The sequence below is a fragment of the Lynx rufus genome, unplaced genomic scaffold, assembly GCF_022079265.1.
Source record: "Lynx rufus isolate CCGP_SWC_20201006 ecotype Redwood Valley unplaced genomic scaffold, mLynRuf1.p SCAF_17, whole genome shotgun sequence".
NCBI lineage: Eukaryota > Metazoa > Chordata > Mammalia > Carnivora > Felidae > Lynx > Lynx rufus.
In genome coordinates, this window is record NW_025814831.1 from 30,222,827 (window position 1) to 30,294,915 (window position 72,089).

The 72,089-nt window shown below is 44.0% G+C and overlaps 1 protein-coding gene across 1 annotated transcript; it reads right to left on the reverse strand.

Moving 5' to 3' along the window:
• Positions 1-2,500: 2,500 nt before the first annotated feature.
• DCAF4 (DDB1 and CUL4 associated factor 4) lies at positions 2,501-34,399 on the reverse strand. The gene is made up of 14 exons (XM_047079405.1): positions 34,295-34,399; positions 21,295-21,391; positions 19,033-19,136; positions 18,453-18,610; positions 17,685-17,767; positions 16,335-16,437; positions 13,673-13,816; positions 12,664-12,713; positions 8,464-8,543; positions 7,094-7,189; positions 6,883-6,980; positions 5,731-5,904; positions 5,311-5,425; positions 2,501-3,557 (listed from the first exon to the last, which is right to left on the reverse strand). The coding sequence occupies exons 2-14, from the start codon at positions 21,381-21,383 to the stop codon at positions 3,364-3,366; spliced, it is 1,488 nt and encodes a 495-aa protein (XP_046935361.1). The 5' UTR covers positions 21,384-21,391; positions 34,295-34,399; the 3' UTR covers positions 2,501-3,363.
• Positions 34,400-72,089: the final 37,690 nt, after the last annotated feature.

Consider the following 72,089-nt stretch of genomic DNA (forward strand, 5'->3'; position numbering starts at 1 on the left):
CCTGAATGCAGGGACCTAGGAAGGTCACTCCCGCAGCAGGGGCCATGCGGTGGGCAGCCTGGAGAGGCAGACACGGCACCATACACCAAAGGAGGGGGAGGCGAAATTCAGCCTGCCATTTTCTTCAGAGATGGCTTATTGTGGAAGATTCAGACCAGGACAGATCAAGGGCTGACCACTAAGTGTGGCTAACTTGGTCTCAAAGACCACTTCTGGGGACCTTCCTAGGGGGACACCAAGCAGGCTGTCTGTGCAAGCAGGCTGTCTGTGCTCTCCAGAACACGTTGGGCCAGCTGAATTCAAAGGTGGCTGCACAGCGAGATGGGATGTGAAGCAGGTATTTACCTCATGGCATTAAAAAATATATCTGTATTTGAGAAAGAGAGCATCTTAAGCAGGCTCTGCAGCGCACAGAGTCCGGCCTGGGGCTGTCCTACCACCCTGGGATCATGACCTGAGCCAAAATCAAGAGGACACTCAACCAACTGAGCCACCCAGGCACCCCTCGTGGTCACTGTTCGCTCATCTCTGTTTGCTAGGCTATAAGCAAGCAAACGCCAGGCCACATAGGTAGGAGTTCGTCATAGCTCAGTGCTGCCGCCCCCACCACCTGTTCATTCTCTCCTTTTGGTTGTCACCTGGGAACAGGGCAAAATGCCCCAAGACACCTGCAAGTGAAAAATGCTTCACTGAGACTATGTAATGTACTCCTCTCTGGGATACTATGTCACAAGCAAAGAGACCAAAATACTTCTCAGCTAAGTCTGACCTCTTTTCATATAACCTAGACCAAATATATTAGCACTGACTGCTAACCAGAGATTAAGAACCAACTTGCTGAGTTGAAATCAGAGGTTTTATAGAACCACCCCCTTCCTTTTAAAAAGCCTAAGGGAAATCTAAAATGATTGACCAACAAGAAACTTTGGCTATGAAACAGGTGTTAAATAGTTTAGAAGGGATGGGGCCATACGTGTCAGAACTCACCTGGTATTCTCCTGAGGGGTCCTATTGTCTCCACTGTTTGGGGAGAGATCAAAGTTGGGTTGAAGAGCCACCCATGGGCTCTCAGCTCCACAGAAACAATGTAGAACTGTGAGGAAAACTGCATTAGATGAGCAGGACCAGGGATTTTAAACTGCAGATCCTGCAGTGAACGAACCGGTTTAACTTTGAACTTGAGGGGACAAAAGTATGAGTGCATGTTAGGTTCATGGCTCAGCATTTATGCTTAGTTGTGCTCTCGGGCAGGGGCACACCACCAAAGTTACTCCAAGAGACCCCACAGTGATGGTGGCCACCTGAACTCTTCAACTGTGTATGTAATTTCCTGGGACCTAAGTGCAGGTCAATATGCCAGGGTTGAAGAGATACAGGGACAAAGTCTAAATAACTAAACGCTTCAGAACGCTGGTAATTAGTAAGCTTATCATTGGTGAGCGCCAGAAAAATTTACCGGGTGATGAAACATGAATGATTAGCACTGCACGCCCCCATGTGCGCCACGCCACTTCCTGATTTCTCGGCAGCACTAGCCGTGATACGCAAGTACTGTCGGTGACTACAGGTGCGTGGGCAGCACCGAACACGGTCTCAAGTCTTCGAGTTCCAAGTTCCAGTTCCCGCTGAACAGGTCTGTGCGCGCAGGTCTCTTCACCTGTAAAATGATGCTAATGATTTTTATTACTACTGCTGTAACTCCTTTGTGTGTTGTTGTTAAGGATCAAGTAAGATGGGGGAAATCTTTGTAAAATATGAGGCACTAAAAATATTTTTTTTTTTTAATTTTTTTTTCAACGTTTTTATTTATTTTTGGGACAGAGAGAGACAGAGCATGAACGGGGGAGGGGCAGAGAGAGAGGGAGACACAGAATCGGAAACAGGCTCCAGGCTCCGAGCCATCAGCCCAGAGCCTGACGCGGGGCTCGAACTCACGGACCGCGAGATCGTGACCTGGCTGAAGTCGGACGCTTAACCGACTGCGCCACCCAGGCGCCCCTAAAAATATTTTTTTTAAATATAGCATGTAAATAGCTCAATCTGTCAGATGACCAACCTGATATGCTCATCTTTTTTGGGGGGCAGATTTGGAAACAAGATGTAACTAACACTCAAGGGAGTAACTGAAGAGTTTAATTGAAGTTCCTGGGCTAGCAACAGTGAGGTGCAGTTAGTAGATCTGAAGAGACAAGTAGAAGCTGCTGGAACGTGCAGAGCTATGTTCTAACAGGGGCTGTGGCCTGGGGTGGAGGGACACAGCCAAGCCCCCCACAGCCTAGCAGAAGGGGAGCTGGGGAGCCTGCTGTTGTAGCCCATAGGGGCCAGCTTCTTGAGGCACGCACCTCAAGCAGGCACAAAAAATGAAAGCTCTCTTGCAAAGCCATCGAAGCTGGTCTCCACTCCTCATCTAAGATCTGAGTAGACGTTACCGCGCTGGCTCGCTGCCGTAGCGGCCAAGCGTCATGATCTTCTAAACGTTGACAGAGCAACACACTACGCATCGTTCTTTCTGGTTTATTGTTCGGTAGAAAGACAGGCTCTTGAAAACTGTATAAACAGCTCACAAACTGCCTCTCCTAGATTACAAAAAATGAAAACCAGTTTTCTTTGAGATGAGGCCCATGAAGCTGCCATTCAAATCACCATAATGGGAATAGGAACTGTTGTACCTAACATGCTGGGAGGTGCCTCAACAAAGGCATGCTAGGGCCTCTTTAAAACCTCTAGCATCTAGAAAGGTCCATTTTTCCTCCCAATGCCTACGAATGGTAATAAAAGGGGGATGCAAGATCTGCCACTGATGTTGAATGAGTCTGAGAAGGCTTTTTAATGACCACCCCCCGCAATCCAGCCTTCAATCTTTCTCGAGAGACTCAGAGAAAGGACTCCCCGCTTCCCCTTCTCCCCAGCTTTCTCCAGGCGCACACCTTTCTGGGACCCAGGCACTGACTACACTAACAGTCTCACCCAATCTCAATACCCTTCTTGAAAGGGCTTTTGGTAAAAGAAAACTTCAGTTACTGCCAATCTTCAGCCCTTAGCAGAGTTTTTGTTTGAAAAGGGCTGGGGCGGAGGAGAGGGGAGTGGGGCACAGGCTATTCTAAGGAATTCAACAGGAAACAAGTACCTTTTATGAAAAGGACTTCTGAGCTCTCTGAGCTCACAACTTAACTGGAATAACTTTACTGAAGTGTCTCCGCTTAAAACATAGCACCTCTTCCCAGCAGCCGGATGGATGGGATCTGTGTACACAGAGCACCCATTTAAAATGCCCTCACTGGAAACAGGAATTGTGGCAGAGGCATGGCTGCTCCTCACTCCCGTAAGTCAAGTCCACATCCCTCTGGGTTGCACCCCGTGGAATTAGCTGTAGGAGAAACAGTAAAGGTCCTGCTGGACGGCCATGAGCAACCCTGGGGCTCCCCGGAAGCCCCCGAGCCGAGACGAGAAGGCCACACTGGGGATGTCAGACTTGGAGGTGGGGTGTGGGGAAGGTATGGTTCTCAGCAGGCAGGCATCATGGAAGCTCCAGATTCTCGTGTAGCAGTCCTGGCCCACTAAGAAAGAGGGAAGATACACAGCAGGTTAGTGAGAGGATGCACAGGAGAACGTGTATACATGTGGACATGGCTTCTCGCAATTCCTAAGGCTAAAAAGGACTCCACGGGAGCCAAAGCACAAATGCAAATGGAAACTATTTCTGCCGATAACATGTACTTCTCGAAAATCAAAGTTCCAGGTCTTCCTGTGCTCTAGAAGCACCACCAGTTGCAGGTATTCCAAGCGACCAGATGCGTTGGCTGGTGACGCCTTGGATGGTGCCCCAGGCATGTCGGCTAACAGGTGGGCGCTCTGCTTCTCTTGTCAAGGGCTGTTCAAGAGGGTGACTGCAACGGATTTCCTGTTTGTGAAATAGTGACCAGGAAGACCTCTTCACTTTAATGCATCCCGGGGACAAATCAGGTGATGACACTCCCCAGAGCTTTTTCTAGTTTAAAGAAATTTTTTTAAACATTCAAAAAAAAAAAAAAAAATCTTTTTTTAAAGTTTATTTTGAGAGGGCGTGAGTAGGGGAGGGGTGGAGAGAGGGGGGCAGAGAATCCCAAGCGGGCTCCTTGCCAGCAGCGTGGATGTGGGGCTCAAGCTCTTAAAACTGTGAGCTCGTGACCTGAGCCAAAACCAAGAGTCAGAGGCTCAACTGACTGAGCCACCCAGGTGCCCTGTGCTTTTTCTGGTTCGATGGCTCAGTGTGTCAGACCACGTAAGTAAGTCTTTAGGGCCCAGAGCTGTGAGGGATGTGGCACCTAACAACCACTGGCTGCAGCAGGCCAGACGCGGTCTACACTACTGGAGAGCTTCCGAGGAAAGGAGGGCAGACCTTAGGGTTTCCCGGATTTCACATCTGTGCCTGTGGTCAGCCGAGACCGTGCACTCCCTCGGCTGTGGATGGATTCAGGCCGCGCAGTTCACGGATTACCGCAGCTAGCCCACATACCCAGGTCTGCCTCTCAACGGGGCTTCTCTCTTTTATATTATCCAGAACACAGAAGTTCTTCTTAGATGAAAACTTATGGAAACTAGGCCTAAGCAGGAAGCTAACTGCTGCTGGCGGTGAGAGTAGTAAATCAGCCTGAGAAAGTCCTAACCAAGTGACGCTTCTTGGGCGTGGGGAACAAGTACATTCTGTAGGCATATTTGCAAATGTGAGGACTTGTCAAGACCAAGAACGTATTCCTTCTGTCAAGGGCCTACTATTTAATTTGTCAAACCACTGAGCTTTCATGCTATCAGAACATTTTGTAGCCCAGAAACTCAAAACCTGTGATCAACCTGTAGCTCCTTTCAAAGCAGCGGCTAGACATTTCAGCTCCTGTTCTGCAGATCATGGATCCCCATGGACTGTGTTAAGGGGACCAGGAACCAGTGCTGTTACAATGACCTTAATTTCTTTTCTCAGCATCCTCTGCTAGAAAGTGAGCTCAAAGAACAGGGAGCCCAAGCTTTTCAACAGGATTGGCTAAGGGTCCCACTGAATGCTGACCAGGTGGACACGCAGGTCTCCCAAGCTGCTATATTTTATTGCACCTAACCTGCCTGTTACTGAGGTGATGTTGTCCCACTAACATGGGGACAAAGGGCTGTCCAACTGGTGGATGTTTAACTGCTGCTTACTCATGTCCTACTCTACGTCCCATCTGGTCCCCCTGACCTCAGGAGTCCACAGTCCCAAGTATTCAGTTCAGATTTGGAGTAATTTCCCCCTCTGCCGTTTTATTTGACAGGACAGAATATCTCCCCCTCCCTAGGTACCTGCTACCACGATGCCTTCTTCCTCATGCACGTGCAGGGGCAGGTAGGCGTACTCGTTCACGTGACCTTCGTATTGCCTTATACACTTAGTGGTTCTCAGGTCCCACAGCTTGATCTGTGGAAAGCACAAGGGGCCATCAGAAAGAGTCTGGCAGGCACACTAGCGAACATAGGCGCGGAAGCCAGGGAGGACAAGGTGGTGTCCAAACACCTCTCCAGGTTAGGAAAATCTTTAAGTTTCAAAAGCATCAAAACCAGTTTTGTGTCTGTCTAGATCGGGCTGGGCTCCCACCTCTGCACAGCCCACGACTGCCTTTCCCTTGCTACTGTCTTGCATGAGGGTCTCTTCTGAAGAGCCCCTCATCTGGCAGAACTCTGGGCCGTGGCTGCAGTGGCCGGAAAGAGTCAGTGCTACCCTACCGTTCCCGCCATGTCAGATGCCATCAGGTTTTGCTCTTCTTGGAGGATCTGCACAGAGGTCACTGCTGAGTCGTGGAACAGGCGGGTGGCCTTCCAGCCCTTGCCCTGATTTCGACAACGCAGATCAATGGCAAAGATCTCCCCAGAACGACAGCCATTAAACAGCAAAGGAGCCTATGGAAAAAGGCACTGGTTGGTACCTCCTCCTCTAAGGCTGGGAGGGGTGTGCCTTCCAGAACAGAAAGCCTGTCTCGCACCCCTCTCCCAGCCCCTGGATCAGAGGTGTGGGTTGATGGCTTGGTGGGGATTTGAGCCTCAGTGTACCCTTAGGAAAGGGTAAGAGAACTGGACCCCATGTGTCTTCCAGTGTCCTCCCCACTGGCTGCACTGGACCCTTAGGCCTCATTCTGTGAAGCCCATGTGATGGCGCCTTATCTCCACCAAGGAAGGTCCTTTGTGAGAAGCAAGGGTGGGAGTATGGAGTAGGAGAGATGAGACATCCAGGGAAGCCATGGAGTCCCAAACAGAGGGCAGAAGGCTGCAGAAACATGAAACGTGCAGAAACACTTCTGTGCTTCCAGAAGACGGCAGGTTGGCAGTCTGCACACTCCTCCAGGCTTTTAAACAAAGATGGCATTTTTTAATGGGGGAAGTCTCTGAAAAGTAGGAATGACTAGAATTTTGTTAAAATTTAAAACATGTAAATTGAAAGCTAGGTATGAGGCTATTTAGTGTTATGAATTGAGACTTTATTTATATGTCAAAAAAATTACTTGTCCTGATGGCTAATCCCAGTACTTAAGAAGTACTAACAATTCATTTAAATAGGAAGTTGTTTAAAGCCAGTTTAGGCAGCTTCCTGCCGTTGGTCCTGTCCCTGTGCTTTAATAAAATCACCTTTTTGCACTTAAAAAAAAAAACCCAAAACCCAAACAAAACCAAAACCAAAAGCCAGTTTAGCCAGGCCTTTCTGAATCAGCCAACTTTCCTCCAGTGCACATACATCACCAAGTAAACCATTAATCCTCTCTGATGTCCTTTTTTCCCCTGAAAGAGAGGGACAACCAGATACCACACAGGAATCCATTTTCAGTCCAGCAAAATTTCCAATCTTGGGAAACTTTATACTGCCCCCTTCCCAATCCAACCAACCATGAGAGCAAACTGCTGGGCCAAGACATCGCTGCTGGTCCCAAATGACTGCCGGTGTCCTGTCACCACGTTGGTCACTAGGACTCGCCGAGACAAGCCTGACAGAAATTAGGGATGGGACAGAGAGACAAGGATCACTCACAGCCTGGACAGGGAATTTGAAGTCTGAAATTCTTTACGCTGGGAACCTGCGGAGTCAGTCATGGCTCACCTGTACTGAAGCAGTTATTTGCCTGGATGTTCAGGGACCATGCACAGGACCAGGCCCCAGGGATCCGGAAACTGCAGAGCATGCCGGGCCGTTCTCCTGTTGATGGGAACAGTGACTATAAAGGGTTGCTGCCCTGGAGGGACGAAGATCTCCTCTCTATGCTGCCAGGCCAGTGACCACTAGTTCTGGGAAACCTCCAGGAATGACTGGTCAGAAGGATCTATATCTTGGCCCCATTCTGGGTTTTGTGGTAGCAAGAAAGAGACACTCCACTGGGGTACCTGGCTCAAAAGTGGTCATTCTGATAATGAGCACATCTTTCCCGACTTCCCAGTAGTAGCATTAGAACTACTAACTGCCGTCAGAGAAGCAGTGTGGTGTTTTTACAAGAGGGTTTCAATCCCACATCACACTATTAGATGTGTGATCTCAAGGAAAACATTTTTAAAATAAGCTTTTAAAGTGATAACAAAATTGATAACAAATTCCAAGTATATAGTTTAATGAGTTAGCACAAGGTAAGTATAGCTATACCATCATCTAGGTTAAAAAGCAAAATATTCCAGTACCTTGATAACCCTCCCAATTACCATCTCCCTACTCTTCCTTAAAGAGAATCACTCTCCTGACTTATGACACCATAGATTAGTTTTGTAAGGCAAATTCTGAACCTCTCTTCGCCTCACTTTCCTCATCTATAAAACGGGATGACACATGCTCCTGCCACGTAAGCTTGCTGTACGATGAAACGGCAGGCAGCGGGCTAAGTGTGCCTCATACCCTCCACGTAACCTGCTGCGGTAGGTGTTCTCTTCACGGAGTTAAGCCATCTGTTCAAGTTGGTAAGGGGCAGAGCCGGGACCCACGCCAGGTCTACCCGAAGCCCTGCACTCTTAGAGGTCTGACCCTCGTCTAACTGATTCTAATTCTCTGAAAGACTGAAAACTTAATATCCAGAATGCTGCCAGGAAGGAGAAGTCCAACTGCCTTCAGGCACACAGAATGCAAACATCCCTAGCAGCACCTGCCATGCTTTTCTGCATGGTCTGTGCAGGAAGTCCAAATAAATACTCTGATCTCTTGCACTCATTACATACTCTTCCCAACTGTTCTGGCTGAGGTGACCCCAACGAAGGGGTCAATGGAGGGGTGTGTAAAGATGCACCTGCTTCTAGTACCAATCCTGGGTCCAGTTTACAGAATCCTACTGTGCTTCTGTAGGCTGTCCCCACCCACTCTGCAGTCCCCACACCTCCTGTCCCAACCTTCACCACGGAGTCTACACCGTTCTTGTGACTGCAGCTCCTAGGAGGCAGGGACCAAGACCTCCTTCAGAGCACCTCCTTATCCAAAGGAAAAGGCCCCGGTACCTGGGTGACTACTGACAAACAGCGATGCTGGGAGCAGGGTGGCACAGCCTGGAGTCTCTGCGATTCCCATGAGGCACAGCCTAGAAAGCTGTTAAGGGCAGTCAAGTACAAGGCTCTCCTCTGGGAAGAGAATGGGCATTAGTACCCTTCAAGAAACTGTAACGCCGTGAGCCAGATTTAACACGCTTACATTTTCTAGATTTAGTTTCAGATTTTTTTTCTTTAAACTTTTTTTTAAAGTTTACTTGAGAGAGAGAGAGAGAGAGAGAGAGAGAGAGAGAGAGAGAGAGAGAGAAAGAGCAGGAAGAGAGAGGGAGACACAGAATCCAAAGCAGGTTCCAGGCCTGAGCTGTCAGCAGAGCCTGACACAGGCCTTGAACTCATAAACTGTGAGATTGTGACCTGAGCCGAAGTGGGACACCTAACCAACTGAGCCACCCAGGCACCCCAGTTTCCGATGTTTTAAAAGGAAAAATATGTCACAGTTAAAAGACTCTCTGACCCCTCCCCAGTCCAATGCTTCCCCTACCCAGAATCACATTCTAAAATTGGTCTGAGGTCTGGGCCATGCTCTATTTCCTTAGAGTATCTTCTACAACTTTTCCATCTTGCTGTCTTCTAGATTCATCTGTATTGAAGCTTGTAGCTCCTGTTCCTTCACTTTCACTGTGGATGAATATACAATTCGTCTGCTGATGGGTACTTAACTTGTTTTTTTTTTTTTTTTCCTCTGCTGCTGGAATGAGCATCCCCTCCAGTGTTCCTGTGTCCTACTCCATATGTGGGAGGCTGCTTTAAAGCAGTGTTTTCTTGAACCCACTCTAGGAGTTTGATTTTATGCTACCACGCACTGCATTCACGCAAATAACTGAAACAGAAGTTTTAGAAAATATTTACTCTTACTAAATATGGAACCGATTATTTTCTAGTCTGTTTCATTAAAAAAAAAAAAAAAAGTGCTGCTCACGAACGGCAGAGGTCACGACTTGCAGTTTGCAAACAGGCTCTAGTGTCTAAACCCAGTGTGGAACTGTGGGGTCACAAGGGGTTGCAACTTAAAGGGTCTTATCAATTTACTTACACCAGCAGTTTCCCCCATCTGCTGAACCGGGCACTATCGGACTTTTAAAACTTTTGCTCATCTGAACGGGTATAAAGTGACATCTCATTTTAACTGGAGTTTCCTGGGCTACAACTGGATGTGCTGATCCATCAGATCACAGCCATTTGGGTTTCCTTTCCTTTGAACTGCCTCCGCACGTCTACCGGGCCATCTGTCTTCCGACTGCTCTGGCTCCTCTCCCTTCACAGGCAGAATTCTCTCAACAGGAGTCTGTGTTTCTCTACCTCCTTGCCCTCCTGTCACTCTTCAGCTCACTGAAACCCAGGTCTGACACTCCTCTTCCAATCAGGTGTTCTCCCCAAGGTCTCCAGCGAACTGTTTCTCACTCCCATCAACACTTTCCAGTCTTGCCTGTGGCCACACGACACTTTCCAACCACATGCTCCTTCGTGGCCTCCACAACTGCCCTCTCGGAGTTCCCTCCTCAGACCTTCTCTTCCACCTCCATTCCCTGGCCTAGATCCTAAGCCTCTTGGACGCATGCCTCTCCTCCACTCCTGCTCATCCATCCCACCCTCTCCCCTGCCCTCGGTCTTGCAGCAGCTCTCTGCCTGAGGTCTCACCATTGCCAGTCTCTTGCCCACACTACTTTGTAAGAAATACCTCCATGGCCACAATCTTCTAGAACATTCCAGCAGCCAGGGCCCCACCTTGCCAGAGACTTCAGACATCAGACCACTTACTGCTGTGCAATGTGCAAGCTCCCTTCTGCTTCTTCCTTCTGCTGTGAGCTCTGTCCCTTCCTTTCTGTGTGGGATCACCTCCAGGAAGGCCACCCTAATCCCTTTCTCCCGCTTGCACCCAATTGCCCCACGGACTCACTATACAGACTGAGCACCTGCTGCGCTGCTATTTCTAGCACCTTGCACAGGGATTGCATATAAACTCAACAGATTTTGGAGGAATGAACACATACCTCAGTGAAAAATGTAAATACCTGCAAAGCAATCAAGCAACATTACTGATCGTCTGAATGTGTGATGTGTACACATCACGCTGCCTTGGGTGGTAAGCCTCATGTTAAATACAGCAGTATGGAGAGTGCTGAAGCCATAAATAATAACACTGGAGCTGGGCAGCCCAGGGTTCTTTAGCCCTTCCTAAAGAAACCTCTTTTCCTTCTGGGTTTGGAGGGTGAGGATGCGGGGAGGGAGTCCCTACCCAGATGCACTTTCAGTTACTAGGACTAAGACCCAGGTTACCCTTAAACCCTATAGGATACTAACGGGGTCAGTATTAGATTTAACCCTTTAATAGGCCACAGGTTATTGAAAAGCCCAGTTAAGTACAACTTCGATCGAACCTCCCACCGTTCTTTGGGGGGAAAATGCAGAGGACAGGTCTAAATGAGTTCTAGGACCCTCAGCAGAAGCAGCGGGTGCACAGAAGCCTGAAGATTACCTGAAATGATCACCAGAGGGCAAGTAGCTGATGAAGCTACCACAGACCGTATCTTTAAAACCAATTATATGGATTTTTATCCTCTCCTTAGCCTAAGGAGAGAAACATGGGAAAATGTTATCCTGTTTTAAGATCAGAAATGAGAGCAAGGTTGTTTTTTCTCCTTTAAGACTTGGTCTCTTCTGTTCTCTTGTAACATCACAGTAACAGGTGGCCTTATCCTTCCACAGAATCGCACCAAATGAAAGCCACATAGAATTTTCAATTTACAGAACACACACAATTTTGTGTCTTATATAAAATGTATAACCTGAATCTCTGTTTTTAAAATAGAGTGTTTTAAAATAAAATAAAATGTTTTAAAAACACAGTGCCGTGGGGGTGCCTAGGTGGCTCGGTCAGTTAAGCATCTCACTCTTGATTTCAGCTCAGGTCATGATCTCACGGTTTGTGAGTTTGAGCCCTGCGTTTGGCTCTGCACTAACAGCACAGAGCCTACTTGGGATTCTCTTTCTCTCTGTCCCTTCCCCACTCACACACTCTCTCTCTCTCTCAAATAAAAATAAAAAAAGAGAGACAGAGTGCCATAGAACAAATTAAAAAACCCCAACAGGTTCCAATTTTTTGAAACCATTATTTGTTGAGGACCCATGATGTGACAAGCACTGTGCTAAGTGCATTCATAGACATTAACTAATATTAGCCTCGTGACAACTCATGAAATACGTGTTAGGTACAATGAGTGGTCACATAGTTTCAAGAACTCATTTATTATGGAAATGAACCAAGGACAAGACATATGAATGTGTGGCTCTGGCTCAAACAATATTACTCTCAGAAGCACGAGACAGACAGGTGTCTTGTGCATCAAGAGCCCTCAGGGACTCCAGGGGAAGGGTCTAGCTAGCCTGAAACTACGCTCCAGTGCTCCTAGTAGAAGAACCCTGATCGCTCTCTGAGAGGGAAGAGGCTACAAGAAGAGGGCTCTAAAGAAGGCCGTGTCTGGCAGGGACCCCAGGCACAGAGCCCACACACTCATGTCCAATACCAAAGGAATCCCTTTTACTGATGTACGCCCTCAGCCTTCCCCCACAAGGGGTCCAGCCCACCCTCAAACCACTGCAGCTCTGAGTTCCTCCTCCTTCACCTCAGGAGGATGTGGGGTTTCTGCCTAAGGCTTTACTATTCTTTTACAGATCTTTTTTTCTTTTTAATGTTTATTTATTTTTGAAGGAGAGAGAGACAGAGTGTGAACAGGGGAGGGGCAGAGAGAGAGGGAGACACAGAATCCGAAGCAGGCTCCAGGTTCCGAGCTGTCAGCACAGAGCCCGATGTGGGGCTCGAACTCACGAACCACGAGATCATGACCTGAGCCGAAGTCAGACGCTCAACTGACTGAGCCACTCAGGCGCCCCAGTTCTTTTACAGATCTTAACAGTGATGGCACATAGTGACATCAATGTCACCCTGGGACCTCGACTACTTCTCTGTGCTCCATGGGAATCTTTGTTCTCTACCTAGCTGCAGTGCTCCTTCCTAAAGGGTGAGATGTGCACACAAAATGGTGCAGACCTTTGGCCCCTAGGACGCCACCTCACAAACCCCACAGACACTCAGCTCCTCATCAGGGCCTGGCCTGCCCTGCCCACCAAACCTCTTCGTCTGCCAAAAGATACAGAATGTGGGAATCCAAGTGATTCAGCGAGGCCCAGCACACAGAGTTCACCTGGTGAGGAAACACACAGCAAGACAGAAAGACTGGTTTGACTGCCAACTCATGGAGAGAAATAGACAATGCCTGCCTATGGAATGACTAGTAGGGATACAGACATGGGCCTTCTTTCTTCAGGTCTCACTGCTTTTAAAGACGCTGGAACAAGCGTCAGAACAGGGAAGTTCCCTGCTCCACCATGTAGCGCCTTGAGAGGAACAGGGAGGAAGTAACCCCCAGGCTTTGGTCCTTTGTCGTCAGCATGGACCTCACAGTGAGACATCTAGTAACTTTCTGGTTTGGGGACGGGTTCTCGGCAACAGAAGGGGACAAAACCCAACTCTGAAAGGCATACTGTATTTCATTTCATCCAGAAACCATTTCAACCTGTATCCATCTTGTGGCTCATGTCCCAAATGAATAGAATGTCACACAGCTTTTTACACATGCAGCCATCACCCAAGTGCAATTTAAAGGTTGCTCCCTAGACGGCAAGCTGTGCTGTATTATATTTATGTAACCTCTCATCTTTATGTATATTCTATTTATGTAACCTCTTTTTATTTATGTAACTTCTGGGTAGGCCACAGACTGGCTGAGTGACTGATGCACTGGAGGACTACCCACAAAGATTACAACAGCCCACTGCCCAGGAACTCGGTGCCTGGCACAGGCTCCTTCGGGTCACCTCGATCCTCTGGAGGGAAGGTCTGTATAAGCGGTGAAAGAAGCCTCTCAATCCTAAAGAAGTTTCATGCCTTCTCCCAACTATTGACAGTTATTTCTCTTCTAAGAGAAGAAACTCCTGAAGCCCTTTTCTTCCCGTATAGGTTATCAAGATCTAAAACTCCATTTTCTCTTGGTAAAATGAGGTACCCAAGGTTCTCTCCTCTACTCTAAATTGGGCCAACTACTGCAGGCCCCCTGCATCCAAGGCAAAGGGGGTCGCGAGGCTAATGGGAAAGGCAACATACCTTCCGGTTGGTGAAGTAGAGGTTTTCGTGCATATGCACCTTGAGCGAGGGGGTCTTCAGACCACGCAGGCTGATGATGCCATACTTGGAGCCTCCGACTTTGACATCATTCACCGTGAAGAGCCGGTCACTGTTGGTATCGGCCTGGAGGGGAAAGGAGACCATAGGTGACCTCCCAGGCTGAGCCAGGTGAGCTGCCTAAGACCACCTGCCATCTGTCTTAGATCCCATGCTCTGAGCATTTTCGCTTGGTGAGTGCTCCCACCCACGAGGGAGCATGGAGGTAACCTGACTTGCACCTACTCAGTCCAGCTGTCACTGGGCAAAGCTAACAGGCATCTGATCTCGCAGTCCAGGAGTGGGGGTGAAGGTGATGAGGGGGAACTGTCAAGAGGCATGAGGTCGGCACAGTGACTCCACTCAGAACTGGGTTTGGCAGAGTCCCTACATCCATCCGGAAGAGCCACATGGTGACACGCAGCCATCATGAAAGCCATACAACGATGTGGAAAATGCTAGTTATAACTGTGAAGGGGTAAAAGGAGGAAACAAAACTGGATTCCCATTACATGGGCACTTTTCCCCTCAATGAGATACAAAAAACAAAAAACAAAAACCCACTGCATTGTAGGAAAAAATTACAATAGAAAATACTACAGGGGCGCCCAGGTGGCTCGGTCGGTTAAGTGTACAACTTTGGCTCAGGTCATGATCCCACAGTTCTGAGCTTGAGCCCCACGTTGGGCTCTGCTGACAGCTCGGGGCCTGGAGCCTGCTTTGGATTCTGTGTCTCTCTCTCTGCTCCTCCCCGCCTTGCACTTCGTTGCTCTCTCAAAAACAAATAAATGTTAAAAAAAATTAAAGGGGCCAGGCCTGGGTGGCTCAGTTGGTTAAGTGTCCAACTTTAGCTCAGTTCATGATCTCACAGTTTGTGGGTTCGAGCCCCACATCGGGCTCTGTACCAACAACTCAGAGCCAAGAGATTGCTTCAGATTCTGTGTCTCCCTCTCTCTTTGCCACTCCCCTGCTTGTACTCTCTCTCTCTCAAAAATGAGTAAACATTAAAAAAATTTTTTTAGGGGCACCTGGGTGGCTCAGTCGGTTAAGCGTCCGACTTTGGCTCAGGTCATGATCTCGCGGTTTGTGAGTTTGAGCCCCGCGTTGGGCTCTGGGCTGACAGCTCAGAGCTTGGAGCCTGCTTCCGATTCTGTGTCTCCCTCTGTCTCTGCCCCTCCCCTGCTCACGCTCTGTCTCCCTATCAAAAATAAACGTTAAAATAAATTAAAAAAATTTTTTTAATGTAGTTATTATTTCAAAGCAAAACCCTACATATTTAAGTGTTTTATGTATACTTATAAATACAACATACACACATACATGGGTTTGGATGTTGGTGAAACTGTATTCACTTTGCAAATTTACTTGGAAAGCACAGTTTCCTGAAGAATCATGACAGAGACTGGAATCAGATCTGAAAAACTGATCTCTGGGTGGCAAAGCTCCCTTCCCAATACTCTGGTCACACAGCCAGCCAGTCACGTCTAACCCTGGGTGACTGGGAAGATCTGGGCACTAGTGCCAGCCTTGTGTGAGATGAAGTAGGAGGACCAGGGGCTCAGGCCATACTCAACAGCACAGGCATCACCACCCAGTTTTATGGAAGAACCCCAGGGAAGGAGCTCCTGAGGGGAAAGTACTGCAAGAAAGTTTTCTAGCGATTTAGGTCAAACTGTGCCCCCAAACACACGGGAGAGTAAAGCCAGGAGAGAACACAAGTCCTGGAATACCCCTTGCAGAAGGGCTCTCCTGTTGAGGTCTCCTGGGGCAAGACCTCAAGGGTGAGCACTGTCGTTTCATATTCCAGTCCTTTCAGCAGACCACCAGGCTGAGGTTCTCCATTTTGTGTCCTTCTCGAATTCTCAGCTTTCTCCTGGCCTCCAGGAAGGACAGGGCTTACAGGACAGGCCATGATCTCCTGTGGCCTCAAGCTTCTGGTCTAACTCAGTGGTGTATCGCCTTCTGTTTGCAGTGGACTCTCAGTCCTCTGCCAACATTTCCCTGAACCCTGGGTTCCAGCAATCTCTGGCCTTAACCTTGGCTTCCAGCCCAGGTCTAACCTAAAGCAGAGAAGATGCTCTGCTCCCTGTAAAGGACATGACAGAGCTGTGCTGGACGTGCAGGCCCAGAAGCACAGACCCTATAGGACCCTGCCACTGAGGTCAGAGCCAGCAAGCAAGGGAATAACACATAGTCGCTACTAAAGGATACTGGTGCTTCAGGTCTGACCACCAGATTATGCCCAGTATAGAAAGGATTAGAAGCCCCCGGTCCACTGTGTACCTTTTCAATTTGTGGACAACACACCAAAGGGAAAATTACATTGTGACAGTTCTCAATGTGGGGTGGGCTGAGGCTCTCAGATTAGATGACAAGAGCTGTAGTGGGGGTGACGATGGTCGGCACAGCCTGCCCTGCCAGCTAGCGCCCGCCAGCAGGTAGCCAGTAGGCACTGGTTAGTACCATAAAACCAAGAGGACACCACTTGCTTTTGTGGCACTGGCTTCCGCACGGCTAGCCCCAATGAAAGCCAATGTTAAGCCATGCAGTGTCCGGGGACAGCAGCTATACCTCTGGCACCCGCAGGGCGCTCCCTCCCACTCACCAGTATGAGGTTAAATCGGTCGCTTGCCAAAGCGGAGGGATCCGAGCTCTGAATCTGGACCTTTTTCCTCTGCATGCAGCTCACTCGCAGCTCATGAGCTAAACTGCAGAGGGAAAGAGGGACGGGGAGGGCATGGATGTCGTAACGAGACACCCGTGAAGCAGACTCAGAGCCTCTGCCCTGGCCCACACCCTGGAGACCGCCTCCCCTAGTCAGCCACTTCTCCGAAGTAATTCTCAGCAATGGAGTTGAGTAGGGTTCTAAATAACCTCAATTGTAGAACTCTTAGGAAAACTAAGGCCAAGAAATGGGTGGCCCATTCACAGGGTCAAAGGAAGATGAACTAGACCAATCTGTCTTTGGATCATCTCGTACAACTCCTTCTTGGATCATCTAGTACAACTCTTTCTTGAGACAAAAAGAACTTGCCTGAAAAATGCAAGAAACAGCAGGCCAAAGAGCACCCAGCTAGCAAGAACCAGGTATGGACCCCCTTCTCTCTCCACATCATGGCCGCAACCCCACTAAGAACAAAGCATGTTTTAGGGTGAACAGAGGTATTTCTACCTAGACCTTTAATTCCTTTCCTTCTCAGGAGGGAAATTTGGAGAGGCATACCCGACCCGACCTGGCGGATACCTCCTGCATGGCTGGCCTTCCCTGAAGGGGGCCTTGTTCCACGGTAAGTGCTATAAGGCACTCAAACTCAAGTTGTTTCTTCATAACAGAGTTCCGTGCACAGCAGGGAGACAGCAGAATGTAGGGGTTAGGAGCTCAGATGTTGGGAGTCAGACAATTCCACCCTTTCTAGCTTTACCTTGAGCCAGTCAATCAACTCTAAGCCTCAGTCTCTTCTGGAAACTGGGGGAAATATCAACCTAGCTCACAGGGTTTTAGTTAGAATTATATCAGACATTACAAGTGTATAAAGTTTAGAACACATACATCTGTTTAATGCTCTATTTTGGGTGACAACTTGCTGGAAGAGGAGAAGGGAGCAGAAATCTCATGGGAGTGAAGCTATAGGGCCTCCTATTACACTAAAAATGATTTCAAGTAACACAGAGGAAACATCTTGAGAAATTTCTGCTCAGTTTCTCTGCCTAGATCCCCTCTCTCTCTTTGGCTTCCTACATGAGCCACTTCCCTTGCTCTACAGGGAGAATGCTTCACTCAGGGCTGGTTTTAGCAGCAGAAGGCAGGCTGTGAGCTGAGCCCCCCTCTCCCAACTGTGAAGACTCCTTACAGAGTGGTTATGTACTCCATCCTGACTGACTTCTTGGACCATGGAAATAAGAAATAGGAAAAGAATATTCATGAAGAAAACTTAACAACGAGGCATTGTCTTACCGGCAATAACTGGTGGCATTGAGAAAACCCAGCTTGCTTTTTTGGAGCAATGAAGATGCATTAAAGCCCATCCTGGCTATTTTCTAAATTAAAAGAGAAGAGAAGAGTAATGAAGTTTTATGTTATGGGATAATGGAGAATGTTTTCAGTTCCACAGGATGTAATGAAAAAGCAAGCGTACTAAATTGGCAGAAACCATATGCATAAAGTTCTAATGGTCTCCTCTTCTTGGCAAGAGGAAAAGTCCATCACAAGAAAGAATGTGTGAGCTAGGAATTTGGTTTGGTGCCCACGTCCAGACTCCCCATCAATTTATGCCTGGGGAGATGAAGCCACCCCACTAGTGAACACAAGAATGGCACTGGTCACTCAGGTCTGCTTTCTGTTCGACTACTAGTGACCCCGGGGCCCCCATAAACCACTGAAATGTGCTGGGATGTAATCCCCAGAAGGGATGCAGGAAATCCTCATATCCAAACCACATCCCTCGGTTTTCTATTTAAAATATACAATTACTGAAACCATTTCATGCCACTTCCCAAGATTCTTCTGAGAAAGGACAAGATGTGAGAATCACTGATGAAACTTTGCAGATAAGAAAAGGGGGGTGGGAGATTTCTTGCCTTCTTACTCGCTTCATCAGATTACTATGGTGGAAGGTTGATGTCACATTCCCTCAAGTGCACCATGCTAAGTGTTACAGAGGCATCTGCTCGGCACCTCCTATCAGCAGTGGATGGATGTGGCCATCACGAGTGTGGAGCCCACCTTTTTCTGCTTGTCTTCTTCCTCCAGCAGCTGCAGCCTTTTGCTTTCCATCTCCTTGTGCCGGATGCTCTCCTTTGTGAGGGGGTTGCAATTGTTATGTCCGGGGAGCAAGCGGAAGTAGCGCTTCTTTTCCGGGTCAAAGTAATACCCTGGCAGATCTTTAGTCAAAAAGAAATGAAATCCACTTAAACACTGCACTGACCCATCTATGAAGGAACCCAGTGATCTGTCCACACCACCCCTTACAGATGCCTATCTTTTCTGAGGGGCAGGAGGTGGGCTAACATTGTCACTCCCCATCCGATGCCCATTTCGGTCCTGCACTGGCGGAGCCATTTGCCTCAGAATCCCCATTCCTGACACAGGATGTTTAGTCAGTGTTTTAATTTGCTCCAGAGTTTCCTCCAAGCCGGGAACGGGCGTCGTTGACACACATGGAGTTCACCCACATGCCAGGTGCAGACACACATGGCTAAGAAGGGCAGCCAAAACAGTTAGAACCAGATGATGAGGCAGGGTGAGGTTTCATCTTTTCTACAGGCAGGGACACAGGAGGTCTACCATCCAGCAGACGCCTCACCTGGCGCGGAAGAACTCCCAGCTGTGCCAGATGAGGTCGATGGGGCCTCGTCATCATCGGCACGGCCAGAATCCTGTGGGCTTTGCTGTGCCGCTGTGTTACACCTGTTGACACACAGTCACAGTAACTTGCAGTGAGGAGCTTGAGTTCCATTCTCTGACTGTGGGATCCTGCTGGGGTCAGTCAAGGCAGTTCCATGGCCTTCATTTCAACCCTCTGATTCTTCTGATTACCTGGGGAGCTCTGACCTCTCTTTTCCTGGAAAGCAGTGTTACCTACTACAAATATACAGAAGTCAGGGCAAGGTTTTGGTTCCTCATCCTTAACAGGACACGGGTCACAGTAATTCCCTTTCCTTGTCTCCTCATGTGAGCATTTTGTGAGATCTTTTCAAAATTTCCAAATGAAAAGGGGAACAGAAATCTTTGCCAATGAGAATGTTACCAGCTGGGCTCATCTGTCAGCTCAACAGCAGTTACAAGGCCAGGTGCATTTCATTCTTTATTGGATTCAGCAGTACAAACGGTTTAAATTTTACCTGGCTACACAAGCTTACAGATGGAGAAACCGGGGTTCAGGGCACAGAGGTGATTTGCTCAGTTAATACTGGGATAGAGCCATGGTTTAAACACCTGATTTGCAAAACTACAAGCAGCTTCTGTGGCAATTACAGGCTGAAGGATATAACGATATACCAAAACACCTAATTTTAGAATCCTGACAAAATCCACTTTAAAATCAAGAACTTCCTGCCTATCCCTCAAAGGAATACAAACTGAATCACTAGGTTGAAGGAATGAAAGAACTTTCTCTTCTGTCTGTGAATTCTAACTATGCCATTTCAGAGAAAATCATTTGCTCTCCCTTTTTATGGCCTGGACCTTTCTGAGGCAGCTCATCTGGCTGCTGCAAGAGAAGGATTAAGCATCAAGAGCAAGAGTCATCAGCAGCAAGAGAAGGATTAAGCATCATGACAAACGTCTACACTTCTAGTCCAAGGAATGCTGTTCCATTCTGTCTATACAGAGCCCAAAAGGTGGCTGTCTGGCGTGTTTCCACAGTACCTGCCAGGAAGAGTAGTGCTCTTTTTGCACAGATCACATTTCTCTGCACATTGGACTCTCGTGCGAAGGCCCGGGGCCCCCAAAATATCCATAGCTCTCCTTACAAAACATACAAACACTGGGCACCATCCTGATCTTTCTACAATATGGGTCAAGTCTGGGACTCTGGCTCAGAGTCACCAATTTTATCCTGCACCTAATGAGGCCCACCATGTATGAAGGGCCTGCTCAGAGGCAGGAAGCCCATCAGAGGCTTTACATAACAGTATTGCAAACCTTGTACTAGCTCTCTTGTACAAGGGTGACTCAGAGTGAAGTAATTTGCCCAAATTCACATAGGAAAAAGCTGAGTGCCAAACCTAGACCTTCTGATTCCAAAGCCCTTGTTCTTTCCACAACACTTTGGTGGTTTTTATTACTGTTTAGGTCAATCTGTTCTAGAGAAGCATCTTGGTATCTGGCATCTTCTGACCCTGTAGTTAGACACCCATCCAGTTTAGAAGGAGGTCTGAAGTACGGCAGAATTTTGAAATTGGCATGCAGGCTTTCTCTGGTGAGGAGGGGGCTGTGGAAAGATTTCTGCATGAAAGAAACACAGTCCAGTCCCAGAACAAGATGCCCACCTACAGCAGGATAAGACACTCCCCACAGCTCAAGGCCAACAGGACTTCTGGCCATAAGAAAAATAAGTTGAGAATGGAACATGTTTTATGCTGGGGACTTTGAGTACAGACTAAGTTTTACTTTCTAAACTAGGTAGCGGGTACATGATGTTCATTGTATTATTCTTTATACCTTTTTGTGTTTATTAGATAAACAATATTATATATTTAGCCTTTCTAAGGACTTAGGCTAAATGAAATTAGGTCTCCAGAAAGCTATTTTCACTGGCTAGAAAAAAAGGGAGAGAGAGAAAAAAAAAGGCTGCAAAACAGAAAAACAGCTCTCGAGTTCCATCTGTTAAGGTCTCCCTCTAAGCCTCTGGCTAATACTCTGTACAGAGGTCATGGTCACTCTCAGAAGAAAAGAGTCCGGCCATATCTCCTAACTACTCAATCGGTGGTGGGCAGGCTGACCTGCAGCAGTGGCACTGGGAACGTGGGCCCCAGCTCAGACCCTGCCTTTTGATGAGAACCCTGTGACTCCCGCTCACGGACAGGCTGCACGTGCTGGGGTGGCACTGGGCAGCAGCACTTGCCTCTCGTCAGAACCGTGTTGTCTGAACCAAGGGTTCTGCTGGTGGCCCCTTCGCACACGTCTTCTATTCTGCCTGTTGTTTTTATGCATTTCTGCTCCTAAAAGAGAAAAAAAAGAAAGTTTACATACAAATATGTGTGTGTATGCACTTTTCTGTTTGTTTTAAACAAAAATATTTTTTTAATGTTTTATTTATTTTTGAGAAAGAGAGACAAGAGTGAGAGCAGCGGAGGGGCAGAGAGAGGGAGACACAGAATCTGAAACAGGCTTCAGGCTCGGAGCTGTCAGCACAGAGCCCGACGCGGGGCCTGAAGACACGAACTGTGAGATCATGACATGAGCCACAGTCAGACACTTAAATCAACTGAGCCACCCGGGTGCCCCTGTTTGCCTTTTTTTTTTTAATGTTTAGTTTTAAGAGAGAGAGTGCATGTGAGCAAGGAGGGGAGGTGCAGACAGAGAGGGAGAGAGAATCCCAAGCAGGCTCTGCATCATGACCTGAGCTGATATCAAGAGTTGACACTTAATTGACCACCCAAGGCGCCTTTTTGCTTCTTGATAGTTCCTTCATGCTCAGAGCTAGGCAAAAGGATGGCTCAAAATGGGTTCTCACCAGAGCCAACACACCAAGCCTCGCCTATAAAGGCTGCCTCCTTTATAGGAGATACCGGTAAAATCCCATGCTCCTGAAGCCACTTCTTTGGCTACAGTTCTCCTACCTCACAGTTAACACCTGGCCTGCCAATCTGCCAACCTCTGGTTCCCTGGGTCACTGTGTGAGCTGATGACAGATTCTCACAATTACTTTAGATGGCAGTTGAGGCTGGCATGGAAATTCTTAGGTTATTCTTCTTTCTTTTCTTTACCAGATAACACCAGGGCATATAATTTTTCTTTCAATCCACACACATCCCTATTCATAGAGAACAGTTGACAGTGAACACTTTCTCCTACACAATTCCAGCACTGAGCAGGGAAAACTGTGAAATAACTAAAGGAGAGCTAGTGTGTGGGACTTCTCAACATGCTGTATAAAGGTTTTAACTTCCTGAAGTATGCTAGCTGTTAAGGGGACAGGTGTGCACATGCACTTTTAAAAATAAAAATGAAATAAAAACACTTCTTAATGACACGCATTGCCATATTTCAAGTGACTTTTTCAAATCTTATATAGCCTGAAACCAGCACTTGAATCACAAGTTTCAACACTGGGAATCACAGTAAGAGGTCTTAAAAAGATCAAACTGTGGTACATGGACCAGCTGCTCTGAGTTTCATGCTTTTCCAACACCTGGTGACTCCCCCCACCTCCAACCCATGGGAGACAATGATGACATCTTGCCGAATACTTTTTTTTTTTTACTGAATATACTTTAAAACCATATTCAAATGCCATAACAAAATTAGAAAAACATTTCGAGGGCTGAATGCAGCCAAAGAATAGGCTAGAAATCTATTTGCCTCTATTTTCCAACTTATACTTCTGAGCGGGGAATGCTTATTAGCATCAGAGCACCAAAAGTCTGGACTTCTGGTCTAGTACTTATGCAAACATTTTGCAAATTCTATAACAAAGTCCTCAGTTTGCTTGCTTCAGACAGTCAGTCTGCCTCCCCCACTGGGTCATCCCATAACCCGGATTACTTTCACCAGACGCTCTCCAGTCCTGTGTCAGAATGGAGCACTAGTGAAGCAAAGTCTGTAGCCCTGCGGATGTGGAGTCATCATAAATGTCTTATTTTGTCTTAAATTGTCATCCTCTGCTGGGACAGTATGAATTAACCTAGTTGGAGTCACTCTCGACAACGCAGGGTGTTGCCACTGTCCTCACACTCTTCCCACTTTCTTCTGGCCCTTACTTGGTAGCATAGGTCCCTGCCTCACAGAGAAGAGCGATGTGGCCAGGAACGAACACCCCAACTTCTCTCCCTTCCTTCCACAAACATCTGCCTTTCATACTTCTAACGGTTTTCTCTCTGGTCTTGGAGAAACAGGCGTCCCTGGGCCTCTTCCTGGCAAACCCACGCCACCTGGCTGATGCTCACATTCCTCAGACTCTGCAGCCACCCGTTCCCACGCATGTTCCATCAATTTCCCGTCCTTCTCTCGGCTTACGAACACGGCCAGGTTTTTCATTTGTATGCGCTCCCTCTCCGACCCAAAAGGAAGAGGAGTATTCTGAGCACGTGGTCTATGTGCACACATCCCACCTGTTGGTTTCCCAGTCATTCCTCAGCCCACTACAGTCAGGCCGCCTCCCTCACCTTTCTGCCGAAACGCTCCTGTGAGGTCCTACTTGCCAAAGCCAGTGGTCTCTTTTTAGTCCATTCCTACCACATGTGATGCCATGAAGCTTCACTCTTTCTTTGGCTTCTGGAATATCTGTCTCTTGGTTTCCCTCCTGTCAAATTCAGCCTTTTCTGGTTTCCCCATAAGTGCGTTTTCTACTGTTCTGTCCTAGATCCTCTTCATACTTCTAACATCTCACCTGCCAACACAGATTCATCTCCAAGCCCTAACATCCCTCCTGAGCATCCACTTCTTCCACCACCACCTCTCCCTAGCTCCCCCTCTGCTTTTACCTATCCCTTTTTCCCTTCTCTGTAAATAATACCACTACCGCCGCCTTCACCTCTGTTCAACAGTGTAACAACTTTATTCATCTTCCTAAGCAACCCATTTTCATGGCTCCTGGACACCACACATATGGGTCTCCCTAAGGATCAATTTTCCTAATCTTCATTTAAGAATAAAGTTGTATTTACTAACTAGTTAAGTTACAAGCTAAGAGGCACTGTGCAGACAAAGGGAAATAGGTAGGACTAGTGTTAAGAAAATTGATGAGAAGAGGGGCGCCTGGGTGGTTCAGTTGGTTAAGCATTCAACTTTGGCTCAGGTCATGATCTCGCTCGCGGTTCATGAGTTTGAGTCCCAAGTTGGGCTCTTGCTGACAGCTCAGAGTCTGGAGCTGCTTCAGATTCTGTGTGTCTCTCTCTCTGCCCTTCCCCTACTCACACTCTCTCTTCTTTCTCTCTCAAAAATAAACATTAAAAAAAAAAAAAACAGAGAAGAAAAAGATGCCATACTGACATAAAAGGATAAAAATTTCTGTAGACTGCACATTCTATACATATGACCCCAGTTTGCTTTAATTATGAAATAATGCATGACTCCAGTGAAGAACACAGTAATGGTTAAGTCAAAGGCTTCAGATCAGGAGGCAGGAGCATGGCCTACCTGCAACCTTATTCTCAAAAGAAGGGCACAAGATGATGAGGACACGGTAAATAATAACTAGTGAGTGCTGATTTTGGAATCTTTCTACACCATCACCTCACACAAACACAGGTTCAGGTTCTGCAACAGAATGAGAGGCTGACAACATCAACCAATCTGATAAGCAACATCAAGCCAAAGTCATTTTATTTTTTTCAAGTTCATTTATTTATTTTGGGCAGGGGGTGGGGGGGAGGGAAGGGCAGAGAGAGAGAGAGAAAGAGTGAGAATCCCAAGCAGGCTCCACACTGTCAGCATGGCACCCAACGCTGGGCTCGATCTCACAAACTGTGAGATGATGACCTGAGCTGAAATCAAGAGTTGGATGCTTAACTGACTGAGCCAGCCAGGGGCCCCAAGCCAGAGTCATTTTAAAAAGTCACAACAAATACAAGTAGACTAAACACAGAAAGGATTACAGTATGGTGAAAAGGGATCGTTTTGTACTTTTAAGAAGCCTATTTCAGGGGTGGGGAGAGTCTTCCCGAATACAGATCTAGTTCACTCTCAGCATCCACTTTATGCATTACACTTGTCCTTATCACTCTGTACCAAACTTTGTACTCTCATCTCATGTTAAATGTGATGTGAATTTTCTAAGCAAAGATCCTGCCTTGTTCCTTCCTCTGTTCCTAGCACCCATGACCTAGTTGGTTCTCAGTAAATGTTCACTGAACTAAACAAACACCAAAACAACCCTGCAGCTACTTTAAAATCCCAGGTAGCCCCTTTCTGCTCTAGGCACTTTCATTTGCTATTCAACACAGATTTACAGAGAACCCACTGAGCCCTGGGGAGCAGGCAGAGAAATAAACTGTGGTTTCCATTCTCAAGACACTAGTTGATCACTAGGGACGTAGATGTATGAACCGGTTCCCGCAGTGCCTCATAAGTGAAGACTCAGGTCTCTCCAGGTGTAGCAAAAAAGAAGAGAGTCATTGCTCTGAGTGGAAGGGCTAGAGGGGAGAGACAGTCTGAGTTGCGGTTGGAGTGTCAGGCAAGGGGGTGAGGGGCCTGCAGCAAGCAGTTTGCTATGGCCAGAGCCTAAAGTACAAGTGGTTGAGGGATGAGGCTGGAAAGGCAGGCAGGGCCAGCCCATGAGGCCTCTGCTATGATTAGACATCCATGTTGGAAAGGGCACTATACAGGCAGCACAGAGAATAAGCTGGAAGTTAAGGACTGCTGCAGCAAACCAGATGAGATGAACTCACCGGCTATGGAAGTGACACTTGGAACAGAGGATCTTGAGGTTAGACAGACTCAGGTGAATTTCATGTGACAGGTGGAGACAGAGGAGCGAGGAACCAGTAAGTGACTAACTGGTAGGGTCCTGACCTGGGAGACCAAGAATAAAGGAAGAAGAGCAGTTTGCGGGAGAGAAGACAATGAGACTCGTTTTGTACACACCAAATTCACGATGCCTGCAGAACAGAGGCAGGCAGCTGTAAAAAGCGTCTGGGAATCCAGAGAGGAAACAAGGCTAAAGATACAGATTTGAGAGTCATCAACACGTGAGGACACAGACTGAGACAAATGTAGATCCAAAGCAAAATATACAGTGAAGATCTGATTCAAAATTAGAGATAATTTTATTGGATAGTAATAGAAAATTCACATTTATCAGTTTTTAGATCAGTGTTTCTTAACTGAGGACAATTTTATTTACCAGGGGACTTTTGGCAATGTCTGGAGACAGTTTTGTTTGTCACAACTTGGGGGGGAGGGGCAGTGATGGAGGTGGATGACATTGCCAGTTAGTGAGAAGAAGTCAGAGATGCTGTTAACCATCTTACAACACACAGGATAGTCCCCTACAATGAATTAACCCAGCTCCAAATAGAGCTGAAGTAGAGAAACTTTTTTTTTTTTTTTAAGGCTGGTTGTTTTGTTTTGTGAGACTGAGCATGAGCAGGGGAGGGGCAGAGAGAGGAGAGAGAAAATCCCAAGCAGGCTCATGCTGTCAGCACAGAACCCCGTGTGGAGCTTGAACCTACTGTGAGATCACGACCTGAGCCGAAATCAAGAGTCGGATGCCTGTATGACTGAGTCACCCAAGTGTCCCGAGAAACTATTCTTGATAGAAGTGCTCACCAACAATTTGCTAGATGAAAATGCTGAATCCCAGCTTCTTTGCAGCTGCTTTGCCAGACAGGCATTAAGCAAGATGTGTTGTGGAAGACTGGGCTTGGCTTTGCCTTTCAGAGAATCTTGTAAGTACTTGAAGAAAAAAAATAATTTCTTTTTAAAATATTAATATTAAATATTAATATTTAATATTATTTTTTTAAACATCTATTTATTTTTGAGAGAGAGAGGGCAGGGGAAGAGCAGAGAAGAGAGGGAGACACAGAATCTGAACCAGGCTCCAGGCTCTGCACTGACAACAGAAAGCCCGATGTGGGGCTTGAACCCATGGACCGTGAAATCATGACTTGAGCTGAAGTCAGATGCTTAACTGACTGAGCCACTCAGGCGCCCCCCTTTAAAAATTTTTTTAAATGTTTTATTTGTTTTTGAGAAAGAGACAGAGCCCGAGCCGGGGAGAGGAGCAGAGAGAGAGGGAGACACAGAATCTGAAGCAGGCTCCAGGCTCTGAGCTGTCAGCAGAGCCCGATGCAGGGCTCGAACTCATGAACTGTGAGATCGTGGCCTGAGCCGAAGTTGGATGCTTAACCAGCTGAGCCACCCAGGCGCCCCAAGAAAAATAATTTCTAAGAGACCATTATTTTGTTAGAACAACGTTAATTTCAAAGAAACATGATTTAATTTTGGAAAGTGATTGGGCAATACTTATCAAAATTATGATATGAATATACCTTATGACACAGACACACAAATCCTCAACAAAATGCTAGCAAATCAAATCCAGAAGCATATAAAAAGGATTATACATGATGAGCAAGCAGGATTTATCCCAGGAATATAAGTTTGATTCAACATAGGAAAATCAATCATGTAATACAGCATATTAACAGAATAAATGGAGGGGAAAACTCCATGCGATTATCTCAATAGATGCAGAATGCCTCTCATGATTAAAAACTAGAAATAGAAAGGTTATAACTTCCTCAACTTGATATAGGGCATCCACAAAATACCCAAAGCTGGGGTGCCTGGCTGGCTCAGTCATTAGGGCACGGGATTCTTGATCTCAGGGTTGTGAGTTCAAGCCCCACATGGGTGTGGAGCCTACTTAAAACAAACACCCAAAGCTAACATTATACTTCATGGTGAAAAGAGTGCAAGTTTTCCCCGAAGATAAGGAACAAGAGGATGTCCATTCTCACCATTTCTATTCAGCAATGTACTGGAAGTTCTAGTCAGGGGCAATTCGGCAAGAAAAAGAAATAAAAGGCATCCAAGCAGGAAAAGAAGTGAAACTATTTCTATTTGTAGATGATATGATCTTATGTAAAAAAAAATCCTAAAGACTACACAAAAAACTATTAGGCATAAAAAATGAGTTAAGCAAGTTTGCAAGATACTAAAAAAAAAGGAGTTGTAATCCCATACTAGCAATAAACAATCTGAAAATTGAAATTAAAGAAAACAATTCCATTTACAGTAATATCAAAAAGAATACTTAGAAATACATATAATAAGGTTAAGTGTATAACTTGTACATTGAAACTATAAAACACTCAAAGAAATTAAAGAGGATCTAAATAAATGGAAAAACATCCATGTCAAGGATTGGAAGACCCTGAGATTACTAAGAGTCTCATGCTCTACTGACTAATCCAGCCATGCATCCCCCAACTGATTTTTGAAAAAGGTGCCAAGACTATTCAATGAGGGAAAGAATAATCTTTTCAACTGCTATGACTGCTGGATATTCACCTGCAAAAGAATGAATTTGGATCTCTATTTCACATCATACATAAAAATTAACTCTAATGGATTCAATATTTAAAACTATAAAACTCTGAAGAAAATAAAGGTAGAAATCATCATGATCATGGAATAATGGTTTCCTAGATACAACACCTGAAGCATAAGAAAAAAATAAATTGGACTTCATCAAAATCAAAAACTTTAGTGCAAAGGGCACTATTAAGTGAACCCCCCCCAAAAGCAATAAGACAACTTACAAAATGGAAGAAAATTATTTTTAAATCATATATTTGATAAGGATCCAGCTATACAGAATATATAAACTTAAGAGAAAAAATAACCCAATGAAATAATGAGCAAAAAAATTAGACATACAAATGGCCACTTAGAACATGAAAAGATGTTCAACATCATTAGTCACTAAGTAGATGCAAATCAAAACCACTTAGCACTTCATGCTTATCAGGATGGCTACAATAAAAAAAAAACACAACAGGTAACTAACTACAAGTATTGGTGAGGATGTGGAGAAACCTCAAACATTGCTGGTGGAAAGCAAAATGCTGCAGCCACTTTGGAAAAATAGTCTGGGAGTTTGTCAAAAGTTTCAACCATTACCACATGACTCAGCAAAACCCAGCAGAAATGAAAACCTGTATCTATGCAAAAATTTGGACGGTAACATTCACAGCAGTATTCGTTAACTGTCCCAAAGCAGAAACAACCCAAATCTCATTCAACTGATGAACAGATAAACAAAATACACCACATCCACAGGACAGAGTTCAACCATGAAAAGAGTGAGGTATGGATGCCTGCTACAATGTGGATGAACCTCGAAAACATTAAGTGAAAGAAGCCGGACAGAAAAGGCCACATATTGTATGAATCAACGTATAGGAAATCTCCAGAATAGGCAAATCCAGATACAAAGAGAAGGGAGGAGAGAGGGGAAGGAAGAGGTGGTTTCCAGGGGGCCTGGAGTCGGGGAAGAGAAGGCAGAGAATGGGGAGTGACTCACTGGTACAAAGATTTCCTCCCTCACAAGGTTCTTTATAAAAGAAGCTTCTTGAGGAGTCTATTTTTCTGTTATGAGTAATTGCTTTTCTCAGTCATCCCAGGTTAGTTGATAAAGACTTTGATTACATTGTTTTATATTTTTAGGAATAAGAGTCACTGTTACACCCTTTACCTAGGTGCTGACTTAGTAAATTTTTATAGAATTTTAAATGATGGGTGTCTTGGTGGCTCAGTTGGTTAAGTGACTGACTCTTGATTTCAGCTCAGGTCATGACCTCACGGTTATGAGACTGAGCCCCCAGTTGGGCTCTGCACTGCTGGTGTGGAGTCTGCTTGGGATTCTTTTTCTCTACCCCCCTTCTGAGCGCTCTCTCTCAAAATAAACATTAAAAAACAAAAACAAGAATTTTAAATGATTTATGATGTTCCATGTGTACCTGTTTATGTTTTCATAGGCAATATTCCACCAAATTATTAGCTTTGGTAACAAAAGCTATGGTATCATATATAATACTTTACTATGACAGCAGTTTTGTTTGTTTTAAAACCAGAATCAGGTTGAATGTGACTTTCATTTAAATTAAAATTTATGGGGCGCCTGGGTGGCGCAGTCGGTTAAGTGTCCGACTTCAGCCAGGTCACGATCTCGCGGTCCATGAGTTCGAGCCCCGCGTCAGGCTCTGGGCTGATGGCTCAGAGCCTGGAGCCTGTTTCCGATTCTGTGTCTCCCTCTCTCTCTGCCCCTCCCCCGTTCATGCTCTGTCTCTCTCTGTCCCAAAAATAAATAAACGTTGAAAAAAAAAAAATTAAAATTTATGCCTGTGCATTTGTAAAACACTGATACACTAGTGTCATATTTCCTTTATTCTGTTTGGTTACATACCTACTGAAAGGTAAATATACAGAGTGAATGATGAGACTTCATGTTTCAGTAAGTTTAAAAAAAAAAACTTGGTCTTTTTACTTAATGTTTCATGAGATAGAATTTTTTAATCAGAACAACTAGATAGGATCCTTTTCTGGAGTCGACCTAAAAGAAGCTAACTGGAATTGGTAGATCTTTTGGTTTCTGTTATCTACTTACTATAGCACTCTTGACTAGGAACAGTGCGATATGAAACACTTTGAAATCCATAATCTTTAAAAAAAAAAAAAAGAGGAAGGTAATGATACAAAAAAACCCACTCATTATCACAAGGTAAGAGGTTAAAATGACTGGGGGTATGTAATATTTTTTAAAACCTCCATTTTAGGTCAGCACAAACTTAATTTTCCCCCCTATTTCCAGCAGCGTTTCATTCTGAGGTTTAACATGGCAGGCCAGTATAAAGTTTTACAGTTCAGTACAGCAGACCCTCAGGCCCACGGTTTCACTTTCCCCAGCTTTGGTTATCCTCCATCAGATCCAGAAGCAGAGGCTCTTCCTCTGGTTAGATCTTCAGGAGATCAGTAACAGCCTATTGTGTCACAACGCCTACATGTTGATTCATCTCGCAGGCATTTTATCATCACATCATCACAAAAAGGATGAATACCGTAAAATAAGAAATTTTCAGACAGACCATGTTCACATTAACTTTTATCACAGTACACTGTTGTAATTGTTCACTTTATCATTAGTTGTTGTTCACCTCTTACTATGCCTAATTTAGGAACTAAACTTTATCACAGGTATGTATGTATAGGAAAAACATAGTATATACAGGTTTCAGTACCATCCATGGTTTCAGGCATCCACTGGGGGTGTTGGAATGGGTCCCCCCAGACAAGGGGTACTACTGTAATCCTAGATCCTGAGTCATTTTAAGATAAAAATGGAAAAAGGTGTAAGAAAATTAATTTTCTTCTTCTGTAACGTTTCAAATCATCTGCTTGTTGATCCTCTCTTAGTCAACAGGTACCTGTCCCCTTCCAAATACACTTAGCTGACAGCAATCTCTGAAAAGGAACTCTTAATCTGCTGTCAGCGAGCACTATAAACCCCAACACATAAAACCAGAAATAGACAGGACCACCTAACTCATGCTCTAAAACCTACTGTTTTTCTTTCTTATTATACTTTCTTGAGGCACTGATGAAGATGTTTTGCAGTGACCAGAACATTGCAACCGCCAGGCCAGCAAAGTCCTGACAGCAACAGAATGCCGAAGACCACATCCCAAACATTCCCTCCCCGGGCCACGATCACTTGCTTTACACATACCCACCCACTGTGATCACATCCTGTCTGCTCTTTTGCACACACCCTCCTGAACCTCTCCCTATAAAACTACAGGTGTCCATCTTGGAGGCTGGGACGTCAGTTAAGGCTGGAGCCTGCCACCTCCTCTGGTTGCCGGCACGGAAATAAAATTCTCCCTTTTTTCCAAACCCTTGTCTCTTATTACCGGCTTCTCTTGCCATGAGTTTATCCCAGTTAGTTCCGAAACAGCGTTGGCAAACCTACTCAGGAGCTTTTGATTTGCCAAGCTCCCTTGGGATTCCCAGGGATGGAGCAGTTGGCCTCACAGGGAACCAAAGCTGCCCTCTTAGTTTCCTGAGGTACTAGCTGAGACAGATCGTTGGGTTATGTTCTCACATTATCTAAATGAGGTGGATAATCTGGTGGATACCTAGAACTTCTGAAAAACCTATAAATCTTCCTCATTAACCTTTGCCGTATTTTGGTAGGCAGCAGTGTGTCTCTGTAATGCTTTGAGGTGAAATAGAATTCAGTAGTGATAGAACTGAAATACAGTCTTGGTATCCTTGACTTTTTGCTTTTCAGAACTGCCAATAGGTTTCTCCAGATGAAAGCTGTTTGGATAGCACCCACTCTAGCTGTCTGTAATTGGGTTCTGCCTGTGAAACAACATACCCAACAGATGGTTTTGCGGACTTGTCCTTTCTAATTCCGCTTAGCTTCCCCATTCCTTGCTGTTAACAGTTGCCTGAAAGTCATCTCATTTCATTTTTGAAATGCATTTTTGAAATTCATTTTGGGCTGCATAAGCTTTCAAAGGTTCACCTCCTTTGGCTCCAAGTCTGAATCTCCACTTGTGGATAATCCAGAAGTTGGGCATGTTCCTGAGTTTTTTGGGCCCTGCTTCAAAATCTAGGGTCTCTGTAGAGGCCTGATGGAGGATCTCACCTGGAGGTCGGCTTTGCCTCACAGTCAGGCAGTTCTCTCCAAAGGAGTGGCCAAGATTTGGCACAGCTCTCCAAAAAGCCTATGGCTGGAATATCCCAGTTTTCCTGATAACCGGCACCCCCCCTCCCCCAAGACAGCTCCTGCTCGACTCCATACCATGTGGGATCAACTCCACACCATGTGGGATAGTGGGGCTGCCCCGGGCCTCTACTCTTCCTGCACACTGGGAGCAGGCATGATTCTCCTTGCTCCAGCCCAGGGCTAAAATTCAGCATGGGGTACAGGTCCATCTCCCCCACCGGAGACCTCAGGTTGGGAGGCCCTGGCAGCTGGGCCTCAGCATTCGGCCTGGAGCCCAACAAGGCTCCTTTGAGGCGCCTGGGCTGCATGGGGCCAAGGTTTCTTTCTGGGGTGATGAAAATGTTCTGCAATAAGATCATGGGGATAGTCGCACAACCTTCTAAATATACTACAAAACCCACCCAGCTGTACCCTTTAAAATGGCGGATTTTATGGTATGTGAATTATATCTCAAAAACAAAGATTTACTACGCATCAGTATAATATTTAAAAGTGAGAAACATCCTAAAACTCTAACAGGGTAATTAAGGTTATAGAGACTCTGGATTGTAATGTGGAAAATGCTAATGCTGAACGGTTTGTAAAGCAGAATACAAAATGGCCTCTACTAGGAGCTTGCCAAGCCCACCTTGAGTTGTTTTTTTTTTTTTTTTTAACTATTTTACCAATGAGGAAACTGAGGCTTAGGCTAAGTATCTGACCCAGCAGGGCACACTGAATGGTGGAAAAGGAATCCCACCCCCGCTGGTCAGGCCCCTGGGCTTGGTCACCCACAGAACACCACTCCAACTCTAATTTCCATTGTTATTTAAAACCAGACTTTGGGGTTTTGGAATTTTGTTTCCCCCAGGAAGTTGTCCCGGTTTTCTTTCCTGCTTGCTGTTTGGTTCACAGGACAAGGTGTGTAGACTACCCCACGCCCACCTGGGGGAAAAGGGGTATCACTGAGGTCAACGGGGGGCGGGGTGCGATGAGGATTCCAGGACCCTGAGAACAGGGAAAGGTGGCTCTCCCGCTAACACACAACTCGGTGCGGAGGTTAGCTCGGAAAGCTTGGGTTCAACCCGGGGCTCCGCCATTCACTAGTTCAGTAGTCAGCCTGGGCGAGCGAAACCGCACTAGGCCTCTTACTGCGTCTGACAAAGGTAGTCCTGCCCACCTCACTGGGCTGGTGGGGGTGGAAACTTACTTAAGGCTTGGAAAATAGCTGGCACAGTGCCTAGCACTCCGTAAGCGCTCAGCGTGCACACAACCTCAACTTTCAGGAAAACCGCCACCAAGGGTCCGCGGTCCAACCTAGTGGCAGGTGTCGGGCGCCACCTTCAGCAACAGCGCTTAAAAAAAAAACGCTCCTTCGCGACCGACGCAGAGCGGCGACACTCGCGGCGCCCCCCCCCCCAACCCGGTGTTCAGAGCAGAAGAACCTACCAGACGAGACGAGCCCAGCTGTGCCCGCCCACGAAGCCCGCGCACGGTAGTTCGCCGGCCCAGCCCCCCCCCCCACCCACGCCTCGGTCGGGCCGGCGTTCCACGTGCTCGGCTGCTCCCCGCCCCTTTCTCCGGCCTTCCCCCGCGGCCCATCCCATCCCGAGCTCTGTGAGGGGAGCAGCAGCGGCCCCCGGACCGACGCCAAAGGTCACGCTCGTCAGCAGACACTTACTTCTTAGAGCGTCCCTTCTGGATCTCTCTCGGGCCCAGGACCGGCACCAGTACGGGCTAAGCGTGGAAGGACCCGGAAAGACCCAGGTATAGCGTCCGCCACTTAGTGGCGTCCGTTTTTGTGTTGTCGCAGCGGATAGGACTAGGCGGCCGCCCCTTCCTTCTTATTGGACGTGGCTTCTGACTGTCTACGCCAATAGGGTGGATCTTGGAGGGGGCGGAGATTGGGGGTTCGGCTTCGCCCAGGCCTGGCGTAGAGGCCGCGTGTCTGCCGGCGAGTCTGGGGCGGGGCCGGACGCGTTTGGGGCGGGGCCGGGCAGGGTAGGAGGGTGAGTTCTGACCCCGGAAGTTCCGAGGCGGCATCCTCGGAATAGGTGGGTACCTAACCCAGCCACGGGTACCTTGTCTCCCCGAAGCTGATGGTCCAGCCCGGAGAAATCCTCTCGCCGCTCGGGACTACTACCTTCAAAGCTGAGACTTGGGGAGGAGGAAAGATTTTGTTGAGGGAAGGGGAAAGGAGTCTCTTAGATGAGGGAGAAAAAGGAACGGGTGGTGACTTCTTGGGCAGTGACCTCAGGTGGCTGAGGCTGCTGTTCCTAGATGGCTCTAAGGTGCAGAGGAGCGTGGCCTGAAGTGCCACTAGGAAGCTCGCTTCTAGGTCTAGTTCTGTTTTCCCGCTTTGCTGTGTGACCTAGGACGAGTCTTTTACCTTTTTGTGCCTGCATGAAACAATGAAGTTGATCTGCTTTTCCGATGTTCTCTCCAGCGCAAAGTTTGTTCATACCAATATTTCTAGAATGTTCTGTGTATGCTGTTTCTGTACCAGGTATCAACTGACAGCTATCAGAACTTCTAGAAACCTGTGATGGGCACTTGGCCAGAAGGGACGGTTCTGTGAGAAGATCTGGGTGCAAATAGGCCAGGCTTGAAAAAAGAAAAAGAAATTAAACAAATAGGTCAGGCTTGGTCGTTTTCCCTAGCAGGCCTGGCACACCATGTGCCTTTTTAATCCAGGCCCCTATGCATGGCTGGACCAATTAGGAAATGGGTTGTGTGGTTTATCAGTTGTATCTCTATGTGAAAGCATTTCAATCCATAATAAGGTAGAATTTCTGCTCTCAAGGAGTTTACAAACAAATGCAGGGTGTGGAGCAGGGGAGAGGTGGCGAGGGGAATGAGAAGTGAGTACAGTCACAATAAAGGACAGCTTTGTGAAGCTTGAGTGGCCCACAAGAGAAGGCAGAGAGAGAAATTCTAAACTGAACAAACAACCTGACTGGAAGCCTGTTCACGGAACAGGAATTCGTTTGGCTGCATGGGAGGGGAGTCTGGGAAGCAAAACCAGCCGGGTAGGTTGGGCCAAATGTTAGGGAACGGACCGGGTGGAGGGGTCCGAAGGTTTGAGAATGGGGCAGGTCAGGACTGGGCTTCGGAGAGATCAGGGCAGCACAGCAGAAGACACTGGAGAGGAAAAGATTGTGGACGTCGGCGGGGAGGCTCTTGAGGAGCTTTATTGCAGCAACAGTTCCTGTGAAAGGTAGTCAGGGCTGAGCCAGAGTGGTGGCAGCTGGGATGGAAAAGAGGGTAGATGGGAGACACATTTCCCAGTAGGAAGCATCTGCGAGGCTTGATGAATTCTGTGGGAGGAGTCAAATGGGATTTCAAGCCGGAAGAGCTACGGTTGCTGGAGGATGGCAGGAAGGAGTTGGCTTTGGGGCCCGAGCTGAGTGAATGGCAGCCAGCCGGCCAGAGGGCTGGTTCTGCCTTGGGGATCCGCTACAGGCGCACCACAGAAAGATCAAAGAACATTTGCAAATCAAGGCCGAAAGGGAGCTTGGTCTTGGGCAAGTCATTTGGCTGTCTGTGAACCTCAGTTACCTCACAAAGTGACGATGATCCCTTACTGAAGAGGGTTATTATGAGGAGTAGATGTGGTGACTGCTTGGCCTACGTGCCCATGGATTGAGCACCCTCTGTTCTGAGGAAGGCTGGGTATCTGGATGGTGCATATTACCATCAAAAGTAAAAACAATTCCTTTTTTTTCTTTTTCCATTTTATCTCCAGAATTTGAAGCCAAGGCAGGCACAAGTTTTTCTCTGAAATGGCATCTAAAAGGAATAGCATTTGGGGCGCCTGGGTGGCTTGGTCAGTTAAGCGTCTGACTTCGGCTCAGGTCATGATCTCACGGTCCGTGAGTTCGAGCCCCACGTCGGGCTCTGTGCTGACAGCTCAGAGCCTGGAGCCTGCTTTGGATTCTGTGTCTCCCTCGCTCTCTGCCCCTCCCCCACTCATGCTGTGTCTCTCAGAAATAAATAAATGTTAAAAAAAATTAATAACATTAAATTTGACATTAAAAGAAGAAACATACTTATATAGTCCTTGTCATGCCACATATTTTCTAAGCCCTTTCCCTAGATTCATTCTTTTCATTACAACAACCCTGTGGGGTAGGTACGATTAATATCACTAGTTCACTGATCAACTGAGTCAGAGAGAGGTTAAGTAACTTGCTCAAGGTCACACAGTAAGTGGCAGAGCCAGGATTTAAACTCAGGCAGTCTGGTTTCTGAGTTAGTGCTCTGGAACTATTTCAAAACTATTGAAAGTTACAGCACTCCGGTTTGATGTAAAATACGTATAATTCCTATTACAGAGAAGTGATTTTCTTAATATATAAAGTACTGCAAATAAACTCAATGGAAAAAATGAGCAGTGGGGTGCTTGGGTGGCTCAGCTGGTTAAGTATCCAACTCTTGATTTCAGCTTAGGTCATGATCTCACAGTTTGGGAGATTGAGCCCCAAGTCGGCTCTGCAGTAGAGCCTGCTTAATATTCTCTTTCTCTCTCTCCCTCTCTCTCCCTCTCTCCCTCTCTCCCTCTGTCTCTCTCTGTCTCTCTCTCTGCCCCTCTCCTGACTGCTCTCCCTCTCTCTGTCCCTCCCCTGTCGCTCTCTCTTTCCCCACCTCTCTGTCAAAATAAATAGATAAGTTAAAAAAAAAAAAAAAAAGAACAGTGGCCATATACAGAAAAGGAAGAAAACATGAAAGGATCCTCAGTGTCACTCAATATAAGGAAAATGTACTTTAAAACTCCTCTGACATAACCTTTTCATAACCAGATTGGCAAAATCCAGAAGTTAATGCTCAGTGAGGCTCTCCTACAACCTCTAAGGGAGACAATTTGGCAACATATCAGTATTCTCAAAATAAAAAATGCATATACCTTTGACCCAGCAATTGCACTGCTGAGAATTGATCCAAAGAATATATTTGCTTATGTGCAAAATGACTTAGGTACATGGAATATTGTGTAATAACAAAAGTTTGGAAGGCATCTTAATGTCTTGTAGTAGGAGACTAGTTAAATAAATGATGGTGCATTCATAGTGGAATACTATGCACTAAAAAAAATAAAAAGAAAGGTTCTTTTATATACTGACATAAAATTACCCCCAGGGTAGGGACGCCTGAGTGGCTTAGTCGGTTCAGTGTCTGACTCTTGATTTCTGCTCAGGTCATGATCTCACAGTTCGTGGGTTGAAGCACCTGCCCACTGTCAATGCAGAGTCTGCTTGGGATTCTGTCTCTCTGTGCCTGCCTTGCTTGTTCTGTCTCACAAAATAAATAAATAGGGGCGCCTGGGTGGCGCAGTCGGTTAAGTGTCCGACTTCAGCCAGGTCACGATCTCGCGGTCCGTGAGTTCGAGCCCCGCGTCAGGCTCTGGGCTGATGGCTCAGAGCCTGGAGCCTGTTTCCGATTCTGTGTCTCCCTCTCTCTCTGCCCCTCCCCCGTTCATGCTCTGTCTCTCTCTGTCCCAAAAATAAATAAACGTTGAAAAAAAAATTTAAAAATAAATAAATAAATAAATAAATAAATAAACTTAAAAAAAAAAAAAATACCCCCAAGATAGATACTTGGTGAAAAAAGCAAGGTGAAGAACAGTATGTAAAGTATTATATACAGTTAAAAATGTGTATGTGTGTATGCATGTATATCTCCCTGGAATGATAGATAGGAAAACTGATACCACTTACCTCTAGGGAGGGGACCTGGATGGTTAGGAGACAGGGATGACCAAAAGTCTCATTGTGCCTTTTGAATTTTGATCATATGAATATAGTGCCTATTAAAATGTAAAATTTATGGGGCACTTGGGTGACTGAGTCAGTTAAGCATCTGCCTCTTGATTTCGACTCAGGTCATGATCCCACGGTTGGTGAAATCGAGCCACGTGTCAGGCTCTGTGCTGACAGTACAGAGCCTGCTTGGGATTCTCTTTCTCCCTCTCCCTCTGCCCCTCCCCAGCTCACACACGTGTGCTTCTTCTCTCTCTCAAAATTAATAAATAAACATTTAAAAAATATATAAAATTTAAGTGTTAAATGAACATTACGTACAGCAACCAACTGCCAAAGTTACTAATTTTAAGAGGTGATATGTAGGGCGCCTGGGTGGCTGAGCGACCTGTCATGATCTCAGGGTCATGGGATTGAGCCCTGGGTTGGGCTTTGCACTGAGCATGGGATTCCCCCACCCTTCTCTCTTTGCCCCTCTCCCCTGCTTGCTCTCTTAAAAAAAATATATATAAATGCCTTGCTTAAAGGAACTAGAATACCTGTCAAATCCCATCATGGACACACTAATGGAAAATATAATCAATACAGGAGAAACAGAAATTAACACATCAATCAAGTGATAGCAGTCCACCACAAGCACAGAAAAAGTATCCTTGTAGTCAGAATTTGTCAATATTTATTCAGTAGTTTATATTTATTCAGTGTTTATTCACTGGAAATCTGCATCCAGAGTAACTCTCCAGTCCTTTCCCTAATGTGAATTACATTTTCTACAAGACTCTCCAACCCTCTTTGTACCGTTATATTCACCAAACTGCTGATGACTGCTTCTACTACCCAGGAAACATGATTCTAGAAGGGAGGGAGCTTTGGGTAATGGGCAAGAATATTCTAGATACTAGGAAGTTATATATCCCAGTAATAATAAAAAATTGGTATTCTATGTACTTGGATGGACTGAAGCAGTTTCTAAGGATCTGGTCCAAGTAACTGATAATATCAAACGTTGGAACCCCCAAACTCAAGGACAAGACTCGTGGTGCTTCTAAAATGTCATTCTTAGCTAGTGAACAGCTTGACCAATTCAACAATAATACACACTTAATGAAAAAATTTAAGAAACAGAAAAGCACAAAGTTTAAAAAAAAAAAAGCCCCAAATGACCTACGATAAATCCATTCCTTGAAAAAAAAAACTACGGTTAATATTTCGATATCTTTATTTCTAAGCATGCGTTTGTTGAAGTTGTTTAATAGTTCATTAATTTGTTCAAATATTTATTGAGTACTGGGAATGCTATGCCTGTTCTAGGTAATGGGGATGTAGTTGTATTTTTTTAATAATTAAAAAACTTCTTTTTGAAACAATCATGAACTAATAGAAAATTCCAACTATAATACAGAGAAATTTCCCACTGGAATATTCTTAGTTTGTATTTTCTACAGTATAACCAATATGTATATATTGGTTGTACTGTAACCACAATTTAACCATCAAAATCAGGAAATTAATATTTTTATAGTGCTACCATCCAGTTCTTGGCCCCACTCAAGAATCACCCATCGTCCCAATAATTTTCTTTATGGCAAAAGGATCCAGTTCAGAATCACATACTGTATTTAGTTATGTCTCAAATCTCCTTTGGTCTAGAACAATTCCTCAATCTTTAATTTTCATGACCTTGATGCTTTTGATGATTGCAGGCCAGTTAATTTGTAGAATGTCCCTCAATTTGGGCCCTCATTTTGGGTGTGTCTTATGTTTTCCAGGATTAGATTCGGACTGTATCTTCAACAAGGAAAGCATAGAGGTGACACTGTATTTTCATTGCATCCTGTAACGTGGGACATAATTTTGATTTGTCCCATTATGGATGATGTTAACTTTCACTTCTTGATTACAGTAATGTCAGACAGGCTTCTCTAATGTAAAGTTACTCTCTTTTTGAAATTAAAATTTATTTTAGGGACACCTAAAGTCAGTTCAATGTCCTACTTTGGCTTAGGTCATGATCTCGTGGTCCATGAGTTCAAGCCTCACGTCGTGCTCTATGGTGACAGCTCAGAGCCTGGAGCCTGCTTCGGATTTTGTGTTTCCGTCTCTCTCTGCCCCTTCCCTGCTCACACTCCGTCTCTCTCTCTCTCTCAAAAATAAATAAACATAGGGGCGCCTGGGTGGCGCAGTCGGTTAAGTGTCCGACTTCAGCCGGGTCACGATCTCGCGGTCCGTGAGTTCGAGCCCCGCGTCGGGCTCTGGGCTGATGGCTCAGAGCCTGGAGCTTGTTTCCGATTCTGTGTCTCCCTCTCTCTCTGCCCCTCCCCCGTTCATGCTCTGTCTCTCTCTGTCCCAAAAATAAATAAAAAAACGTTGAAAAAAAATATTAAAAAAAAAAAATAAACATTAAAAAAAAATTAGGGGCACCTGGGTTGCTCAGTTGGTTAAGCATCCAACTTTGGCTTAGGTCATGATCTCACGGTCCGTGAGTTCGAGTCCCACATCAGGCGTTGTGCTGACAGCTCGAGAGCCTGGAGCCTGCCTCAAATTCTGTGTCTCTCTCTCTGCCCCTTGCCCTGCTTGTACTCTGTATCTGTCTCTGTCAAAAATTAATAAGGGGCGCCTGGGTGGCGCAGTCGGTTAAGCGTCCGACTTCAGCCAGGTCACGATCTCGCGGTCCGTGAGTTCGAGCCCCGCGTCGGGCTCTGGGCTGATGGCTCAGAGCCTGGAGCCTGTTTCCGGTTCTGTGTCTCCCTCTCTCTCTGCCCCTCCCCCGTTCATGCTCTGTCTCTCTCTGTCCCAAAAATAAATTAAAAAAAAAAAAATTAATAAACATTAAAAAAATAAAATTAAGGGTTATTTTAAATTTTGAAATAATTATAGACTCACAGGAAGTTGCAAAAATAATATAAAGAAGTCCCTGTACCCTTCATATAATTTCCCCAATGGTAACATCTTACTGACATAACCATAGTACAAGGTTACTTTTTTTTTTTTTTTTGTAATTTGGTATTTGTGAGTCTATGTAAATGTCCTATTCTTTATCAAGCATTCAATTAATTAATCCATTTTAATTAAAGGACTCAGAGTTTCCTAACATTACTTCGTGGGTTAAATCCATTCTCATCATTACTTATTTTTATGCTAAAATAGTCCCAGTTTGGTAGTAGAAGCTCTTCAAACTGACCTCTGTGTCCTTTTGACATGTCCTCATTACTCTTTGGTCATTCTTTTCTGGCAAAAGATGTTGCAGGCTCGTCTGATACTTTTCCCTGCCCCAGGCCTAAAATGAGTTATTTCTCTAAGAAGTCCTAGTACCATTTAGTGGACAGTGTTATTTAGAAGCCAAGATCTGAGTGCTATGCATACTTGTTGTTATTAGGGTGTCCCTGTTGTAGGGCCCACTCAGGGTCACAGTTGGGAATATACACCCACACACTTCCACACACAATGCACACACAAACACATACACACATTTACGTCTGTATTTACTTGCATATCTATCTATCTATCTATCTATCTATCTATCTACCTATGTCGAAAACCATGAACTAACACGAGTACCTCCAACTCCAGTCCATCATCGCAGGGCTCATACAAGTTTTCTGCCTTTCCATATTTGTATCTTCTTCTCTAACAGTGAATTATCTTTAACTTACTTACTTATTTGATCAATTCTTCTGGATATAGCCACACATACAGGATTCTCTGCCACCATTCCTTTCCCAGTGCCGATGCCCTCCCAACCCCACACAGGCTCTGAGAACCCATGCTGGGCCTTACTCTCCACCCCCCTCCAAGGAGGATGCCTTCCTCACTCTTGGGCTCCAACATTCCATGTGGGGATATAGTTTTGGACAGACAAAAATCCTTGCTTTCAAGGAGCTTACATTCTAATGGTGGGGCAGGAGGAACAAAGACATAAAGATAAAACAGGTAATGGTAAGTGCAATGAAAGAATAAAACAGGATAAAGTGATAAGAAGGGACTGGGGCGCTACTGTGGATTGGTGATGTGTGGGTTATTCTCTTTATGTACCATTCTCCAGCGTTATTTGCCCTGCTCCATGCATACCTACACAATGCATTAATTTGGCTTCTCTACTGCCTGCTTTCTGATGGAGTTCAACCAGTAAGAGATAGGTGGGTGAAGGAGAGAGAAATCTCCCTGCTTTGGGATGTATTTTCCAGCAGTGGCCCCTCCTTGGGCTTCAGCTCTCACTAGGCTCCAGAAATTGCATATCTTCTTCTTGTCCTTTCAAGCCCTCTGGTAGTAATAGCTTCTCACTGTTGCTAGTGGGTGGGTGCCCCAATGGTCTTGTTTCTCTTTACCCTGCTTCCACCTTTGTTAATATTTCCATCATTCAAGTCTCTTGAACCCTCTGAGCTAGATGGTATTTCAGGAAAGGGCTCTTTAAGAAAATGACTCTTTTTGTTTAAACAATTTTTGTGAGCTATTTTTTTTCAGGTCAGTGTATATTCTTACACAATATGATTTTCAAAAACTCACTCTGATCACTTAAAAAAGGAAAACGTTAACCAGGCTTGTCTTTCTGGAATTCAGTGCAGAATGGATTCATTTCTTGTCCTGCCCCAGACCTGAGGGCTAAGTAGCTTGTGCTGTGTTTTAAAGGGGGTGGCATTGATGGGGCGTCTGGGTGGCTCAGTCGTTTGAGCGTCCAACTTCAGCTCAGGTCATGATCTCACCGTCTTGTGAGTTTGGGCCCCGCGTTGGGCTCTGTGCTGACAGCTCAGAGCCTGGAGTCTGTTTCGGATTCTGTGTCTCCCTCTCTCTCTGCCCCTCCCCAGCTCACGCTCTGTCTTTCTGTCTCTGAAAAATGAATAAACCTTAAAAAAAATAAAAAAAAAGGGGTGGCATTGAGGAGGACACTTGTTGAGATGAGCACTGGGTATTGTATGTAAGTGACGAATCATGGGAATCTACTCCCGAAGCCAAGAGCACACTGTGTCCACTGTATGTTAGCTAATTTGACAATAAATTATATTTTAAAAATAATAAAAATAAAACCTTCAAAAAAAAATAAAGTGGGTGGTCTGCATACTGTCGTGGCTCTACCCTCCCCCCCCTCCCCCCCCGTCTCCCCAGGCATCCAGTTTATCCAAGTAATTCCATTTTGGGCTTTTTTCCCATACGGACTGTATTTCCTTCATGAAGCTTCATCCTCAGCTGTGCATTTCTCTACTCTCCTCCCCCCAGGGAGGATCTCAGTCATTAGGAGTCGATGGAGCCCTTTTTTGGAAACACAAGCCATTGCTTACTTTTTCCACCTGCTTTTATTACCCTGTCTACTTGTGCCAAGAATTGTGCTTCCATCTAGAGGATTCTTCAAATAGTTTCTAAAACTCCTCTCCTGCCCTGCTAAGCATTTGCAAGCCTGGGGTCTTCCCAGGGTGGCCTGGATTGGAGAATGAGAAGGGACCTGCGGGAAGAGTATTCTGTGCCATAGCTTCTATCAGCATCGCTCATTTCCTTGGCAAGCTGGAAGGATATTAAAAGGATGCACGTTGTTTCCCATGACTGGCTTTATCAGTGACAACAGCTTTGTAGACATAAGAAAATATAGACTGAGAGAAGGGAAAAAAGATCCTGCAGAGTAAGAGCAAGAAAAAAAAAATCAAGGCATGCCTTTGTTCCAAACTGCATTCCTGGTTTCTTCTGCACTTGAATTTGTGTTTAACACTGATGGAGGGATTGCCTTCAGGGGATGTGAGGAAGGGAGTAGGGGAGAACTGGCTTCAGTGTAGCCTTAGGAGACTACAGGAAGACTCGAAGCAGCAGAACCGGTTTCATCAAGAAACCTGTGCATGCATGTGCCTGGAGTGGCTTTTAAAAAATCAGATGGTCATGTTGTTCCCATCCTCAGGAGAGGACATAAGGGACTGGATTAGCTTTTGTTTGTTTTCTGGGATCATGCATGTAGAAAATCAGATAACCCAAGAGGGCTAAAGTAAGGGACCTCTTCAGCCTCCATTTCTCAGATGAATCCATACCGAAAGCCACAGGCTTTCGCAAAATTAAGTTCTTCTTTGTTCTGTGCCTTACTTGACTACCTAGACCCCATCTTTCCAGATTAGAAAAGTATTACACTATGGATAAGTGTGACAACATACTTGAAGGTGTTTTGTGTATTGGAAGGAAGATGCTTTATGAATACTGCCTATTATTATTAGCCATCACTTAAAATACAGCCTAGAGGTTAAGACTGTGTGCTATGGAACCAGCTGGCTTGAGTCCAAATTCCTGTTCCATTAACAATTTAGCTGTGGGACCCTGGGCATGTCTCTCTGAGCCTCAGCTTCCCCAACTGAAAAAGGAGGATATCAAAGATATCTACTTCAGTGTGAGGATTAAATGCACTTGTATCATACAAAGCACTTAGAACAGTGCCTGACCCACAATGAGCACTTGAGAGCTCAGTGAAACGTAATGCAAACCCTACCCTCACCCCCCAACCAAAAAACTCTTCTTCTACACAGTGGGGATCTCAGCAGCTTAGCTGGATCTCCTTGAGAAAAAGCCGGGAAGGCAAAGGAGAATTGCTGAGGGAGATTGTCCAGGGATCTGTCTTCCCAGTCTGAGGCATGGGTGTGATTTCCTACCCGCTCCCCGCTCCAGAGGCGCAGCTCCTGCCTCCAAGGCTCAGTGTCAGCCACGGTGGGCTTCTGCTGCAACAGCTTCAACCACTTCATCTTGCAAAATAAGCTTCTCTTTCTATAAATTGCTTCTTCTCCCCTCGCCTCCGTGGGCATTGTCTAATGGTGGGGTTGGCTCATTTTCTGGAACCGAATAAACATTTGTTCCCTCCAGCCCCACGGTGATAGTGCCACTATTAATGAGCTCGCAGCGTTGCCCATTGCTTCAGGAGCCATTAGGGAAGCCCTAATAGAGTTCTGTTTATTGCCAGGGGAAGGGTGAGCGGCAGAGAAAGCACAGCTGGGGCTTCCAGCCCCCAGCAGGTCGTGCGGTGCAGGCAGCCAGAGCAATCACTCTTAGACTTGTGAAGTCAGGACATAAATTCCAAGAGGAATAAAAATGAGTGAGATAAGGGAACTGGGGTCTGCGATTTAGAGTCATTTTTCAGGTTTCCGAAATTTTGAGTAAGTTAAGGTAATATGGTAGCACAAATGAAAGCGCACTGCCTAAAGGGGTAGCAACCTGAGCGATGCCCTATTAAGGGACAAGCTCTGAGTTGGTTTCCTTGTCTGAGACTGCACTCTCCGGTGCTCCATAAATATGCATTGTAGGCGCTGCGGATTGGCTGAGCCGTCGGAGAGATCTTCAGAATGAATAGGGCCCTTCACGGTGCAATCTACACAGAATATATGTTGTGACAAAAATCCGTTGGTTCCCTCACTAAACCAGCCTCTACAAACACGGAGATTGTGCACGGCTAGTTGGTTGGCAGAGAATGCTGGATTTATATGAGCAAGAGATTGCTACAGAAATAGGCGCTTCTCAGAATTCACTTAAGGCAGGCCGGACCCTCCAGCACAAAGCATTTGTAGGTGCTGGTTTTACATGGGGATGTCTTTGGCTGGATGGACTGAGATTTGCAGATAAATGAAAGTCCTAGACCCGCTTCTTTGTGCAAAGCCCCGGAGTCCCAATCAGGCTAGCACAAGCCAAAGTAGGTGTTGGTGGAAGAATTCTGGGGGTGGGTCGTGGTATCTATGGGAAGGAGGCACTGGAATTAGAAACTGGAATGTCGGGAACCCAGGTGACTTTCTCTCTACCTCCTGAGACCTCTGTCATCTCTCAGCTCTGCTACTGTCTGCAATCTGATTGTTCTTGACACAAATCTCTGCAGGCTCATGCCCATTCTGATGAGCTGTAAAATAAAATATAAAAGGTCTAATAATGTTTTAGAAATGGGTAGATGTAACTTAAAATCGTAGGAAAAGAGGCCTCAAAAAAAAAAAAAAAAAGAAGCAGACCCCCAGAGTTTAAGCTTCTCTTTCTATAAAAGTTTAAGGAAAATGAAGAAAGATTTGGATCTCCTCACTGTCACCTGGCATCATCAGCACCCAAGAGAGAGGAAACATCCAGGTCCCCTGATTATAACACCACAGTGGAGGGAACCAGGACTGTCAGACCACCCTGAGGGAGGTGCCAGGTAGGAACCTGGGTAGCGTCAGGAGCGGGACCAGAAGGAAGAGAGGCTTTTATACTGTATAACTATCAAGCCAGGTCTGTGTGCTTGAGGCCTTTTTGATTTCTGCAGGTCTGTCCTGCTGACTCAGGTCTAGGCAACATATATAATAAATTGGACACATCCTTGCAGCTTCATCCAGCCTCATCTGTTCTTCTAGTTGACATTGATGCCCAGAGAAAGCTGGCCTGGAAAAGGTAAAAATATCTTGCAAGAATAAAGGTGAGATTTAGTCCAAAAGTCAGTGGGTAAGACTAAGCAAGGTAAACATCCACATGATGAGGACGTCAGTGGCCTCAGGTGGCAAAGCCTGAGTGGAGCGAGGAGGGCACCAGTACGGGGGAGAGGGTACAGCAGAGGCTGGGATGGTCCATCATGGGGAATCAGCCTAGGTAGGGTGAGGTGGGCCATATACATGGGGGAGCGATGTTAGTGATGTTAGTGGCAGCAGGGTTAGCCCAGTATGGGGTGTTGGAGCCTGAGTGGGGTAGGGAGGATAGCTTCTTGGCTGAGGGGTGGGCTGGGAGTATGTGAGGGGCAGTGATAGGAGACTGATTACATGTTGGGTGGAAGAGGGCGGGAGGAAGGGCAATTGATTTGCGTTAGTTTGCTATGGCTGCCATAACAAAAATGCTACAGACAGGGTAGCTTTAAACAACAGAAATTTATTTCTCACAGTTCTAGGGTCTAGAAGTCCAAGATTAAAGTGTTGGCAGGGTTAGTTTCTCCTGAGGCTTCTCTCCTTAGCTTGCAGATGGCCACCCTCTCACTGTGTCCTCATACGGTCTTTCCTCTGGGCACATTTTTGGTGTTTCTCTGTGTGTCCAAATTTCCTCTTTTTAATTTTTTAAATTTTTTTTGAGAGAGAGAGGGAAAGGGAGGCAGAGGGAGAGGGAGAGAATCTTAAGCAAGCTCGGTGCCCAGCGAGGAGCCTGACATGGGGGCTCAATCCCACGACCGTGAGATCATGGCCTGAGCTGAAATCAAGAATTGGATGCTTAACCGACTGAGCCACCCAGGTGCCCTCAAATTTCCTCTTATAGGGACCCCAGTCAGGTTGGATTAGGGGCCACTCTAATGGCCTCATTTTCACTTAATCACCTCATTAAAGGCTCTCTATCCCTAAATACAGTCACATTCTACTGAGCTACTGGAGGGGTCAGGACTTTAACATATGGATTTTGGGGAGACAGTTCAGCCCATAACTTTATCAAAAAAAGAAAGAAAGAGAAAGAAAGAAAGGAAGAAAGAAAGAAAGGAAGAAAGAAAGAAAGGAAGAAAGGGAAAGAAAGAGAAAGAAAGAGTAATAGGAGACAGCGTTCTCACTGTCAAGGAAGGAAGCTAGCAATACAGAAAGATAGAAAACTAGATTGGAATCGAGGTATTAAAGTGAATCATGATTTTCAATAAAAAGAAAAACAAATACATATGTAAATGTGTGTGTGTGTGTGTGTGTGTGTGTGTGTGTGTGTGTGTGTATTCCCTAGCTTTAACTACTGACAGTGCCCAGGAGCAGCAACAACTTAATAACAATAAGCATACCTGAAGTTCAGATCTTGGCTCTTAAATACTATTTTCTAGTAAAAGGGACCAATTTTTTTTTTAATTTAATTTTTTAGAAATGGCTGACTCCAGGGTTAGGGCAGAGAACGTCTGAGATGAGTCTAGAATATCCAATTCGAGGGGGCTCCTATTGGCCAAATCTGGGACTAACTTGGATGCCCAAATAAATGATGGTATTAATGGATTCTCACCCACTGAGTAAGTAGGAATCATTGGGTCCATACTGATATAACTAACTAAGTGAATAAGCAAATGAAGAGAGAAGAAAAGTTTTTCTTTTTTTCTTTTTTTTTTTTAAATTTTTTTTTTCAACGTTTATTTATTTTTGGGACAGAGAGAGACAGAGCATGAACGGGGGAGGGGCAGAGAGAGAGGGAGACACAGAATCAGAAACAGGCTCCAAGCTCTGAGCCATCAGCCCAGAGCCTGACGCGGGGCTCCAACTCCCGGACCGCGAGATCGTGACCTGGCTGAAGTCGGACGCTTAACCGACTGCGCCACCCAGGCGCCCCTGAGAAGAGAAGTTTTTCTTACAGGACAGTGCCAATGAGTAGAGATGATGGAGTCAGAAAATCACGATTTGGCAACCGTCATCATCGTAATTAATTCAGCAAAGAAATATTAATGGATGATGGAACCAAAGGGCAAATGTTTGATGAGGTGAGGACAAATATACAATATTCAGATGGTTCCTAAAAATACTTATTAATGACCAGGAGAAAAGAGTAATTATACAGTAGAGAAATCTGGCAGGTACCACCTTAATCAAGTAACCAGAGATAATATCACCAGTAATGACACACATCTCGATTGGGTACCATCTGATAGGCAACAAGAAGAAAATAGCATCACTTTTGTGGTACTCCTGCCAAAAACACAGAATCTGAATCTAACCATGAGGGAATGTCAGGCAAACCCATATCGAGGGACAGTCTACATTTTACAAAATAATTGTCCTGTAATCTTCAAAAAGTTCAGGGTCCTGGAAGACAAGGGAAGTCTGAGGAACTATTCCAGATTGCAGAAGACTAAAGAGACTGACAATTTAATGCAACATGTCATCTGATTTGCATCTTCTAGTTTTCCAGAGGATATTATTGGAACAATTGGCAAAACTTGAGTGGTTCTCTAGATTAGATGGTGGTAATGGAGAATGTTAATTTCTTGATTTTCACGTTTGTATTTTGATTATGTAGGAGAATGTCCTTGTTGGTAAGGATTATGCATTAAAGTGTTTAAGTGTGAATAGGGCATCATGTCGGCCACTTATTTCCAAATGGTTCAAGAAAACAAGAGTTTTTTCATTCTAGTTTTGTAAACTTATTTATGTTTACAGTTCTTTCTTTTTTTAAGTTTATTTATTTTGAGAGAGAGAGAGAGAGAGAGCACAAGCTGGGGAGGGGCAGGGAGAGAGGGAGAGAGAGAGAGAATCAGGTTCTACACTAACAGTCGTGGGATTTGAACCCATGAACTGGGAGATCATGCCCGGAGCCAAAACCAAGAGTTGACTGCTTAAGCAACTGAGCCACCCAGGCACCCCTGTTTACAATAATTTCTAACTTACAAAATATCTGGACAAGAAAATGGGGATAAAATTAAAACAAATCTCTTCTCTCTCTTTTTTGATAAACAAAAACTGAGAGAGTTTATTATCCATGGACTCACTAAGGGAAATTCTAAAGCACGTTTTATTTTTTTAGACAAAATGAAAATGATCTCACGTGAAAGGTTTGAAATAAAGGAAGGAATAAAGAAAAGGGCAAATAAGTGGGTAATCTAGAAAAACATGAACTGTAGAGTTTTAATGTCGTTTTCTTAAAATTTATTTTTGAGAGAGAGTGCATGTGCGTGCATGTGAGCAGGGAAGGGGAAGACAGAGACAGGGAGACAGAGGATCCCAAGCAGGCTCTGCCCTTACGGCAGAACACCTGATGTGGGGCTTAAACCCAGGAACTGTAAGATCATGACCTGAGCCGAAGTTGGATGCTTAACTGACTGAGCCACCCAGGTGCCCCGAGTTTTAAAATAAAATACAGTTTGGGGCACCTGGGTGGCTTAGTCGATAAAGCATGCTACTCTTGATCTTGGGGTTGTGAGTTCAAGACGTACGTTGGGTGTGGAGATTACTTAAAAATAAAAAGTTAAAAAAAACCACGTGTCAATAATAACATATAAGTTGGGCGAAATATTGAATTTTCTGGGAAAAATATAGATATAATGATTATATTAGATTTTGACAAGTCAAGATGCATATTGTAATTTTTAATGTGTAGCAGGCTAAAAGTAAAAGAATAGAAAAATAATATATAACCTTAAAGAAAAATAATATATAACCTTAAAGAATAGAAAAATAATATATACCTTAAATAATAGTATATAACCTGCTCCTTACACTCTTAAAGAGTGTAAGAAAATTAAATGATAAGAAATGCTCAGTCAGTCCAGAAGAAGGAAAAAAAGAAAAAAGAACACACACACACAGACACACACACACACACACACACACACACATATATATATATATATATATATATATATGGAACATATAATTTCACTCAGATGTGGAATTTGAGAAACAAAACAAATGAGAGACAAAAACCGAAAGAAAAAAAAGACAAATAAAAAAACCAGAGTCTTAACTATAGAGAACAAACTAATGGTTACTAGAGGGGATGTGGGTAGAGGATGGGTGAAATCAGTGGTGGGGATTAAGAGTACTCTTATCGTGGGGCCCCTGAATGGCTCAGTCAGTTAAGTGTCTGACTTCAGCTCAGGTCTTGATCTCGCGGTTCTTGAATTCAAGTCCTGCATCAGGCTCTGTGCTGACAGCTCAGAGCCAGGGACCTGCTTCAAATTCTGTGTCTCCCTCTCTCTCTGTCCCTTCCCTGCTTGCACACACACTCTATCTCTCTTTCTCTCAAAAATAAAAAAAATTGAAAAAAGAGTGCTCTTATCGTAATGAGCACTGCCTAATGTATAGAATTGTCAAATCATTATATTGTACACCTGAAATTAATATAACCCTGTATGTTAATTATACTGGAGTTAAATAAAAAAAGAAGAAAGTACATAACAGTAATATAATAAATAGATGTTAATCCAAATATATCAGAATTTACATTAACTGTATATGGACTAAGTGCTTAGGTTAAAAGACAATGATTAGTGGACCAGATAAAAAAAAACAAACAAAATGAAACCCAAGTATCTGCTACTTATAAGAGACACATCTAAAACATAAGGATACAAAAGGTTGGAGAGTCGGAGGAGAGTAAAAACCCCATGTGAGCTAGTAGAGATGCTTGTGTGGGTGTGTTTGTATAGAACAAAATGGATTTTAAGACAAAAACCATAACTAGAAATAAAATACTTTGTAATGATTACCAGAGTTATGTGATTCGATTTACCAGAGTAATTGATGAATCTACCTTTGAATCACCTGATAATTAAGGCGTAGAATGTATAAAACAAAAATGGAGAGAACTACAGAGAAATGGGCAAAACCAAAATAATTGGCTACTTTATTTTTAAAAAATGTTTATTTATTTTGAGAGAGAGAGACAGAGAGAGGGAGTGTGTGGGAGGGCCAGAGAGAGAGAGAGAGAGAGAGAGAGAGAGAGAATCCCAAGAAGGCTCTGTGCTATCAGCACAGAGCTCAATACGGGGCTCCATCCCATGAACTTCAAGACCATGACCTGAGCCAATATCAAGAGTTGTCGCTCAACTGACTGAGCCACCCAGGCGCCCCAATAATTGGCCATTTTAATATATGGATCTCAATAACTCATAGGATAAGCAGACAAACTTTGGTCAGCACGTGGATAATTTGAACAACATGATGAGCAAATGTAATTTACTGGGCATATTAGTAAATAAACCACTACATCCAATGACTGCAGAATACATATTCTTTTCATATTCATATTCTTTACTATTTATAAAACTTGGGTATATATTTGGCTATAAAGCAGTTCTTGACAAACTTCAAATGGTTGGAAAAATAGAGGCAATTACACCAGAAATCAATAACAAAAGATCACTAGAAAATAAATCTCCTTGCATATGTAATTGCATTCGTTACCTTTAGTTGGGGTATCCTGTAAATAAACAACCTCAGACTCTGCTTGCCCTACAACAATTTATTTCTCATTCATGTTAATGTTGTCCCTGTTACAGTTCTGCTCCAAGCCTTAGGTTTGCCTCGTGTCTCTTTTCTGTATCTTTTTATTCTAGTAACAGGAAGGAAGGACAACCTCCATGTGTGACTTGACTTTCTTGTGGCTGAAGTCACTAGCCAAGCCACACAATCAAACTCTGCTGTAATGTAGCATATACATCTCCCTAGGCTTACGGTGAGGTTATGTCCCAACAAACCCATTGTAAGTTGAAAACACATTTAACCTACTGAACATCAGAGCTCAGCCTAGCCTACCTTACATGTGCTCAGAATACTTCGTTAGCGCACAATTGGGCAAAATCATCCAACACAAAGCCAACTGTATAATAAAGTGTTAAATATCTCATGTAATTTATTGAATGTGGTACTGGAAGTGGCGAACAGAATGGTCGTATGGGTTCAGAAAGGTTGTTGGCATATCAGTTGTTTACCCTTGTGACCATGGTTGCCTGGAAGCTGAGGCTGGTTGCCGTTGCCCAGCACCATGAGAGAGCATCCTACACATATTGCTAACCTGGGAAAAGATAAAAATTCAAAATTTGAAGTACAGTTTCTAGTGAATGTGTGTGACTTTTGCACTACTGTAAAGTAAAAAAAATGTAAGTCTAACCATTGTAAGTCAGGAACGGTTGGTACATCTGCTCAGATGTACAGTAGATGTACATCTGTTGGCCCAAGAAAGCCACATGGTCAAGTCGAAAGTCACTGGGCAAGTATTATCCTACTACAGGTTAGGAAAGAGTAAATAATTGAGAAAAAGAATGTATCTATAACTTAAATGAAAAGTACGTTTTAAAATATGGGTTAGGAAGAAATTACAGTGGACATTAGATTCAAACATTGAATTAATAATGTAAAAAACAAACACATTAAAATCCCAGGATGCAGCTAATGCAGCTTTTAGAGGAAAATTTATACTTAAGTGTTAAAAATGAAGAAAGATGGAAAATTAGTAGGATAAGCATTCACCTCAAGAAGTGAGAAAAAGAGCCACCCTACAGTGGTTGTGTCTTAGGAGGGCTGCTGAATGGCCAGAGGACAAGACCAGGAAGAATTACTTTCTACTGGATTTTTTTTTTTTTACCTTTTAAGTTTCATATCATATGCACTTATTTATCTTTAGAAAAATATAGTGTTGAATGTGGTTTATAATGATGTGTCCATTTCTTGTATACATTTGGTTTGAGGGGCTTGAAGAGGGGAGAAAAAAAGAAAGCAAAAATAGACTAGTAGAAATGAGAGGGGAAACATGATCATAGTACCAAACAGAAAAAGATTAAGGACTTTTGATAGACTGCAACATATAACTCTATGGCAGCAAACTGGAAGTCCCAGAGAAAATGGGTGATATCTTATTAAACTACTATCAAATTTGACCCAAGAAGAAATGAAAAAGCAGAACAGATGACTTACCATAGAAGAAATCAGAAAGATGATTCAAAATCTACCATTAAAAAAGAGGACCAGGTAGACTCAAAGCTGATTTTTATCTCACCTTTAGAGAATGGATGATTCTAAAGTTATTTAATATATTCCAAGCTGCAGGAAAAAATCAAAACCCTTCAAATTGTTTTACAACCAGCATCATTGTACAACCCAAACCTGATAAAGGTAGTACAAAAGAAAATTATCAATCTCACTAATGAATGTATATTTGCAGGGACTGTAAATAAGATGCCAGCAAGTAGAATCTAGCAAAAAGAACCTAGTTTATCAAGGATACACACACATACATAAACAAACAAAACAACAACAAGACAATGAAAGTACCCACCCCTGATATACCAGGACCAGGAAGGCTTTCTTGAGGTGATTCAGTATCAGGACTTTTCAATAAAATTCATGGTTTAGATAATAGGAAAAACTATGTAATCCTATGATAGATGCTAAAAATGCATTTGATAAAGTTGATTTCATTCCTAATAAAAACCCTAAGAAAATAGTAAGAGTGAAACAAATATGTCAAAGGCTATGTACCAAAAACTAAAAGCAAATAATGTCCTGTATGGTGAAATGTGGAAATAATTTCCATTAAAATCACTATTATAATTTGACTGACAAATTGGACAACAACAGAAAAACTATCGTTGTTTTCCTGATGATATGATTACATACCTAGAAAAACTGACAGCCTCTATTAAAAAAAAAGGTACAAGAATTAATAAGATAATTTGGTAACGGGAATGGAATTTAAGTAAGTTTAAAGATCAGGGTGCTTGGCTGGCTCAGTTGGTAGAGCAAGTGCCTCTTGATCTCAGGGTTTGTGAGTTAGAACCCTATGTTGTGGGTAGAGATTACTTAAAAATAAAATCTTAAAAGAAAGTGGAAATGGAAAAAGAGTATTGCATTTGTAACGACGATAAAAATAATGAAATACTTAGATATAAATTTAACAAGACACAGAACTTATATAAAGAAAACTACAAAATATTATGATAAAAACACAAATGAAGGTCTGAATAAATGCAAAGTCCTATCATGTTCTTGGATATGGAGGTAATATTTAAAATTTCAATTCTCTACAAAATAATACGTACATTTAATACAATTCCACTTAGGATGCTCATAGGTTTTTTTCTGAATGTGATAAAATAATCTTCAACTTTATACAAAGAATAACTGACATACCATGGGAAAAAAGAATATCAGGTATAAGAACTTATTGGTGTAGGCATTGATATTGGTCTAGGAATCATTAGAAGAGTGGAAGAAAATTGAGATTCCAGAACTGGACCATATGAGAGATTAATATATAATAAAGGAAGTATTTGAATTCAGTAGAGAGAGGATGAAACACTTTTTTTTTTTAAAGTAGGCTCCACACCCACCATGGAACTCGATGCCAGACTCGAACTCATGACCCTGAGGTCAAGGCCTGAGGTGAGATCAACACCTGAGCTGAGATTAAGAGTCGGACGCTTGACAGACTGAGCCACCCAGATGCCCCAGAGGTTGAAATACTTGTAATTTATTTATTTATTTTAAGTGTATTTATTTATTTTGAGAGGGAGAGTGAGCATGAGTGGGGTGAGGGGCAGAGAGAGAGGGAGAGAATCCCAAGCAGGCTCCGTGCTATCAGCGCAGAGCCCGACGTGGGGCTGGAGCCCATGAACCGTGAGATCATGACCTGAGCCTAAAATAAGAGTCCGCTGTTTAACCAACTGAGCCACCCAGGAACCCCGGATGAAATACTTTATAAAATGATGTGGGTTTGGGGCACCTGAGTGGCTCAGTCTGTGGAGTAGGTAGGTGCCTCTTCATCTCCTGTACCCTGTCCAAGCCCCATGCTTGGCATACGGTTTACTTAAGAAAAAAAAAAATCTTAAAAATAAATAAATAAAATGATGTGAGTTCAACTGGTTATCCTGCTGGAAGAAAGTAAATTTGGATTCCTATCTTACTTCATATGCATAAGTCAATTACCGATGGAAGAAAAGATAATTGTAAAAAATAAAATATATATGTTACAAGATAATTTAGAAGACTACGTGTGTTTTCTAAGGATGGAAGAGGTCTTTTTAAATAAGACTGGAAGCCCAGAGGTTATAAAGGAAAAGATAAATATATCTGATTTGAAGATGGAAGAAATCAGGGCCACCTTCAGCTCAGGTCACGATCTCCCAGTGCGAGAGTTTGAGCCCAGCATTGGGCTCACTGCTGTCAGTGCAGAGTCTGCTTTGGATCTTCTGTACCCGTTCTCTCTGCCCTCCCCCATGCGCACTCTCTCTCTCAAAAATAAGTAAATATTAAAAAAAATTAAAAGGAAATAAAAAGAGGAAAAAAATTTCATATCCTAAATGGTGCCGTAAGTAAAGTTAAGGGACAAATAAGGGAAATGGTTAGTCAAAGAATTAATTTCTATAAAATTATCCTTACAAATTTCAATTCTTGTAAGTTGACAAGAAAAATATTAAATAATGCCATAGAAGAATGGGCAATTGGTTATAAAGAGAAAATTCACAGAAGAGCAAGTCCAAATATCCTGCCGTACAACTGCCACACAGAAAGATCCTCCAGTTTCTTGAGGTCAGGACAGGGCCGTTGGCAGCACCTTCCTATAAACTAGAAAAGGTCCTTCCTCTGCACTGAACGCAGCCAGGATGCTTGGTTTTGCAAGCCATTTGAGGGCTGGATTTCAGCCCCAACGAACTATGCACATATTGCACAATGCATGCTGTAGTTCAGATTCGGAGAAATGCAAGTTCATGACGAAATATTGCTTTATACGCATCACACTGGCAAAAACTTAAAAAGAGCTGTAATACCTGTTGCCAACAGGCTTGTGGGGGGAAGTGTGCTCTCACATATTGGAGTTGTAAAGCGTTTCAGCCTTTTTGGAAGGCAATCTGGCACTATCTATTAAAATTAAAAATACATATTCCCCTTGACCCTAGAATCCTACTCCTAGGAATCTATTCCATAAAAATAAAAGTGCTAATTTGTAAGGACATGTGTGCAAGAATGTTTATTGCAGGACTGTTTGTAGCTGCCAAGAACTGGAAACATGGTGTATGGCCATTAATCAGGGAATGGCTGAAAAATTAAAATATATTACTCCATAGAATATTACATGGCTATTAAATGAAATGAATTATAGCCTTACCAGATGTCTGAGAGAGATTTCCATGAGATATTGGTGAGTCAGAAAAGCAAGATGCAAAATGAGTGTAATATGATTCCGTTATGGTAAAAAGCAGAACAAAAAGCCTCCCTATATATGTGGGTGTCTATGAATATGTATATGTATATGTATATGTATATGTATATGTATATGTATATGTATATGTGTATGATAACAAAGGGAAATCTACATGGACACACTCTAGTTAATGTTAGAGGGAGAGAGGAAAAGAAGAGAAGAGTTGCCCATGATAAAAACAGCAGGTGTGATATAATCCCATTCATGTAAGATTGTGGAAGTATCTGTGCCTAAGTGTGTGTGACTATGTGTGTACATAGTGTTACTGGTTAGGATGGTGAGATTTCAGGAGACTTTCATTTTCACGATTGTTTCTTTGTGTACTGTTCTGATTCTTTAAAATGGACATGTATTATTTTTATATCCAGGAAGAAGATGAACTTATTTTCATTTTGAAAATGAAATAACAGCAAAAACCAAATAAACCCCAAACTCCTAATACTAATATGCCTCAGTAATACACACATTCTTATTTATAGCTGGCTCGAGGGGACTCAACTTGAAAAAGCGATGCAAAAGAATGAACCAAGTGAATGTCTGTTGCTCTGAAGTATTACCCTCATCACAAATTACGGGGCAGTTGGGAAAACGCTTAAAGTCGCACATATATTTGTTACGGCACATCTTTTTGATGGTTTCACTGTGTCAGCAGAATTATTTGCTGCCTTTTGTAAACTTTTAAAAACTTTTAGTAGACGTTTGATATTTTGGTGTTTGGTTTTTCTTTATAGGAGGACATGGTGTGGATGGGAGGGCCACGGGAGGGGAAAGAGCAGTTTAAGTAAAAGGTGGGCAGGCCTCTCCAGCAGCTGGGGGCACTGGCTTAGTGTTGCCCGCTGCCTTGAAGGGTATGGTTTTAGCCATTTGAGAAGGAGGTCTCCTCCTTACTTTTCAGATGGCTAATGAAAATAGCATTGTGTGATATTATAAACCCAGCTTTTGGGGGTGAAATTCATTTTTGCATTTTGGACTTGAGAGGAGAGTTATTTGCACTGGAGTTTAGAGAATAGGAAATGGGTGTTGACCTAGTTTTAAGTCGAGGCTGCTAGTTAGTATGGGTTCACTTTTACCCAATTGTTCCTTTACAAACTGAGAAAGTGAGGGCAATCTTTCCTGCCTATAAAATGGGGGTGCTGAGAGTACGTTTAAATGGGCTAAGATGGAGAAAATGCTTTAGAACGGTGCCTGCTCTTGGGAAGTGCTATCTAAGTGTTGCTTTTATTATTATTATCATCACTATTACTGTCATTAATCTTTTCTCATCGGTTGGGCTCGACTGCTTACATAGGAAGCACTTGTTTTGTTTTGGGAATGGCTTATAAGGCATTGATGTGGTGTAAGATTCTGACATGCTGTATGAATTACTTTGTGTATGATACTTCACCCAACACTGTGAACCTGAGGGCACTGTATTCTCTTTTGACGGTAGAATTAAATCAACAGTCACTTATAGTCACCTTCTAATGACACTTAGTGATTTAATAGGATATTAACAATACTTTTGATTTTTAAAAACAAATGTGTTTTTCAATAAAATCAGGTGTTGCTAGGGGCGCCTGGGTGGCTCAGTCGGTTGAGCGTCCGACTTCAGCTCAGGTCACGATCTTGCGGTCCGTGAGTTCGAGACCCGCGTCGGGCTCTGGGCTGATGGCTCAGAGCCTGGAGCCTGCTTCCGATTCTGTGTCTCCCTCTCTCTCTGCCCCTCCCCCATTCATGCTGTGTCTCTCTCTGTCTCAAAAATAAATAAACGTTAAAAAAAATTTAAAAAAAGTAAATAAAATCAGGTGTTGCTCATTCTCGGCTTGGGACAGGACACAGAGAAAGTACAGCTTTATTGGGATATCCAGCAGTTTTCGCCAAGGATGTCTTTTCCTAATAATTAAAAAAAGAACCCTTTAAAGCATCATGTGATGAGGATGAGTTAAGGAGTTTTGCTTTTGGGGTTGGTGTTTCGTTTCATCTTGTTAAAATGTCCCACCACCTATATGACCTCTATAGCTCTGACGGCAGTCTTCGAATGCCATACTCTTTCTATCTCCTTCGCCCTCCCTGAGTTCTGGATAAGCTATTTTGACCCACCCACTGGGAGAGCACTCCTGGTGTGGGAAGGTCAGGAGCCCTGAAAAGAAGGTTGGAGAAGAGAAGGCCTCATTCCTCTGCATTAGCTGTGAGCCAGAAAAAGAACCCCCCTGCAGGGCTCCCACATTTGAAAAGCACCCTGGTGCCTAATGACAATTGTATGAGTGCAGAGCGGATGCTGGAGGACTCTGCCCCTCTCTGACCTCGTTCCTTGTAGTCCTTACTTAAAATAGTAACCAGTTAAATGTGGTGGCCAGTGGTAGCCTGAATTTTTACTCCCAAGGCTCACCTGTCTGCCTCACTTTTGGAAATGTCGAGTAAGTGCCAGCCTCTTTGGCACCCTCTCCTAAGGGATTTTATCTGGGGAACAGGTATTTATACCCCCTTCCCGGGACACCATGTGCCCTTGAGGCACTTAAGGCATCTGGTCTCCCTTTATCCTCTTGGTCCTGGAAAGCACATTGGGAATGATCATTTGAGTTTTCATAGCCTGTGCTCTGGGCACCTCTCACCAGAGTGTCTGAGGCATAAATCTGTCTGTGACTTCTAGGCCAAATATTCATCGGAAGCATCAATGGTCATTAGGTAGGGCTTTTGGGGATTTTCCAAAAGGCAGGGCAGGCTTGGTCTGTAAAACAGCATCTCAGGCAGTTCTGCGTGGATGTTCCATTTCAAGTAATCGACCATTCAGGGGACATAAATACAGGCTGTAGATACAATATGTAGGTATAATAGGCTGCCATTTGCCTAGGAAGAAACAGAAGGTGTTGCAGATTTTGTAAGCGAAGAAAATAGCATGGTGCCATATCATACATTTGCATTGGAATTGTACAGGGCATGTCTTTCCAAGTAGGGAGAATGCAGGTCCCAATAACATTGCTGGCTTTCCCAGAAATCCAGGCACTTTGATCAAAGTGGATCGTTGCATGCTAGGGCCTTTTTTTTTCTTTAAACCTCTCTTAAGACTTGCAATCCTTTTGGGCTACATTGGCATAGCCTGGGAAATAGTTGCTGCATATTATGTCGAATATACTGAATATAACTAACTGCATAACAATAACAAAAGAAACTGGACTGGCAAGCAATTTGAGGTAAGTCTGTGTGGTTAATTTTTTCTTCTCCTCTCAGTGTAATAACAGATCTGATGCCAAAACAGCTTTGGCTATAGAACTGAGCATGTTTTTTCCACCTGACTCAGCATGGGTGATAAATAAATCAAGTACGTTTTACTGCTCTAACAGTATGTGGGATCATGGGTAATCTTTTCTCAGAGGCAAACCATGTTCCCCACTCTGCAGATGGACTCACCAGAGCTTAGAGAGGAAAGGACGACTTGTTTTTATGACAAGCACATTTTGGTTGACCCAGTGGAGCAGTTTCCTTAATTTCAACCAGGTGACCCAGCTGTACTTCTTACTCAACTGTATCACTCAGAAAGTATCCTAAAATCAAACAGTCAAGTTTTCCATTGCTGCATCAGTTAGACAGGTGGTGTATTCATTACATGTGAATGCCCTGGTGTGGCATTAATCCAGGACTCTTTGCCACGGACCTAATGCCATTCACTCATTCAGCAAAATCTTGTGAATTCTACTATGTTCCAGAACATCACGAAAAAAGGACTCAATTGTGTCATACTGATGCGTTTTCATTTTTTTTTTTCTTTGCCTTCGAGGTATCCATGTGAACATTGCTGTGTTTGGCAGTTTCTTCCAGAGCTGGAACCCTGCAGGGTTTCCCTGTTTTATGGCTTTCGAAAGTGCCTTCTCCACTGGCTGACGCTAGAGGGCGGCCAATTGCCAGTAACAAATTTGGATACTTAGATTTTGTGCACTATTTCAAGACTTTGGTTTTACTCTTTTCAGTAAAGAACGGTTGCACGACGCCATTCTCCTCCTAATGGGATGTCAAATGAAGGAGAGATTCTAACGTGGACTAGACGTTCGTTTCCTTAAAATCCGGACTTTGGAAATATCCCTGTTAACAGTGAATAATTTGTTAGTAACGGCACACCCTGAATATGACATTTAATCACATCCTGTTGCTGTCTACCATACCCCACGTCTAGTTCCATGATATTCCAAAAAGAAATTCTTGAAGGGATGGACTCCTGTATAAATTCAAAGAATTTACCGACAGGCCAATTCGGCTCTCATTTTGCTATTTCATCCAATGCCCTTTCCCCTTGGGTACAGGCAAGGGGCCTCCCATTTTGGCCCAGGATTTTCTGGCTTCAGCTGATTTAACGGAGCACATTCTCTTAACTCCGGACTCCACCTAACTCCTCCATTCCAGATCTTCTGTTCTTTCCTTTTTTGTACCTCTTAAGCACCAACCAGTACTCAGTCTTCCATCCTCTATCTCGGGAGAAGGGAGGAGTATTTCTCAAGCGCTCACTATGTGTCAGTTGCTTTTCCTTTATGTCACTTGCACTGTCACATCTATTCCTCACAACAACCCTTAAAAGCTGGTACCAATCTCCCCAGTTTGCAGATGAATAAACTGAGGATCAGGATTAAGTGGGGGGGGATGGTGTACTTTGTAAATAGTCAAGCCAGGATCCAGTTCTGAGATTTTCTGATTTGCTTTGTTCTGTACTGCCCTTCTTACTCAGACCTTCATCCTCTTTGGTATTGTCATCAGTTTCCGCTTGTATCGTTCCTTGTCCTTGTCATGCCAAGGACATGTCAAACCACCTTGTCATTGGTTTTACCATGGGAAAGTGTAACCAAAATTCACAATGCATGATAAAAACTAGCTAACGACAATATAAACATGAAAATGGACCTCAATTTGGATGATATTGCCTCTCCTACCCCCATTATATTTCAGAATTAAAAAGAAGCCAAAGTTGAGATAAGAGTCGCTTTGGTCCTTAGGTAAAGCAGTTTCTCTGTTCAGCCCTTTTATTATGAGAGTTCACTTTAGGAATCACCCCAGAGTGGTGAATATGCAAGATTAAAACACTTAGCTTTGACTTTATCGAAAGACTTCCTAGAAACCCGAAGGCTTTCAGAATCTCTGTCAATGAGCTCATTTGTTTGGTCATAGTTATAGCTTTCACATTTTGAGTTTTTCAGGGCAAGGAATTTCTGTGTTACTTGGTATGAAACAAGAGGCTAACATGAATATAGAATCACCAAGTTGGAAATTGAATTTCCTCCTGTAGTCTAGGATTTCAACATGTTTCCTGCAGTCCTCAAGGAGAAAATGACCGTAGAAATGTCTGGATTAGCAAGTTAGCTTGGCATTTATTATGAGTGGAGATATTTCAAAAACAGCTTTATTAAGATATAGTTTACATACCATACAATTCACCCATTCAAGGTGTATGACTGAGCGGGTTTTAGTACATTGACAGCTTATGTGCAGTCATCCCCACAGTCAGTTCTGGAATACTTTCATCACCTCCAGAAGAATTCCTGGACCCTTTAACTGTCACCTCCTTTCTTCCTATACCTACCCTCACATCCAGCCCTAAGTAGCCACTAATCTGCTTTCTGTCTCTATGGATTTCCCTATTCTGGATTTTCACAGGAATAGAATAATATAGTAGGTGGCCTTTTGTGTCTGTTTTTTTTTTTTTTTTTTTTTTTGCTTAATGTGGTGTTTTCAGGATTCATGTACGTTGTGGCACCTATCTGTCCTTCGTCCTTTTTTATGGCCGAATAATATTCCATGGTCTGCATATACCACATTTGCCTATTTGTCCATTCATCTGTTGATGTATATTTAAGTGTTTCCACTTTTGGCTATTAGGAATAAGGCCACTGTGAACATTCACGTACAAATTTCTGTGTGGACATATGTTTTTACTTTTCTTAGATATATACCTGGGAGTGGAATTGCTGGGTCATGTGGTAACTTAGGCTTAATTGTTTGCAGAATTGCCAGATTATTTTCCAAAGCAGTTGGACTATTTTATAATCCCACCGGCACTGGGTGAAGGTTCTGATTTCTCCACATCCTCGTCAACACTTGGTGTCACTTGCCTTTTTGATTCTAGTCATCCTAGTGAGTGTGAAGTAGAGGGTTTTTTTTTTAAATCACTATGTAGTTATTTATGTTTTTATTTATTCTTTCATCTACCACTTATTAACCATCTGCTAGGCCCTGGGCCAGGCTGAGGAGATTTAAAGTTACCACACCTGCCTTCCACATTTCGTGGGATAGGGAGATGGACAATGAGAGACACTAAAACATAAGTATTTCTCCCTCTCTTATCTATTTTACTCATCATCTCAACCACCTCTCCTTTGGCAACCACCAGTTTATTCTCCATATGTATTAGTCTATGTCCGTTCATTTGTTTTGTTTTTTAGATTCCATGTATGAGTGAAATCATAGAGTATTTGTCTTTATCTGTCTGGCTTATTTCTCTTAGCATAATACCCTCCAGGTCCATCCATGTTGTTGCAAATAGCAAGATCTTGTTCTTTTTTTTTATGGCTCAGTAATATTCCATTGCGTATATGTGTGTGTGTGTGTGTGTGTGTGTGTGTGTGTGTGTGTGTACCACATCTTCCTTATCCATTCATCTATTGATGGACACTTGGGCTGCTTCCATAACCTGGCTATTGTAAACAGTGCTGCAGTAAACATAGGGGTGGCGTGTATCTTTTTCAAATTAGTGTTTTCATTTTTCTTTGGGTAAATACCAGTAATGGAATTACTAGATCATATGGTATTACTATTTTTAATTTTTTGAGGAACGAAGTATTTTAATATAGCTGTGGATAAAACTCTGCGAAAGCCAAAAGTAGTAAGTGACTAATTTGAGATCCATTTAATCTGCATAGGTTCACATTCAAGCTATGGAATAGATGAGGTTAAAATATTTAATATCAAATTTATGAAAAGCCATTCTAGAAACATGATGGCTTTCAGAGTCATCGTTATTGAGCCCACTCATGTCTAGAAAATAGCCCTGTTTTTCAGAATTGTCACGGAGTTCCAACTATTACAATATGGCGATGATACAAATTTTTGCCTGTTGAACAGGGATAAAATAAGTTGATTGGTGAGAACAGAGGACGAGAACATATGGTGACTTTGGGAATCCAGGTACCAAAATAAATTTCATTTCTTGCCTAGACCTTAATAATCCCATTTCATTGGATTTGTACTTTACTTCTTTTACCAGAACCAACTGCACCCATTTCGTCTCCTCTCCCAGAAGTCTGCCTCACTCATTTCCTTGCTCGGTTCCTCTATCACTGTTTTCTTTGAGGTCTTAGACCCTCCTGGGCTGTGCCTCTGTCTCAGAATCCAAAGCTGCATTGGAGAAGTTGTCATCAGGGTGCCTGCCCCCGTAGGCTTAGGTGTATTTAAATTGCTCGGGGCCCTCTGTGGACCTCAGGAACATTTTCTCACCACCTCCCTCTGCCCTCTTGAGTAGAACAAACACAGAGTTGTCCTTTTGAAGCTAGACAGACCAGAGTTCACCACCTAGAGTTGTCAGAGAATAGAAAACACCTGCTGCATGCAATTCAGCAGGACTCAGTCCCCCTCTTTGCCAGAATGTGGGACATTTTAGGTCCCGTGGCTTCCGTCCATCTGTCCTGCTTGTGGACACCTATTTTTATATGGTGGTGTAAATATCTGAACAACCAGACTTAACGCGTTCTTCTGCACTTGGCTTTCAGACTTTGCCTGGATGAGCCCTGCCTAATGACAGAGTAGAAGCCTGAGGTCACATAAATGTTGTGAGTGAGAGAGACAGGTGCCTCGGAAGTGTCACCATACTTAAAGAAATACCCTACAGACAGGCCTTTTGGGGGGCTCATGGGGCAGCCACTTTAGCAGATGAAAAGAAGTTTCTTTTCCCAGGATACGCCTAAGGGGGTTAATTTATTTCTTTACACGTGGACTCGGTCTTAAGAGAAATTGGTTCATGTATGTCTTGGTCCAAACGTGGTTCCAGTCCCTCCCCATGGTGGTGGAATTTTTTTCCCCCTTTGCTCCATGCTGTCCTTCTCTGTGGGAGGACCTTGCCTGTTGCTTTGATTTAAGAGGCAGTAGCTGCCAGGCAATGAAGCAGCTATGAAGGCAGCCCTGCCCTTCCTGTCTGGTTGGCGCCAGAATTTCAGATCTGGTGTCCATGTAGGTGGGACATGGGGGGACTTGGATTGGCAGGTAGAGGAGGGTATAAGAGAGAGGAGTTAGCTATTGTAGAAAAATAGACACGTCAAGAGCTCTATAACCAGTGGCTCTACCAGGAAGAAGAACCGAGGCGCACTTACAATTGTCTAGCATTAGCGAGGGAGAAAAGGGAGCTGGGCTGGTCCTCAGAGTAGACTGTGATTACTCTGTGTGATCTGAGTGGAGAAAGCTTCTGTATCAAAATATCTCATTCGCTGTCTTTCCTAGTGCATGAGATTCTAATCAAGTCATTGCTTCTGTGTGCCTGTGTGTGTGTGTGTGTGTGCGCATGCACGTGTGTGTATACCATGTGTCTCATGAAGTCTTGATCCCCTCCTTGTGAAGGTTTCGGGGTGTCCTAGAGTCCCCTATTAAGATGCAACTACCCGGGAGGGAGAGTCCTTTAAGCCGATTCAGAGCATGCCCTGAAAGAAAGGGTGGGATTAGTAGGAAGGGATTTGGAAGAGGCCCTTGATACAAGGTGGAATCCATTCAGCTCAAGGAAAGAGCCAGAGGAGGGGGGCTTGAGAGAATCCCAGCCTAGGTCACTGTTCTGCCAGGGGAAGAGATTTATATCAATTTCAGGGGGCAATTAGGGGATGGGGGACTAAGGTATTCTAGTAAGGCAAGCCCCCCTCCCACATGGAATGTCTCAATGCTTCATTGGCCTCCAGTCTTCGGGCCTTGGCTTTGACTTCATGTTTCTCTGGGCAACTGGAGCTGACTGGTGTCCTTTCCCAGAAGCCAGAAACCTGGCATTATCCTGGGCCCTCCACCTCCCTCAAGCCCACAGCATGCCTGCCACCAAGTCCTGCACATTCTACTTCCTTAGAAATCCCTGATCCTGCCCCTCATCTTCACCCCCATGCCACAGCTGCTTAACAGGTTCCCAGGCCTCCAGCTCAGCTTCCCTCTAATTTATGGTCACACTGCTGAAGAAAAGTGGTTTCTAAAAAGGCAGCGTTTTCATTTTCACCTCTAGCTTAAGATCTTTCAGTGTTGCCTGATTGCCTTCCAGATCAAACTCTGCACGTCTTAGCATTGGCACCCACTGCTTGTCTCTCCAGCTTTTTCTGTTTCACCCATACCCCTGCAACTACCTGCCTACCAAAGGGATCCCCTGAAATCATGATGCTCTCTCTCACTTCCCCGAGGGCTTTTATACATGCTGCCGCTTCCGTGGGGACATCTTTCCTCCTACAGGGCATTCAGGACTCAGCTCAGGCATCACTTCTATGAAGACAACCCTGACCTTCCTGTCTGGTCAGTGTGCGTCATCCAATCCCACAGTGTCCCCCTGTTCCTCTGCTTCATGGCTCTGCATTCTCCCTCCCTCACCTTTAAAGGTAGGAACTGTCTTCGGTCTCTCTGGTCCAGCATAGAGAAGGCAGGGTTGCACAGGGCAGGGAACTTGCAAATATTTGCTGTATGAATTAGTTGTCCTTAGGTTATGGTTTGGGTCTGAAAAGCCTTTCATTCCTTGGCTCATTTCTAACGTCTACCCAACCAAGGCCCAAATTAAATGTGACCATCTCCACGAAGCCTTTCCCTCCCCTGCAATGTTGGAGGTACTCTCTCCCTCCACTAAGGTTCTTTGATATATATCACTTCTCCCCTGTTTTAGACCAATTTGTGAAAATCTCGATACCATGAAACCTTGAAAACCCAAAGAAGTGAATACACTCAATAAACACCCAAGGATGCATCCACTGGGATTATGGGCACCGTGCCAGGAAAAGGAGAGCCTGGTTGGGCAGGCTGCTTTTCCCTTTTAAGTCACATCAAGTAATTACTCTGCTTGCTTGTAGGGTTGGGCCTACTATCTTTATTCTGTCTCCAGATGGATGGGAATTGCTTTTTGCGGGTTTTTTCCCTGTCTGGTTTATTTTTATTTCGCCACCTGTGCCTAGCACAATGCCTCCCTCAAAGAGAGCCTCCAATGGATGAGTGAATGAATGAACTGAATTAGTGGGAAGCAGCAAGCATTGGTTTCTACTTTGGCTTTACTCTGAAATAAGAGCTTTCAGAGGTCTGGCCTTAGGAGCATCTCACACACCCAGAACTTGACTTTTTTCCTTCTGTGCTTTGAGATGTTGTGAAGGGAGTAAGACCTTCCCACCCACATTCCCAAGCGGAGAGAAAACCAGATGACAGTTCTGATACCCCCTTTTCAGCTTGGCGTCTAGAACATACCAGAGCTAGCTCTGGATCTCAGGGAACCGGCATGGCCCATCGACCGCCAAGGCCATGACTGATTGTTCTGCAGATGAATGAATAGAGGGATTGATGGTGAGTTTGTTCTTATTTTTTAAGCTCTCACAGGACTTAAAACTCCTCAGCTCCCGGAGACTGTTAGGTACTGCATTTATTTTGGATAGCTTTTGTGGCACACTTCCTCTTTCAAACGAACTCTTTGGCTCTTGGTGATTTCTGCATCTTCTTCCCTTCTCTCTCTTATTTTGATGTGCTTAAAAAAAGTCAGCTGCAAAGGCCAAGACTTGTTACAGAAATGCCGTTCTTCCCTGCTTCTGCATGGGCATCTCCTCACAGTTTTGACTCGTTGTGTGCTGAAACAGCCCTCAAACTTTTTAAGAGAAAATGGATTTGGGTGCCCCTTGCGGTTTGGGTCCTTGGGTCCTTGGCCACACCCCCAAATATTCCTTTGGATGGTGGCGCTGAACACATACTTGAGCTGGGCCAAGGAGTTTTGCTAACTGATGTTAAGGCTGAATTTGAGAACAGGCTCCACAAGATGGATTGACATGATTGAGAAAGCCTTCCTCCTCCTTTCCCTGGTCACACACACTGTCTAGAGCAATGCTATACAATAGAAATACAACACCAGCCACGTAAGTAATTTTAGATTTCCTAATAGCCACATTTAAAAAGTAAAAAGAAACAGGTGAGATTAGCTTTAATAACATTTTTTACTTAACCTAGTAAATCCAAAAAAATGTCATTTTAATGTATAATCAATACGAAAATCATTAATGAGCTATTTTATATTATTTTTTTTTTGTACTATTTAATCTGGTACGTACTTAACAGTTACCACCCATCTCCATTTGGACTAGCCACATTTCAAGTGCTTTGTAGCTACATGCGACTCATGGCTCCCATGTTGGATAGCATAGCTCTTGACTCTCCAGGTGGGGTGGAGATTGGTTATTCCAGGCCCACTCTGACCTCCAAATTAAGCTACCCAACCAGCTAAATCAAGATGAAAGAGGTGGGCAACTATACTAAAAAAAGAAAAAAAGAAAAAAAATTAGAAAGAAAGAAATAGAAAGGGATGGGGGGAAGATGGAGTCTATTTAAATCTATATCGATAGAGAATATCTATATCTATATTTCTATAGAATATCTATAGCGCTTTAGAGATGGGATTTTAAAGGTGTCTTGATAGCACAATCAGCAAGAAGACATTTTGGGGGCTTCCGTAGTTATATGACTCCTAACTGAAGTAGTCCTATTATTTTGTTATGAAAGTTGTTCTTTGCTTATTTTTCTTGAGTTAGTGAATTTAAAAAACTAAACTTGATAGACATTTTACATTTTGTTGTGTCTTTTTATTCAGATTCCCTACATTCCTTATGCCATCAGGAAATAATTAAACATCTCTATAAAAAATAATAATCAGCATGAATTGAGAGCTTGCTATGTGGCAGGCACTTGACATATGTCCTGAAAAAGAGCCGTATGAAGTAGGTTCCATTATTATTGACATTTTTCAGATGAGGAAACTGAAACATTCAAGTTGCTAAGTAAACTTGCCCAAGATGACCCAGCTACAAGTGGATTCCAAGGCCCATACTTCTTTGCAAAATTAATGTAAAACTTAACATTCTCCAAAATTGTTCAAGATTCCAGTCTCCTTTAAACATGCCCACTTTCGGGGCGCCTGGGTGGCGCAGTCGGTTAAGCGTCCGACTTCAGCCAGGTCACGATCTCACGGTCCGTGAGTTCGAGCCCCGCGTCGGGCTCTGGGCTGATGGCTCAGAGCCTGGAGCCTGTTTCCGATTCTGTGTCTCCCTCTCTCTCTGCCCCTCCCCCGTTCATGCTCTCTCTCTGTCCCAAAAATAAATAAACGTTGAAAAAAAAAATTTAAACATGCCCACTTTAAGGGGCATCTAGGTAGCTCAGTCGGTTAAGCGTCTGATTTCGGCTCAGGTCATGGTCCCCCAGTTCATGGTTTCGAGCCCCACATCAGGCTCTCTGCTGACCACTCAGAGCCTGGAGCCTGCTTTGGATTCTGTGTCTTCCTCTCTCTCTGCCCCTCTCCTGCTCACATTCTGTCTGTCTCTGTCTCAAAAATAAATGAACACTAAAAAAAAAAAAATAAATAAAAACAAACATGTCCACTTTAAGCTTCCTTGCTTTTGAGCATTCTGCCTTTTTGTGGGATGGAATCAGTACATTTTAAGACCTATTTGGAAAATCTGGCCTCACTGAATGATCAGGCCATTTGCAAAGTGATAGAACTCACTTTATTGTAGAAAATAATCTTGATCTATAATATAAAAACCAAAGTTAAAATAATAACTCTTATATGTCTTAGAATTATAAAAGGTGAATTCACAACAATTCTGTTTATTCAAAAGTTACTCCATTGATAGACTTAAAAAGACATTCCATTAGATTATAAAAAGCAAGGCTATCCTACTTTAAAAATATCTTGTTTTGGGGTGCCTGGGTGGCTCAGTCGGTTGAGCATTGGACTTCGGCTCAGGTCATGATCTCACGGTTCATGGGTTCAAGCCCCATGTGGGGCTCTGTGCTGACAGTTCAGAGCCTGGAGCCTGCTTCGGATTCTGTGTCTCCCTCTCTCTTTTTCCTCCTCCCCCGTTCATGCTTTGTCTCTCTTTCTCTCTCTCTCTCTCTCTCAAAAATAAATAAACATTAAAAACAAAATTTAAAAAAATCCTGTATTTTTTTTGCAATTTAATCATTATAAAATGCAACTTAAGTGTTTAAGTTCTGAGTTAAAATTTCTCAAAGTGGGGGCGCCTGGGTGGCTCAGTCGGTTAAGCGTCCGACTTCGCTCAGGTCATGATCTCACGGTCTGTGGGTTCGAGCCCCGCGTCGGGCTCTGTGCTGACAGCTCAGAGCCTGGAGCCCATTTCGGATTCTGTGTCTCCCTCTCTCTGCCCCTCCCCTGTTCATGCTCTGTCTCTCTCTGTCTCAAAAATAAATAAACATTAAAAAAAAAATTAAAAAAAAATTTCTCAAAGTGAAGACAGATCTGACCTGCCATTTTCAGCTGTGCCAGGTAGTTAGGAATTATGCTGGTTTCTGCACCTGGGCCTTAACACAGTAAATGATTATACATGCTGAGAGTCTATATATTTTTTTAATTTGTAATATAAATTTGTTTTCCCTCTCTTATAAAATTGTAAGCCTCATGCACGGCAGGTTCTACATTTCCTGCTTCCTTTATCATATATTAAGTATATGATATTAATATGATAATGATATTAATATATTAATAAATATATTAAATATATATATTAAAATACGCTGTTGTCTTCCAATCTGAATTGCTGCGGTTTTGATATCTCAAAGAGGATGGTGGGAGTTCTGGCTGATACTTCAAACTCATCATAGTTCTTGGGGCAGGTTGAATACAGTGTTTGCTTTTTAAGGTTGTCAAACCCCATTCCAGGCCAACAACCAGCTTTTGAACGAGTCCCTTGACAAATCAGTAAGAAAGGGATTTTTCAAACTTTAATTTTAGAAAAATGGGTAACTTTTTCAAATGGCAAGATGCCATGCAAAGGAGTTACAAAGCAATCTATAGGACTTGACTATGCTATTAACTAGGCAGAAAAAAGGAGTTAAAAATTTCAAGCCTTACAAACATACCCAGTCAGCCCTGTTCTGTTTTTCTGTAACTCTAATAGTGTATGGAATTGAACTCTGAAAGTTCTGGAACTTTATTTATTTATTTATCTATCTATCTATTTATTTATTTATTGCCACTGAGAAAGGAAGTGAGAGGGCACAGCCCTGAAGAACTGGCAGTTTGGCATCTCCTCTCCCCCTTTTACCCCTCCTCCTCTATTTTAGCTATTTGACCTGATTAAACAACTTTGGGATGTTAGCCAGATTTCTGTATGCTAACGAGGCCCCTATTCATGATTTAGTGGGTTTTCATCCACCCGGAGCTTCCCGGATGCCCAGTGGAAGCCTGGCTTCACAGAAGTCTCCCAATTTTGTCGGGGGTTCGCCAGTGAGAAGTTCACAATGACTTGGGGGCAGACACGACTCTGAACGCCTCGGGTCATACCGGATTTTTCATTGGCAAATTTTTTCCACTTTGTATCTAAGGAGTGAAAGGTGACGCCAGAATCGCGTGTGCTACTCCCCGAAAGAGTCTCTGGCAACACCTTCTGTCTAGTTACTCTTTCCTAGTAGCAGGAAGCGTTTCCAAAAGTTTCCTTAAACCTCCTCTATCCCTAAGCCTAAAGGTCAGAGCGCCAGGTCCCACTTGGCTCCCCAGCCGTCCGAAATCTGATCGTTTCAGAAGTTTCTGGTGTTTGTAGATTAAAAGAGGTGGTAGTGGGGAACCGCGCAGAGTGACCACCGCGCATTACGTAACGGAAGCCCTGGCTGTAGGAGGGAGCGAGCCTGACATTGAGACATTCCAGGAGGAGGGGAGTTGCTGTCCTGGAGTCGCCAGGAACGGCGGCAGCAGTTCCAAGAAACCAAGAGAGAAAGGTGGCCGAGATAAAGAAAACACTACGGGAATGAGAATGTTAACAAGCCTTAGGACCCAGAGCATTAGCAGACGGCTGGGCACGTGTAGTAATTTGTTAGACGAAACGGCAGCCTTCCAACTTTTGCAGGGGAACAAGGAGATTTGCCCTTTGGGGGATTAAAAACGTTACAGCAAAGCCA

Bases quoted from the DNA above. Each gene is read 5' to 3' on its own strand.
- DCAF4 (XM_047079405.1), bottom strand. From the start codon at position 21,383: ATGCATAAAAACAACAGGCAGAATAGAAGACGTGTGCGAAGGGGCCAC. The intron at 19,137-21,294 runs GCAAGTGCTGCT...GTGTGTCAACAG, and splicing joins CAACACGGTTCTGACGAGAG to GTGTAACACAGCGGCACAGC. The intron at 18,611-19,032 runs GTGAGGCGTCTG...TTTTGACTAAAG, and splicing joins TGGGAGTTCTTCCGCGCCAG to ATCTGCCAGGGTATTACTTT.